The following is a 72,089-nucleotide window of genomic DNA, read 5'->3' on the forward strand; positions in this document are numbered from 1 at the left end:
CATACCTGGAAGGGAGTTTGGGAGATGATCCACCAAGCCTTGCGATGATGGCGATGGAGACAAAGCTGTAGAGAAGAGGGCGGAGGCGTGAGTGAGATAGAGAGAGAGAGAGAGAGAGAGAGAGAGAGAGAGAGAGAAAAAGAGGAAAACCGAGAGGCCTCTATGAGAGATAGAGAGAGAGAGAGGACATACTGGAGTTCAGGGGATGATCCAAATATTTGCACTGAAGGCGATGGAGACAGAGCAGAATCAGACGCGGGAGTGCGAGAGGGAGGGAAATGGACTGCTTTGGCAATAAAAATAAAACAAACAAATAATAATTCCTGACCAAACCAATTTTTCGTCGCTAATAAATTTATGAAAATTGTAAAATTCCCTCCAAAAAATTGTGGCACGTTTGGCTATCAAATTATAGTCGGTATATACTCTGCTCATTAGCAACCAAAATTGAAATAGTCGCCCAAACCAAAAAATTCCATGACCGCTGTACGCCAAAAATTAAATAAATACAAATTAAACAAATAATATAGTTATTTTTTGCGACTAACATCATATTTAGTCGCCGAAAAGTATATTTTCAACGACTACAACGTAGTTTGTTGCCAAAAGTGAAGACAAATTCCGACTACACATTATTTTGGTAGCGAAATAGGGGACATTTGCCGACCAATAAACTTTAGTAGCTAATAATTGAACATTTGGCTACCAAATGTTGTTTGGTAGCTAATGTATGAACCATTGGCGACCAATTAATTTTTAGTAGCTAATATGTAACCCTTTGGCGACTAAATTGAGTTTAGTCGGCAAAACTAGTCGCCAAAGCTGTTCTTAGTGTGTTACAAGAAGTTTGGATGGCGATCATATCTTAAATCACATTCTTGAGTTGTCGGGAAAGTGGCTTGTGGTCGCAGTTATATATATCCAGTGAAATTCGAAGCATCTGGGAAGTTTTATATGCTGCTCTTTTGCTGCCTTTATATCCTTAATTGGAAGATTATTGTCTATGTGAAAAGTTGGTCGCCATGAGGTTTTGCCCGATTAATTTACAAGGAAAAGCTACATACATTTCAGGTCAGTGTTAATATGTGGAAGATCTACAATTTAATTTCCTTGATGAGGCGTGTCTTTGAAAACTTCGATGACCTGACCATATAACGTGTTGGCTTTACGATTTTGATGAAGAGATAATTATATGTTGACATGTTAAAATAAGATGTCCTTGCATTCTTGAACTGACCAAAGCACAGGAAATGCTTTGAAATTTTCTTGTAATATTGCTTTGGACGATCCAACTTCAAAATTTTTAAAAAGGATAGAGTCTTGTTGATTATAAGTGTGAAATTTGTAAATAATTTAAGTTCTAAGGATTAAATCATACAAAACAAAAATTGTAAGTTTAAATCGACAATGTAATAATTACATGTACCAAGTTGGTGAACTGAAATTTGGAAAAGAATCAAGCATCAATTTGATGTGAATCTTTAAAAGTAAAAACTCAATCTTATAACCACTGAAATTTGTAATCTCAATAGCTCTATAAACATAAGAACAGCCTTGCTACAATTTGCTAAATTGATGAAATTTAAAAATAAATAAGCTTTTAGATTTTGGGGGTTAATAATTAAGTTTTTTGAAATTTGACATAATAAGGGGAAAATGCTTGATCTTAGCTTGGCCCTCCTCAATTTTGCCCCCTAACCCTGGTTGAATTCAATATGTGAATATTTTTGTATTTTTCAAATTCTAATTTTAGGTTAAGTGTAAAGAGTCAAAATTCTTATGGTGATACGAGTATCATATTGGTTTTTGTTCCTTTTGCATCCATTTGGAGTTTCTTTTTTCCACCTGAGGGAACATTCGAGTGACCATAGGTAGTTTGATGCATACCTTTTGTTTCTTCTTGTTACAAGTTGGAAACAAGAACTGTGCACAATTTTCTTTGCACTTTTTCTTCAAACTACCGGCGGTAACTCGTGTGATGCACGGAAATATAGATTATATATATTTTGTATGATAAATAAATTATTTTAATATTAAATTATGTTTTAATAGCGACAAGTCATGATGTTAAGTCATTTGGGTAGATGTTAACAATAATTAACTCACAAAATTTCACAATAAAATTTGATTTGTATAAAAATTATTAATTATAAAGATTGTTGGGGATAATAGTATCACAATCACTTGATAACATAAATAACTTGTATCAATTTAAACAAAACATTAAAAGAGAAAAATTCTATAAATTCAGAAAAGTTATTATAAATTTGCTTTGACTTTTAAATTAGTGGTGTATTTTATTATTGTGGGATCAAATTATGAATAAATATCAATTTTTAATTATAATTTATAAGTAGTTTTTAAAATTTTTTAATCTAACTTTGTTAACTTATTCATAAAAAGAACTTCTCAAATAAATCATTAATTGATCATGTTAGCAATTTTCTATCTTTGATCTTCTCTATCAATGACACACGCATATCATATTAAAGTATAAATTCTTCTTCATAGTTTGAATAATACTTGTATAATTCCAACATCATTTTAAAAAAAAAGGTTAATCAAGATAAGAATTTCGTAGGATTATAAAAATTATATAATCCATTTTATTTATAAAAAAAATGATGAAAAATTATTTGAATTATACTTGAAGAAATATAACAAATGATAGTTTTAATCATTATATACCACAAAAAAAATTATATAGGTTAATCAACGAAAAAATGGTCAAATACAACTAAGGTCATGGACATTAAATTAAATCATATGGGTTCGAAATTGATAGTATAATCTAACAAATCAAGTAATAATAATATAGAGATATTGACAAATAACCAACTAGGCCTAGCCTATGCCTTCGTTAGGACTTAGTCCCAAGAAGGTCATCGGTTCAATTCTCCTTAGGGGGGTTGAATTAAGGGAGTGCAAGCACTTAGGTGCTTTGCCAAAGGTGGATAGATTTTCTCTCATAAGTGCTAATCTAACAACTAACAACTAACATTTGCCGATCAAAAAATAAAAAAATAGAGATATTGACAAATATGTAGTACTTCCCTACCATCTTTGTATTATATTCATTGATTTCATATATTATATGAAAGTTTTACTCATTTTGATCCTTCAATAAAATAAGGACCAAGAAAACAAATTTGATAAGAAATTGGTTCTAAACTTTTATTGTTGAAAAAACAAAAATTTCAAAGAAAGAATTTAGAAATGGGATTGAAGAAATACTATAACGAATGACAGCTTTAAAAAAAGAAATGATCTAATGCAAAATATTTTTAATAACTAATAAAAAGAATATCAAATTATTACCTTGGATAAATATGGTGACAAAAATTAATTTTGTGAGATTTTTGTCCTGCCTTCTCCCATGTAGCCTTTATTATTTCATTATTAATACTCTTCTCATTCAGAACCAAGCCAACCTGTTAGGTTTTTATTCTTGGCAATCCCGTTTGACAAAACTCCTTTTAGTTGTATTTGTTTTCGCACTTTTATTTCAGTGAGACTATGAGTTTATTAGATGCGAATCCAACCCGAATTGTGCCTTGCAGAGAAGTTTGTGATGTTAATGCTTTCAAGATTGCCACTTCGCTGATTATGACGGGAGTCGAGCTGCCCAGTCAGCTCACGGCCGAAGCAAAATGCAAAAATGCATTCAAAGTTGCCTGTCCGCTCAAGCGTCCGTTTCCCCGCTCGAGCGGAGAATGCTGAGCTCTAGAAGTTTGGTGAGTCTGCAAAAATACTGTGATCCGTGTTTTCACGCTTGAGCGCCCATTTCCCCGCTCGAGAGTACATCCTAGTTTGGAACACGTCATATAGTGTCCCCGCTCGAGCGTCTATTTCCCCGCTCGAGTGTACACCCTAGTGCGGAACACTTCATATAGTGTCCCCGCTCGAGCGTCAATTCCCACGCTCGAGCGGACCTCGCGATTTCAGATTCTATAAATTCGCAAGTTGCTCCAAATCTAGGATAACTTCTCCAGATCTTCTTTTTGGGTTCTAGGGTTTATATCTGGGGATATTTTGCTAGTTTTCTTTGATGTTTTTGATTGAGTATTCAACTCATAGTTTAAAGAGTATACATCAAAGGATTATTTGTTTGTTCTACACTTAAAAGAGAGAGTTGTTCTTCGGTGGATTCTGAAGAATTCGAGCCTGAAGCTTTGGTGGATTTCGGAGTGGCTCATCGTCAAAGACAATTTCGAGGTGAAGATGGGGTTGGAAGAGACACATAGAGGTTGGTTCAATTCGAGCATGGATTAGCTAGATAATTGAGAGTATACCTATGTAATTCCTTTATATCTTCTTAGTAGATTGTTTTGTAGCTGTTGCCCGTGGTTTTTTTTATCATAATTGGAGGTGTCCAATTGTGATTTTTCCACGTAAAATCGTTGTGTCGATTTGTCTTGATTGTTTGATTAGGATTGTTGTTTACTGCTTAAAATTGATACATAATCACAAATCAACATCTAGGAGATTTCTAGATTTTTCACAACCAACTTCATTATTAATACTCTTCTCATTCAGAGCTAATAATTTTTTATTTTATTTTTATCTTTATCACTTGGTAGATAATAACGCATAATAAAAATTATCAACAGAAGGTTAACAATTTAAGAGGAGATATGAAGTTATAGATAAGGGCATTTCATAAGATAAAAAATATTAAAAAGATAATATGTGATAGAAGAAGAAAAAAAAATGAGTAAATCAAAATAAAGATTTAGATGTATATTTTTTTGATAGATATATAGATTAACAAATCATAATTTTATCTAAATTTTATTATTTTAATTTTTTGTAAATTAATTATTTAATCTTTATCTTTATCTTTATCTATAGACCATGAAATTAATCTTTATAAATTATTTATCAATTTTTATATGTTTATTTATCTATAAGTCATGAAATTAATTTTTTTTAAATAATTTTTTTAATTTTTATCTTTATCTATAGGTCATGAAATAAATTTTCATAAATTATTTATGAATTTTTATATGTTTATCAATAATGAAATTAATTAAAGTACAAAATGAAGGGGGAAAAAAGATTCATTTTTTTTAAAATCAATTATTTAATCTTTATTTTTATTTGTAGGCCATGAAATTAATTTTTATAAGTTATTTATCAACTTTTATATGTTTATTTATGGGAAATTTTTTTAAATTATCTATAAGTTATGAAATTAATTTTTTTTAAATAATTTGTTAAATTTTTATCTTTATCTGTGAACTATAAAATTAATTTTCAGTTTTTATATGTTTATCTATATGGAAGAATTTTGAAATTCAAATATTTATTCATAAGCAATGAAATTAATTTTCGTTTTAATTAATCAAACAAATAGAAAATGAAGAAAAATAAAAAACATGAAAGGCAATCAAAGAAGGTTGTCACGTAAAAAGGAGGGAGTTTTAAAATTATGAGAATTTAGGAATACACATTTGGAGGCTTTAATAAAATAACTACATTTAGTTATATATATAAGTATCGATTTGAGTTTGACAGTAAATATGAAGGAGGTAGGCAAATCTACAAAATGTTGCTAAAGGCGATCTCCTCTTCTATTTAGCTGAGTGCTGTTTTTTTTTTTTTTTTTTTTTTATCAGCAAAGAAAAATTTCATTTAACAGCATGAAATTAAAAGTACAGGAAGATGAGATGCATCGAGAGAGATTCGGAAGTATAAAAATACCCCTACTACTGCTACTCGCATCCATACAACCAACCCTTAAGCCTCTCAAATTTTTAAATAAAAAAGTTAAGAAGAACTTAACTAGATAATTAAAATACATAAATCCCCACATAATAACCCACAAAGACACCCAAAACAAACTAAAGAACTAAACAAGACCCACGGCACTGCTGCAAAACAAATTAAAATACAAGAACTAAACTAAAGGCACCCATGCAGCTCGAAAGCATCCACGCCTCTGCCTCACTGCTGTACAAACTCTCCATGCCTCACGCCTGCACCTGATTACAACCCCACAAGACCCACTCCTATGCTAACACCCTATGCACACGCCACCTCTGACGCAACCCACACTACCTACGCCTCTGCTGCAGCCTACACCACCTACGCCTCTGCTGCTGCAGCCTACACCACCTACACCTCTGTCGCAGCCCACACTACCACTCCATGCCGAGAAAAACTTTCCGGCCGAGTGAAACTCCAAGCCAACACCGGACAGCAGCACCAAGAATTTGACAATGCAGCACCAAGACCCAAGTTCACACCCTCCACCTACGAGTTCTTCTTTCACACCCCCAAGATCTTCTTCTTACTTACACCCGCTGCAACTCCAAGACCCACCGCAAAACCGAGACCGAAGTTCTTCTTTTATCTCACCAAGACCCAAGTTCACACCCTCCACCTACTCCTCTTCTTCATTCACACCCCCAAGTTCTTCATCTTTCACACACCCGCTGTAACTCCAAGACCCACTGCAGAACCAAGATCCAAGTTCTTCTTTCTCACACCCACTGCCTCTCCCCTACTGCAGTGATCTTCTTCTTTCGCACACCCAAGTTCTTCTACTTTCTGACACACACTGCAAATCCAAAACCCCACCAAAACACCTACCAACCGCAGTGATATCACCATACATATGGAAGAAGTTCACCCCTCAAACTCTCACCCGGACGGAGCGCACGAATGAAAACCAGACAGATCTTGAAACGCCCAAACAGAGCACCGATACTACTCAAAAAATCTGAACCAGTGAACACCCCTCAAGCTCCAACTCGCACAAGAGCGCTCGAGTGAATATCCTGGACGTCAAAACACACCTCCAGCTATTACAAAACACACCTAGGTAGGAAGATCATGGGGGAAACAAGTTTATTAAAGGAAAAACCTAGCAAACAAACGAAGGAAAAAGCTAAGGCCAGCCGACCGCCATAGCCAAAGGCGGAGGCCGGCCGGTCCAAAGGAGGCCTGGGGAGGAGGTTTTTAGAGAGAGAGAGGGAGTCGGCTGAGCAATCACACGCGGATATTATTGGTTTGTTTAGCTGAGTGCTGTTTTTGTATTCCTGTTTTTAGTAGGTAACAAAATTGACATGGGCAAGTAATGGTGGAATTAGGTGATTGTGCTTTCCTTCAAAAAAAGCAAAACATTTTGGCTGAAGTTTAGTCTTTGATTCAAGTGGAGAAACTTGAGAATTTGGTTTCTAATTGAGCAAGTGTGTGGTTCAAGGAACAACCACCGATTCTTTTTAACTTTGCAAACAATGACTTCACAATTTTCTTAAATAACTAAAAGAAAATAAAGATATAAAAATGAAGGGATTGTGGTATGAGGCTAATCTCTTATCAGGTCTCTCCTAAGGGAAGCTCTTGGGTTCTACTTGTAAGAGTAGAATGAGAGGTAAAACTTTTTAATCCTTATAAGGATATGGTGTGAGTTCAACTCTTGATAAAATATGTTGGAATTAACTTTCAATTAAAATGAGAAATAAAATTGGAAATTATGGAAAGGAAACTATATTAAAAAGTGAGAAATGAAACATAATGCTATTATAAAGTTAAAAGAAATTAAGTATACTACAATGGAGATAACTAAAATTAAATAATAAAGATAAAATTGTTGAGTAGTTGATACGAGGAGACCTTCTTCTATTGTCATCTCTCTTTATTTATTTTTCATAAATGTTGATGTCATTTTCTTAAACATTAGTGTCTATTTTATTTCTATTTTGATGTTATTTGTTCCATTATTATCTATTTAAGACACTAAGACTTGGTTTTTTTTTCATTCATATATTCACATGAAATTAAGCTTTCTTTAGCTTCCACGTGGATTACTATTTGATGAATTTTTTTCATGTTTCAGTGTTATTCTCTGCAAATGTTATAACAGGGGTCCGGATACTACGTTTTGTGACTTAATTTTTTGTCCACAAATTCTCAAATATTTGAGCTTCTTACCATTACCATTACCATTTCTTTACTATCTCCAGCTTTCATTTTTTATTTGGTTTTTGTCTTGTTGTGTATCTAATCCACATGACAATCATTTTACATATGTATGTTCATTGGGTTATGCAGATGATAATTTTATTAAATAACTACCTATAACCCCACTTGTTTTATGCTCATCATTTAGTTGAAATGTTACACACATTTCACCTCAGATCACCCACTAATCATGTCTATTATGGCAGGCAATACCACGTGTTACTTCTGTATATCTCACCATCGACCACTTCATATTGTTATAAGGCTCATCTCAATGTTATTAACAGTAAAGCTCTTCCCCATCCTGCTTTAAGACATTTTTAATACTAGAGTAGAATCAGACCATCAACTCATTTAAAATTCATTTGAACTAGGTTCATGATGAAGGGCGATTGTTGAAAATTAAAAAAACCAATAGTTAGGACTCTTCATTTATTTATTTAGTTTTTCTTTCCTTTTTCTTTTCTTTCTAGTTTTAAATATTCGAAGGCTGTGAAGTGGAACTTCATCTTTCAAAGGTTTGGTATATATTTGTCCTATTTGTAAGTCAGGGCTATATCAGTTTTCACACAGAGTTCTAGATTTCACTTATGTTTGTGTCGATTTTTTTTTTTTTATGTGAATTCGGTGGGTCATCTCTCTTGCTAAGGTTCCTTACCTACACATTAACACTGTATTTAGTTGAGTGATTTAAAGAGAGATTGAAAAAAAGTAAGTAAAATATAAATAAAATATATTTACATTTCATTTAACTCCGCCGAGGTTGTTAACAACTCCGCCGGTCCCAAGCCCGGGTTAAGGAGGAGGGTTGTGTGTTAGGTAGCCGACAGCCAACACGTAAAAAAGCCGCTCGGATCCCTTATGAAAATGAATCCTACTTCGAATCGTTTAAATGCTAGGTCGTTCCCCTCAAGTGACGCGTTGCGCCTGCCTTCGGGTGTTTCGAAAAGTGAGCAAGGGGCGCCGCATCGACGCCTGAGTGCGGTGAAAAATGGACAAAGGTTTCCGCGTTTTTCTGGACGAGCACGGGTAAAGAAGCTAGTCCAAGACTATAGGTTTAGGATAGCCACTTGAAACATAGGAACCTTAACTGGTAGGACGATGGAATTGGTAGATGTTATGATTAGGAGGAGAGTTAGTGTAGCTTGCATACAAGAAACTAAGTGGATGGGAGAGAAAGCTAGGGAAATTGAGGATACTAGTTTTAAACTTTATTATAGTGGTAAGGATAGACGCAAGAATGGGGTAGGAATCATAATTGCCAAGGGTCTTGTGGAAAGTGTGGTGGCGGTCACTAGAAAAGGAGATAGGATTATGTTAGTTAAACTAGTTATTGGATGGAATATAGTGAACATTATTAGCGCTTACGCCCCTCAAGTAGGGTTAGATGATCAGACTAAGAGGGATTTTTGGGAGCAAATGGATGAGATCTTACAGGCGATACCCGTAGGAGAGAACCTGGTTATAGGTGGAGATTTTAATGGCCATGTGGGCATAGATAAAGTAGGTTATGAAAGGGTGCATGGTGGATACGGTTTTGGTGACAGAAATGAGGCTGGAGAGAGAATCTTAGATTTTGCGTTGGCTTCTGATCTGGTGGTGGCTAATACTATGTACAAGAAGAGGGAGGAGCATTTGATAACCTTTAAGAGTGGATTAGTTAAGAGCCAAATAGATTATTTCTTAGTGAGAAAAGTGGACTGCCTAAAATGCAATGATTGTAAGGTGATTCCTGGAGAGAGTCTGGTCTCTCAACATAGGATTTTGGTACTAGATTTATATTTTAGAGGGCAATACCAAGCTAGGAAGGATGGTGGGCGTCATAGGACGAGATGGTGGGACTTAAAAGGGGATAAACTAGAAATATTTAAGAATCGAATGGATAAGGAAGGTACTTAGGACTTAGAAGGTGATGCTAACACTATGTGGAATTCGATGACCAATTATATGAGGAGAATCTCAAGGGAAGTGCTTGGAGAGTCAAAAGGAACGGGACCCAGCTCTAGGGAAACTTGGTGGTGGAGGGAAGAGGTCCAAGCGGTAGTTAAGGCAAAAAAAGAATGTTTTAAAAAGTGGCAGAAGGATAAAACTGAGGAAAACCTTAAGAGCTATAGATTGGCTAATAAGGAGGTCGAGAAAGTAGTGAGAGAGACTAAGTTGAAAGTTTATGATGACCTATACACTAGACTAGATAGTAAGGAGGGAGAGAAGAGGGTATACAAACTTGCTAAGATACGGGAGAGGAAAACAAGAGATTTTAATCAAGTAAAGTGCATCAAGAGTGAGGATTCTAAAGTATTGGTGAAGGATGATGAGATTAAGGAAAGATGGAAGAATTATTTTGAGAAACTGTTAAATGAGGAACATGGTAGTACGACAATAGGGGAAGAAATAATCAGTAATACGATAAACCAATACTATAGGTTCTATCGCCGGATTAGGAACTTTGAAGTGGAGATTGCACTTAAGAAGATGAAATCAAATAAGGCTTTAGGACCTGATGATATCCCTATTGAAGCTTGGAAGTGTTTGGGTAAAAAGGGAGTTGCTTGGTTGACTAGGTTGTTTAGCAAAATTTTGTTGACTAGGAACATGCCAGATGAGTGGAGGAAGAGTATCTTAGTGCCAATCTATAAGAATAAAGGTGATGTCCAGAACTGTAATAATTATAGAGGAATTAAGCTAATGTGTCATATAATGAAAGTGTGGGAGAGGGTGATGCCGATTGTGAGAAATAACAGAGGTGTCAGAGAATCAATTTGGGTTTATGCCTGGAAGGTCAACAATGGAAGCGATTTATCTTTTGAGGAGAGTAATAGAAAAGTATAAAGAAAAGAAAAGAGACATTCATATGGTGTTTATCGACCTTGAGAAAGCATATGACAGAGTGCCCCGAGATATAATATGGTGGGCGTTAGAGAAGAAAGGGGTGACAAAAGGCTACATTGACGTGATTAGAGACATGTATGAAAGGGTGGTGACCACTATTAGATCGCCAGCTGGAGAAACAAATGAATTTCCTATCACTGTAGGGTTATACCAAGGATCTATCTTAAGCCCTTATCTTTTTGCTTTAGTTATGGACGAGTTGACGATAAATATTCAGGATGACGTGCCATGGTGTATGCTTTTTGCAGACGATATTGTGTTAGTGGATGAGACTAGAGAAGGAGTTAACACAAAGTTAGAGATTTGGAGAAAAGCTCTTGAATCTAAAGAATTTCGGATAAGCAGAACTAAGATAGAGTACATGGAGTGTAAATTTAGTAACAGTAACAATGAAAGTAGAGGAGAAGTGAAGATTGAGAACCAAGAACTGCCTAAGAGTGAACATTTTCGTTATTTAGGGTCGATTATCACAACAGCGGGAGAGATTGATGCAGATGTGACCCATAGGATTAAGGCGGGATGGTGTAAGTGGAGAAGTGCGTCTGGGGTATTGTGCGATAAACGAATACCCACTAGCCTAAAAGGTAAGTTTTATAGAACGGCTATTAGACCAGCTATGTTGTATGGGACAGAGTGTTGGGCAACCAAGAAACAACATGTAGATCAGATGAGTGTGGCTGAGATGAGGATGCTAAGGTGGATGTGTGGTAAGACTAGACAGGACAGGATTAGGAATGAGTGTATTCGGGAATGGGTAGGAGTAGCACCGATAGAAGATAAGTTGAGAGAGAATCGTTTGAGATGATTTGGTCATATTCAACGGAGACCAACAGAGGCAGTAGTGAAGAGATGCGATGCTGTAACGGTAGATGGAAGTGTTAGGAGACGGGGTAGGCCTAGATTAACGTTGACTAGCGTTATAAATAGAGATATGAATCTACTTAATTTGACTAATGAAATGGCCTTTGATAGGGCCGCGTGGAGAAGAAGGATTCATGTAGCCGACCCCATTTGATGGGACTTAAGGCTTGATTTGGTTTGGTTTAGTTTATATTTACATTTTATTTAATTTCACACATTTTTCATTCATCTTTTTCAAAAAACAAATTTAAATCTCTCAAACCTAACGTAAATATCTTTTGGTAAACCCCTCTGAACTGATATTGTCACCAAGTCCAGTCATATTAAGATCATCCTTAATTGAAGTGAGTAGTGGTCCTTTTGTTGTAAGTAATGGTGTGGATATTTTGTATGTGGGAGTGGATTCCTAATCAACATGGTGTGATTAGTTAATAGGAAAAGTGAAATAACACATTGAGCATGACTGTTATAAAGCAGATAAGGTGAGGAAGATATTTTTTTTTGAACCTTTCTGGGATGGCTAGCCTCCCAGTTTTTCATAGCACTACACTAGTGGACTCTCCCCATAACACTACACTACACTACACTAGAAAAAATAATAATAATGAAAAAAAAGGTAAATTACACTGATTTTTTTTTTTTAGATTTAGAAAAAATATAGTAAGTTTTATAATTTTAACATAATATTATTGAACTCCTTTAATAATACTTAACTCTCTTTTTATCAATAATTTATTAGTTACATAGATGAAAAAATGATATTGTTATCTCTTTTACACAAAAATGTGTATTTTACGTTATTTATTTTTGTATTTTTGTATTAAGCTTATGAAAAGGGAGATTAACATAATTATATAAAAAATGTAGTACTTATTATATTTTTTTCAAAGTCAGAATGTAATTTATCCCTCCCCCCCCAAAAAAAAAAAAAAAAAAAAAAAGGCACATGATACATGCTTCCTTTTAAGGATAAACTTCAAGTATCTTTTTGGTGGCTTTTGAAAAAGGTTCAATGTGCCCTTTTCTTATGTTCACCACTGAAAAGTTGAGAGGCATAAATATTTATCAAAAAAAAACCCTTCACGCTTATTGATTGTTTTGTTGTGTTTTAATGTTTTTGTTTTTTATTTATAATTTAAAAAAAAAAAACACAAATTGTTTGGTGAAATGTTTCTGAAAGTCATTTTTGAAAAAAATTATGAAAACAATCTATATTTCAGGACATACCAAAATGTTCGGTAGCATTTGATTTTATTTTGGAATCATGATTCCAATCAAAAAAATTTACAACTCTTTTCATGTCAATATATTTTTTAAGGAAAAGTTGAGGTTATAAAAAAATATATATATTAATTTTTAGCTTATTTTTAATGAGTTTAAAAAAGTTCCTGTAAGAAAGATATTAAAGGCGTGCAATGCTAAAAGTATCTGCAACGGTGCATTAATTTTTTTACTAAATTTAAATAAAAATTTAAGTAAAAGCTTCCTTTGATTCCAAGTGATTCAACATCAAACTATCGGTCAATTGGGCGGACGACCGGTCAGTATAATTTTTTCACAAAATTTTGCCTTCAGGTGGTCATCCGGAGAGACGAATGGGAGGATATCCGGCAATGGTAATGAACAGTAATTTGATGAAATACACATTAATCCCCAGTTTGATGGGGGGAAAAAAAAAATTTCTCAATTTGATACCTATTTGATAAATCCATTAGAGCATGAAAATAAGCTATGATGAAAAGTTTGAGTAACCATTGGAGATGGTTTAATAAATTTATTGTTGACTATTTCCTAAATGTGCTTTTAACTGATTTATTATAAAGCTATTTGAATTTGTGTTGTAAAAATACAATTTTATAAAATAATTTAATTTTTAAAATATAAGTTCAAAACAACTTTCAATTCAAACATAAAATTTTAAAAATGACTCCGAGTTAGTAACTAATTCAAAATGTGTTGTTCAGTGCAGTTATTTTTATTTTTTTAAAATTAAAAGTTGATAATCAAATAGTATGAGCTAAAAGCATCAATTTTTCGGTTCAATAATCAAGTTTTAAAATTTATTTAAGTTATTTCTTCATTTAAATTATTAAATAAAGATAAATTACAAAAACACTATGTTTGATTAAAATATGAATTACCTCATAAGATTTTGAAAATTACATTCCACGCACTGAGGTTTATAATTTCTTAACAATTTTTTTATTTTATTAATAAATTATCAAGTCAATTAATAATTTTTAATAATGTTATAAATATATTTCAACTAATAATTTAGGTAATTTTATTATTGTATAAGAGAATAATTATGAATTTTATTTTTTTAGTTAATTCTGTTAAATAAAAATTTCTGACAAAGGGGTATTTATTTAAATCACAGACGATAATCTGTATTTTAAACAAATCTAAAGAATGTATTTATAATTTACCCTAAAAAAATGTACACCACACACTCTGATATATAATTTCAAAATAATAAAAGTTATAAACAGTCTCATAAATTTCAATAACCCATATGTGATGAAATATATATTTTAAATAAATTTAAATTATACATTAAATATTTTATATACTTTTTTAATACAAACAAAATTGATTATTTTGAGAAGTTGGTAAAATTTTGATTTTTTAATTTTTTTAAAAAATATAAAAAATAAAGAAATAATATTATCTAAAATAAATATATTATAAATTATCTACAAGAATATTCGTGAAAAAGTAAAAATCAAATTTATAAGCACATAAACATCGGGCACTAACAAGAAAGAGTAGTTCTCAAATAATATATTATTTAAATAATAAAATAAGAACAACTCCAATAATATGTTATTGTTAATCTAATTACTAGGTCCTTTAATTTTTGTCAAAAAATGATATAGAAAATAATTGATAGTACTCTACAAAAATTGTGAAACCTCTTTATATAAATACTTACATACTTTTTGATGGGTTGCTTCAAAAAACTATTTTGATTATTACTTTCATCTATTGTTTGATTTTATTCCAACTTTCTTGTAGGATTTAGGGTTTTAAAATAATAAAAAAAACAATGATGTTGATGATGATGGTAAATTTTGGTAAGGTGAATTAGAATTTTTTTTTTTTTTGTTATAACTCTTATAAGATTAAATTATGACATTTATAATAATCAAACTCACAATATCATAATTTCCATATGTACACCCCCGTCAGCATTACCCTAGTTTTATATGTATAAATGTGTCAAGTGCAACATAGACTTTGTTTGGGAAGTGTGTTGCCTTTTTAATTTTTTGACTTTTTTAACCTGGGGCTAAAAAGCTTGATTGGGAAAGAATTTTTAGTTTTTTTTGATTTTTTTTGACTTTTTTGTGAGAGAATGAATGTAATGATTATGGATTGAATGTGATGTTTTGTCTTATTGAACTAAAAAATAAATTTTATTTTTTTGTAACTAATTTAACCAAAAAAACTCCAAACCTCTCTTCCCAAATGGAGCCATAATAGCTTTTCATGTATTTTGGTAAACTCGTTGGTTTCACTTGAATGAATTTTGTTGGCCATACAAAAAATAATTGCAGCATATGTATATAGACAAAAAGAGGAATCCAAAGGTGATCGAGACAGAAAAAAGAAGAATCAAAGAAATCCCCCACCCATTTTTTTTACCCCCGGAATTGAAAACAAAAAGAAAAAAAAAAAAAACAAGGACTAGCACTATGTACTCTGAAAATTAGGGAAAATATCAAAAACATAAAAATAAAAGTAAAAAAAAATATTAAAAATTCATAAAAGTACAACATTCATTTTTACAATCTAATATATAAATTACTTATACTTTTATGAATTTATAATTTTTTTTTTAACTTTTTACTTTTTTAATATTTTTCCAAAAAAATTAGTCCTGAGAACACTATTATTTTTTTTTTTTTAATCCAAAAAAAGAAAAGGAATGAGTACACTAACTAACATAGTATATTCTCAATAGATATTAGTACTCGTTACACAAAATAAAAAATCACGCAGATGTGAATTCCACAATTGTGATGTCTAGGAGAGAGAACACTATTTTTAGTATAGTTGTTATACGAAATATCACTTCCAGCAATACATGTGAGCATGCAATCATTTGTTGATACAATGTAAAGGCTTCAAATAAAAGTTTAAAACTATAATGGAATTGAACTTTGATAATAAATAAATCAGTTAAATTTATATTTTATTGAATTATTGGGTTGAATTTTCATTAACAAATACAGATTTTTCTAATCTAATTCAATTAATTAAATTTGAAATGCTAATTCCATGCTAATAAGGACCAATCAGATAGGTGCAAGTAGCCATCTAGCTTTCCTTTTCACATGGAAGGAAAAAGGCTCCCACCATGTGAGATAATAAGACAATACTCCCTTTCACATGGAAACTCTGTTCCAAAGCTTTTTAATTATTTGGTCCCCGCAAATGGACCACCACATTATCATCCCCAGATTTGAGACCCACAAACAAGCCAACTTCACTATTGTGGTCACCAACCAACTATTCTACCCAAGGGGATTGGATTAAAATTGTATTATAAATGTAATAGTATTAAATTATTAGGATTAGATGTATCAAATTATATAGAAGCTTTTATTATATCAAAAACTGACTTTGTTATTTTTATAAATTGGCTTTTAGGCATGTCTAATAGGTTAGATCGTGAATCTTAGGCCTAGTTTGGAAAGACTAAATAAGTGTACTTTTTGATTTTTTTTGTATTATGTATAGAAAAAGTAGAGAGGAGATGTTGATTGATGTAACCCAAAAAAGATAAAAAGATGAAATAAGTGCACTTTTTTCTTTGTAGCCAAACTTGGCCTTAATCTCTCAAAAGGTTAATTCCATCGTTCTGAAGGAACTAACAATTCTATGACACTTTCGCTACGTTTAGTTTATTAATATGAGATGGAATGAAATGATAATTCTATCAAAACATCTATTTTTATGTGTAATTTATTAAAAAAATTTAATAAAAAATGCCTTGTAGATGAAATCAATCATTTATCATTCAAAGAAAATGATACAAAATGACTATAACATTTCAATTTATCTGTGTGGGAACATATTTTGTGAATGACAGTACGTGGCCAAGGTGACGTCGAAGTGTCAACCGAGGTGCCACGTGGCCTGGTCTTGATGCCGAGGTTATCTCGACTAAGCCGAGGTTATCTGAGGAGATACCGAAATTTAGGATGAGCGGATAAGGGACAAGAGTCCTAGAACAGGGAAGGATCTCAGTTTGGATAAAAATAAAGTTCTTAGGGAGTTTATCCCTATCTAGCTGAGAGTCCAGGATGAGCATTGAGCTTGAGTCCATTGAAGTAAGACTTCTACAGGGATCAGGTCAGTAATGGCTATAAAAACAAGGCACCCCCGTGGGTCTGAAGTATGTGTGATAAACTGTGAGCAGTAAGTTCTTTTTTGTGAGTTAAGCACAATTTGCTATTTTTTAGAGATATTTGATTACTGACTTGAACGTCGGAGTGCCTCCAAATAAACGAACCACCGTTGGATTCTTATCTTTCTGTGACAGATTGTTCAAGCTTAATCTATTCTGTCAGTGCTCTCTAACTGAGTTCTCCGTTTGGTTGTGTGGTCAAAAATCAACACCCACAATTTGGCGCCATCTGTGGGAACGTAAGGAGAATAGATGGCCAATGACAGACAGAAAGAAAAGGTCAAAGACGACGTCCCATGTGGAAGTGGTAAACATGCCGATCCTAACATCGAGGAAGAAAATCATAACGAAAGAGCACGAGATCAGAATCCCGGAGATAAAGACGTCGGCAAAGAGGCAGACGCCTCGAAGAAATCAGGCCGAGATGAGTATTATAATGAAAGCGACCTCTAGGTATGGAAAGATAGATGTTTGATGAGGGACGGCGAGATGAAGGGAATGGCCAACAAGTTGGCTAATCTACAATTGGTGGTTAACTTCATGATGCAGAACAACGTCATACAACCACTGTTTCCGTTACAAGACACTCCGATGCCAGGGGCCAAGACTAATGCCCAGAAAGGAGGGCAGAAAACAAATCCAGCAGTCCCACAGCATGGCAGTGAAAATGAGCCCTCACATCAGCCTTCACAGGATGTCGAGCGAGAAAAGTCGATCAGAGGTGACTCGTAGAGGACATCTCGGACCAGGGGAACGTATGTCAAAGAGCCCAGAATATCCAAGGGAAGGGCCTGTGTGTTTGACACGGTGAATGAAGAGAAATCCAAGAGAACACATAACGACACTAGGAGTAGCGCACCGAAAAGACTGAAATCTGTTGACAGTTGAGCTCCTGGTCGGACTAAGGAGGATTTGAGGGACTACCTCTAGAAGAAGCGGTAGAATGTCGAGGTCACATGCCCCGTCAAGCCGAGAATGCCATTCTCTGTAGAGTTGGATAGGTTTGAGACCCCAAAAAGATTCCACATGCTGAGGTTCTAGATTTACGATGGTAAGTCCGATTCAAACTTTCGCGTTGGCTTATATCTGAATTCAATGGCTTTGTATACCAGGAACGAACCATTGGTGTGCAAGGTGTTCCCCTCATCCTTTGGAGAAACTGATCGGATTGGTTTCACAAATTACCGAAACGAACTGTGAAGAGTTGGAAAGGCCTGGCCGAGATGTTTGTGGCCAGGTTCGTTACAAACAAGTTGCAACCGCTAAGGGTAGACTCCTTGATGGCTTTGAAAATTAGCGAGGGTAAAGGCCTCAGGGCTTATGCCAAAAGGTATTATGAGGTGTTCAACCGAATACCGGGATGCAACCAAGAATTGGCGGTTGCATATTTTAAGAACGGCCTGGAAGATGAATGCCCGCTTCGAAAGTTACTTGCAAAAACTTTACCAAAGAGTATGGAGGAGCTCATAGCACGGATCGAGAAATATGCCAGAATAGAAGAGGACACACTGGGAAATAAGGCACCCAAGTAAGAGAAGAGGAACGACTCACCGAAGCAAGGCCAAGGTAATATTGGTTTTAATAGGCAGGAAACAGGGCTAAGGGCTATACAGGCAGTCACCACTATGTTCTAGATCCTAGTTTACAAAGTTGTAGAAAGGATTAGGAACTAGCCGTATTATAGAGCGCCTTAGAAGGTCTTTGGCGAGTTCATGTGAAGGAGCCTTGGGACGCACTGTGCCTACCACAATGAGGATGGGCACCTAACTCAGGGATGCAGAGCAATGAAGACGCACTTGGAAGACCTGGTCAGACAGGTCACTTGAGGGACCTAGTAGATGAGGCCAGAACGAGGGAAGAGCATACATGGTTTCCCCCGGCATCGGCGGCAACACCACCACCATAACCACAGCAAGCAGAACTACGGGTGATCAATGTGATTCACTCGAAGGTTAATGAGAATGATATGAGAGGAGAGACCCAAAAGGTGAGGCATTTACAGCATGTGTATTAGGTCTAGCAAAAGAGGCCTAGGGCAAACGAGTACCAGGGACCGATGGTATCCTTTACTGAGGCAAAACTAGACATGGTACAACATCCACACAACGATGCTCTAGTAGTGACCCTCAAGGTTGGAGAATACCAGGTAAGGCACATTTTGATCGACCAAAGCAGTTCTTGTGAAATCATGTATGTCAGATGTTACAAGGAGCTTAGCCTTCACCGAGATGGTTTGGAGCAGTCCAACAGCCCAATGGTCGGGTTCAATGGAATGCCAACATGGCCTTTGGGAGCAATAAATTTAGAGGTGCAGGCAGGCACTAGGAATGTTAGCACAGAATTTACGGTAATTGATACCCCCTCCTCTTACAATGCTATATTGGGAAAACTGTGGCTGCACGCAATGAGGGTTGTTCCCTTAATGCTGTATCAGTTGTTACAATTTCCAACTGAACAGGGAATTGCAGAAGTCAGAGGGGATCAAGTGTAGGCAAAGAATTGCTCCATGGCACCAATGAAATCCAACTGCAATGTGCAAGAGATAGAAAAAGTAGAAAGCGAGGACGAGGACATGGAAGTCCTAGATGATGTAGGCAAAGAACCGGCTGAGAAGAGTGAGGAGGCCTTGAAGAAAATTCTGGTCCAAGAAGGAAATGAAGAGCGCTTCTTCCTTCTCGACTCAGGCTTGGCCGAGGATGAGGAAAGGGAGTTAGAGGCTTTCTTACGGGTCAACATAGAAATATTTGCCTGGACGCCATATGAGATGTCAGGCATTGACCCCGAGGTCACATGCCATATGCTCAATGTAGACAGGTCGGCTAAACCTGTAATCTAGCGAGCAAGGAGGCTGACATTAATGCATGTTGAGGCAGTTGAGGAGGAATTGGACAAACTGTTGGAAGCCAAAGCCATTCGCGAGGTGAACTACCTTACTTGGCTATCCAACACTGTAGTAATGAAAAAAAAGAACGACAAGTGGAGGATTTGTGTTGATTTCACCAGCCTAAATAAGGCTTGCCCCAAGGATAGTTTCCTACTGTCCAAGATTGATCAGTTAGTAGATGCCACTTCAGGGCATGGGAGGATGAGCTTCCTGGATGCTTATAGGGGATACCACCAAATAGCAATGTATCCCCCTGATGAGGAGAAGACTGCATTTATCACCCCAAAAGGGCTGTACTACTACAGAGTGATGCCCTTCGGGTTAAAAAATGCGAGAGCAACCTACCAGAGGTTAGTGACCAAGATGTTCAGGCATTTAATTGGCAAGAGAGTAGAAGTGTACATTGATGACATAGTCGTGAAGGCCAAAGAACCTGGGAATCATTTGGCTGACTTGAAGGCGGTTTTTGATATCTTAAGAACATATCGGCTCTGACTCAATGCTTTGAAATGTGCATTTGGAGTCGGGTCTGGTAAGTTCTTAGGGTACTTGGTCACTAGAAGGGGCATTGAGGCAAGCCTAGATCAAATCAAAGCCATTCTTGGCTTAATGAGCCCGACGTCAACCAAGCAGGTCCAAATTTTGACCGACAAGGCGGCAGTCCTGAATAGGTTCATTAGCAGAAGTTCAAATAAGTGTAAACCATTTTTTAGTTTATTAAAGAAAGCCATAAATTTTTTGTGGACAGAGAAGTGCGAAGTTGCCTTGGCCGACTTGAAAAAATACCTGACAACTGCTCCAGTTCTGTTAAACCCAATACCTGGAGAAGAATTGTTCTTATACTTGGCTATTTCAGAACACGGAATGAGTGCAGTGGTAATCAGAGAAGAAAAAGGAAGAACAAAGGGCAGTTATGTGAGTAAAACCCTAGCAAGTGTATAGACAAGGTACTTACCCCTGGAAAAATTGACACTAGCCCTGGTGATGGCTTCGAAAAAACTAAATCACTACTTCCAAGCCCACAAGATTGTGATACTGACTAAGCATCCTTTGAAGTCCCTGTTGTAACAAGAAGATCTAACATGTAGGGTAGCCAGATGGGCAATAATGTTGGGCCAATATGACTTGGAGTTTAGGCCTAGAGCAACAATTAAGGGCCAGGTTCTGGCCGACTTTGTTGCCGAGTTCACCCCTGGTGCCATCCCGTATCGGACTCCGATGAGTCACGGCTTGGGATGCCTAGGGGAGCAAGAAGAAACCCAATTGGGGCCCAAAAACCTAACTATAGAAAAATAGAAGAAAGAAGAAAAACCAAAGCCCTGCGACGTCTACATCGGCAACTCCTTCCACCTGTTTGTTGATGGAAGTTCAAACCGTCAAGGAGCAGGGGCAGAAGTAGTGTTAGTATCGCTAGATGGGCAAATGTTAGAGCAATCTATTCGTTTGGGATTCAAGGCCTCAAACAATGAAGCAGAGTATGAGGCATTGATTGCAGGGTTGAAGTTGGCAGCAGCAATGGAGGCCGATGAGGTGGTAGCCTTCTGTGACTCCCAACTTATTGTGAAGCAGGCAACATGCGAGTATGCAGCCATACATGAATGAATGATAGCCTATGTAAAAGAGGTTGTCAGATTGCTAGCACTGTTCCAGGATTGCCGACTACAGTAAGTTAGCCGAGATGACAACAGTCACGCCGACGTCTTAGCAAACTTGGCTAGTGCAATGAAATCAAGTGAGGCAAGGACCATAATGGTTGATTATTTGTCAGGCCCTAGTGTGGAGCCCCAAATCGCAGAGTACGAAGTCATGTGTGTGCATAGTAATGTTCCTCAGGGATGGCAAGTTGCCAGAAGACCGAAAAGAGGCACACAAGACCAAATTGAAGTCAACCAGGTTCAGCTTAACAACATATGGCCATCTCTACAGGAGATTCTTCACTGGACACCTTTTGAGATGTGTACATCCCTCCCAAGTTGAGGACTTTCTGTATGAGATCCATGAAGGAGTCTGTGAAAATCATGCTAGGGGCAAATCACTTGCTCATAGGGTCATCACTCAGGGGCACTGGTGGCTTTACATGTAGAAGGATGTTGAAGCTTACGTCAGAAAGTGCAAGAAGTGTCAAAGGTTTACACCTTTGATACATCAACCAGCAGCTAATTTGAACCTAGTATCTAGCCCTTGGCCATTTTTCTAGTGGGGCATGGATCTTGTTGGATAATTGCCCCAAGCGACTGGGCAAATGAAGTTTCTACTGGTAGCAACTGACTACGCTAAACCCCTTGCGAAGATTCGAGATATTGATGTGAAGAACTTCATATGGAAGAACATTATCACCAGGTTTGGGATTCCAAGGGCAATAATAGCAGATAATGGTACACAGTTTGACAGTAAGCTAATTAAAAGCTTCTGTGCAAAGTACAAAATCAAGAACTACTATTCCACTCCAAGTTTCCCTCAGAGTAATGGTCAGGCAAAAGCATCCAATAAAACTATCTTGGATGGGATCAAGAAGAGGTTGGAAGCAACAAAAGGGAAGTGAGTGGAAGAGTTACCCAATGTGCTCTCGGCATATAGGACTACGCGCTAGAAAATCAACTGGGGAGTCTCCTTTTGCCGTAGCTTATGGCACTAAAACAGTTATCCCAATGAAAGTCAGCATCCCTGGAATCAGAACCTAGGGAGTGGAAGATGGGACCAATGAGGCATTCTTAGCCCAAGATTTGGATCTATTGGAAGAAAAGAGGGAGAGAGCAGCAATTCGGATGGGGGCATCCCAGCAATAGCTTGCTAGGGCTTACAACAAGAAGGTCAACCCAAGGAAGTTCGAAATTGGGGACCTCATCCTGAGGAAAGTTGTTGGCAACAAGAAGGATACTAGGGAGGGCAAGTTTGCTCTAAACTAGGAGGGGCCTTATAGAATCATCTCGGTTGCCGATAGTGGGGCATATTGGCTTGAAGACACTGATGACAAAGAGTTGCCAAAACCCTAGAACACTTGCAATTTGAAGTTTTTTTTATCATTAGTTTTTTATTTTTCAAAGTTTATGTCACAATTTTATTAGCTGACGTAATAATAAAATGCTAGTTTGATTTTTGAATTTGAATTTGAAATTTGTGCGATAAGGCTGACCAATCCTATGACGATGTTTCTGAATGAAATATGACAAATAACTTAGACTTATTATATGGCAGAGTTGAATTATACTTGTATATAATAGAGTTGAACTAAGTTGGCGATGTTTCTGAATGAAACATGACGAATAACTTAAACTTATTATATGGCAGAGTTGAATTATACTTGCATATAATAGAGTTGAACTAAGTCGGCGATGTTTCTGAATGAAACATGACGAGTAACTTAAACTGATTATATGAAAAAGTTGAATTATACTTGCATATAATAGAGTTGAACTAAGTTGAATTAACTTGGACTTGCCATGTCGACAGAGGTAAACTCAAAATGGAACTAAGTTTTCTTTAGTTGGATTAATAGAGAAACCAAGGCTTAACACCTCGCCTAGTCCTTGGTTTAATCTGACTTCGGCGAAAGACTATAAATGCATAATGTGAACTTAAGTGGAACTTAGGTTCACATTAGGGAGCTGGGAGCAGGAATGATAAATAAACTTGAGAGCTTGGCACTTGTTGAAATTTTTAGAAACATTTACAAGTTAGAATGGGCTTGACACTTGTTAAAACTTCAGAAATGGGCTTGACACTTGTTGAAACTTCAGAACAATTTATAAGTTGAAGTTAGCCAAGGTAATGAGGAAAGAAGTATCCAAGCTGCATATTAGCCGAGATAACCAACCAAGTTGTCAAGTTTGGAAAGTTTGGAAGGGTAAAGCGTTGATAGAAGACAGTAGACAGAGGTAAAGATGCAATACTTGTTGAACGATTGTTCAAAGAAAACAAAGAAATATTTTGAAATATTTTTAAGAGTTGGCCGAGAAAAACAGTAAAGGTTTTTCTCCGAGGTGAAACTTGTATTCCAACTTCAGGTAATTATACAGTTAAGGTGTACTTTGAAGAAATGCAAAAATATTCTAAGTATGGAAACGTGTATAGAAGGAAAGCAGTAAGCATACATGAAGCAAAGCATTCAAACACTTAGGAAAGAATGAAGAAGGCATGCATGCATTTAAGAAGAAACTTGTTCAAAAGCAAAAAGGCACTTCGGCCTGGTAAAAAAGAACATTTGTCCAAAGTTACAAAAATTACAACTGTTCAAAAGTAAAGGTCAAAGTAAAGAAAAAAAATCCTAAGTGTTGGAGACATGGGCATTGATCTCAGAATGCTCAACCTCCGTTGTTGGCATTGTGTCAACCTCGGTTGGCAATGTGGCTTCCTTCTCTGCTGCTATCTTTGCGTTAATTTCTAGCAAGGTTTGGTCCAAACTCTTCTTGGCTGCTTGGACCTCAGCCTCAGAAGTTGTTTGTTTGGGAAAAGCACCCTTGGAAACCAAATCTTCCTCCTCATCATGAGTCAAGTCCAGGACTTGATCATTCAATGTTGAAAACTTGGCCCCAACGGCAACCACCTCTTCTTCTTCGGCTTCCTTAGCGTCTGTTTCCTATTTGTTGGCCTCCTCACCTGACTCTTTGGGATTTAAAGGAAAAAACACTTGGAGTTTACTAATATCTCGGAGGTCAGAGTCCATGGGGACAGATAATTTGTTGAGGGCTGTAGACCAACCAAGGTGATAACCCCGGTTGCAGGTTTGGCTAACCTGGGCTCTATAGGCGTCACTGACGTTGGCTTGACCTTCGGCATAGGCCTTTTCATCAGCCGCCTTGATCTCAGCCTCTTTGCTATCCAAGGCCTTCTTTAGATTTTCCTCAGCTAGAATAGCTTTGGCCTCGGCGGCTTTGGCAGGTTCGATTGCAGCTCCAGCTTTATTGGACTTGTTTTCGGCCTCAGTTTGCGCAGCTCTTGCAGCCTTGGCCTTGTCCATTAGGTGGCGGTTGCTGGCCTTGGCTTGATTGAGAGAGGAAAGGAGATTGGTTGCTTCTTGAGTTTTTTCACCAATTCTTTCCTCATTATCTCGGTCTTAACCGCACAGAAGTGCACATGCTGAATGGCCTACAAGAAATAAAATAGATTAGTAAAAATTTGGCTAAGTGTTGGAAAAACTTTAAAATATAAAGTAAAGAGACTTACCAAGACGAAGTGCTGCATCATGAGGCCGAAGTTCTCATATTCGTGAAGATCGGCCATATGATTCTGTTAGACTTATTTATTTTGATGATTTATTTAATTATGTTTTAATTTATTTGAAAGAGAAAAATAGAATCCAAAATTTATTTTGATAATTTATTTAATTATATTTTAGTTTATTTGAAAAAGAAAAATAGAATCAAAATTTATTTTGATGATTTATTTGAAAGAGAAAAATATATTCAAAATTTATTTTGTCCCATTATTTCTCACCTAAACATTTATCCTAAATGTTGTTAGAATGTATTTAATATTTGATTAAATCAAGAGTTTAAACAGCCAAAAACAAAGGTTCAAACAACCCAACACAGCAGCAAGCCAAAAGGTTCAAAAGGTTTAAATGGAAGATATTCAAATTTGTAATGATAGAGTGAAAAATATTCAAATTAGTAATGATGGAGTGCAACGGCTATAAATTCAAATGAATACAATGGCTATAAACGGCCATAAATTCAAATGAATACGACGGTTATAAGTTTCATTATATATACCAAAGTCTCTAATGTAAACAAGTTACAAAAAAACCAAAAAATATTCTTTGATCTATAATCACTCACATCTATTCTCTAAAAAATTCTCTGAGGAGTGTTCTTCAATTTTTGTTTACATCCTCTTTCATAAATTATACATTGAGACGTATAGCTTTAAGCCTATCTTTCCTGTGTAAGGTTTACATAAAAACCAGAGCTTCATTTTGTATATCCATCTAGGAGAGATGTTTATTGTAAGATTTCTTTGAAAGCAAAAATACCATTTCATCTTATAAAAGTGTTACAAACATTGTGTTCTTGAAATCTTGAGAATGATTGTGAATCACTTAAGATTTACAAGGGTTTTGGGCTTGTGAAATCTATGTAAAATCTATGGAGGATTGCTCCATGTTTATGAGGTTGCTAGCACTCCTGTGAAGCTAGAAAATAGTGAAAAATCTTAAGTGAAGCTTGAGGAGTGGATGTAGGCTTGGTTGAAGCCGAACCACTATAAATCTGTTTGTCTCCTCTTTCCTAGTCTCTTTACTTTCCTACTACTGCTATAGCTATATAATATTCATGTGTTAATCATTTGGTTTACCCTGTATGTTAGTTATACTTCATTGCTATTTTGCTTGATCATTTATTGCTAAGTTCATCATTGTGCTTGTTAATAATTTGTTGTACTAGTAGTTAATTTTATTGGGATATTATTAATTTTAATTTGTAGAAACCTAATTCACCCCCCTCTTAGGTTGCTTTTTGGGTAACAGATTCATTTTGACGGGAAGGAATACAGCAGTCGACAGATCGGCACTAACCTTGACGCTCTTGATTGTACTATCGCTGGCTGTCAATGGACGAACTCATACCATGACCTCGGGTGCCCTGGTCTGATCGCGGAGGAAGCTATTGCTACCCTCTGGCCATTCGGACCTCGGCTTCTTTGGTGGAGTGGCATCAGAAGTTGTGGTCTCAACAGACCGTTTCTCAGCAATAGAGGTTTTTTTCTCAACCTCAGCCAATTTTGAGATTGGCAGGGTGTCATTAGTACCAACTTGGGTGACAAAGGCTTTTGCCTTAGCCCTCTTTACCCTTTTTGGTTTTGGCTTGGATTGGGTTTGAGATATGGAGTAAGACTGAACAGTTACCACCCCCGGCAAGTCGGCCAGAAAGTCTTCCACAATGGCTTTGTTGCAACCCATGTTGTCGACAATGGAGGCAATAGTAACTTGAGTACCAAAGTGAATGGCAGACAAAGCAGTTGGAGGATTGGCTAGATCATACGTCGATGTCTCAGAATCTTAGCGCTTGCGACTACGAGTTCTCCCTGTAGGCGTGTTGGGTGAGGCTTGATGTCGACGTCGACGCTGAGATGTTAGGATAAGCTGGGGGACAGACGTAGATGGCAGCTTTACAGGATCTAAGGAAGAGGCCTAATCTAGCCTTGGTGAGGAAACAACTGGTGGAGTTGATGCAGATGGGGGAGTTTTGCTTCGACGGGGAACGTCGGGGAAAACAGACTTATAGGTAGGGATATAATTAAGCAGCAAAGGGGCCTTGCGCTTATTGATATCCAAACTTAGAAGTCTTTTCAGATTAGGACTAAGGAAGAAGGTTTGGCAGAAATCCTTCGTTGGCTGAGGCAAGGCTACAAAGAGCAAAAAGCACAAGACATTTAGTACAGATGAAAGAGTTGGCATGTCTTAGCAGAAATAGGGTTATGGGATGACTCAGTTCTTACCATCACCCTCTTTAAAAATTGATCGGCATAGAGGATAGAGATGAAGATCGTCGTCAGGCACAAATTGCCAATTGCCCAAGACGATGAAGTAATCATCTCCAGCACCCTTATTAGAGTTTGGGAGGTCGGCTATTAGTTTCTAGGCAGTGGACCTGGGCTTGAGGTAGTATATGTAGCCTTTTTCAGACTTAAGGCCACACATTGTGTAACAAAATTGGATGTCGGTTAATGTGATCTTAGCCTTTTCTCGGTGTGCTAGTTTGATTATGCTATTGATTACCCTACTTGAGTTTATGGCAAGTTGTATGGGGTTGAGTTTGTAATAATGAAGGATTTCTCGAAAGAGAGTGTCTAAGGGAAACCTAAGTCCATACTCTATGAAGGCAACTACTGGGAAATGCATGGAATCTCCATCAGGCATGATGGAGTCCTTCTCCCTAACCAACATGAGTTAAACGTCGGTTGGGATGTAAAACTCTTGTCGAAAATACTCTATTTTTTGCCAGGGTGTCTACCATCCACCTAAGCATACCCATGATCTCGGCTTAGAGCATTTTGAGATGGATTTTAGAGAGAAGAAACTGGTAGGGTTTGAAAACCTCGACTAGACCTTAGAGAGCACTAAGGTGAGGATTGTGAAGGTCTACGGTGAAATTGGTTCCAATTTTCCTAAGAAATAAAGTTCTAAGATCAAAATCCCAAACCTAAACTATGGCGAAGCAAGAATCAAATACAACAAATCTGAAAATAATCAAGAAAAACAGAAAGGGAACATGATTTAGAATCAAAAGAGCAACAATGTGGCGAGCACAGCGGTAAACCGTGACGATCGAAGAACATGGAAAATTACAAACACTGAGTGAGTGTGTGCAAGGCAATGTGCAAGAACCATAAGCAATACAAATACTCTAGAACTTAGGAACAAATTATGATGCAAGAACAAGAAATGATGACCAAATCATGAAGATAGAAACAAAGTACAACTATAAAAATGAATTCAATGGCAATAGATATAGTATTAGTATATATTTAGAACAATGGAAGACTGAACTAGAAGATAGTGAAACTAAGAGCTTACCAAATGGGGCCGAGAACACAGACGCTAGAATAAGATTCGCCGGAGTTGGACGATGATAACGGCTGTGACCAGATAGTAAAAAGCTCGTCGGAAGTGGTGAACGAAGCAGGTGCAGAGAGCTCGTGAGCGCAACAATGGAAGATTTGGAAATGTTAGAGAAAGAGAGAGTTTGAGAGACGAGGAAAAATTGTGAATTGCAAAAGTGAAAAGACGGAGAGAGAATGAAGAATTTTGTCAAATACAGAAAATGCGGCAAAACATAATGGGATGCCTTGGACGATGTGCTTGTCAGGCGGCGTGTACAGAAACGATGCAACCTGATAGTGCGTGTTAGGTATGAACGAATGAGAAAGGGACGGGTGGAGGAAACGGTTGAGAAAACCGTGCGTGACAGCTTATACACAATCAAAACTCTTGGAGTTCTTGATTAATAAAGCAAAAACCTCGGCTAGATGAACGATTTCGGTTAAGATATTAAAAGAACTTGACTCTTGGTTCTTGATCATTGGTAAAGATGGACAGTCGAGTCTTGGGTACTTGAAGCCGACGAGTAATGATCTCGGTCGTGGAGAAGGAATGAATTTTGGCCGACATAGTATATGAACAAGTGATGGAGGTTCCATCACCTCAGATTGCTGAGGTCTTACAACTTAGGGGGCAGTTGTGAGGACATATTTTGTGAATGACAGCATGTGGCCAAGGTGATGCCGAAGTGTCAGCCGAGGTGCCACGTGGCCTGGTCTTGATGCCGAGGTTATCTCGGCTAGGTTGAGGTTATTTGCGGAAGAGTCCTAGAATAGAGGAGGATCTCAATCTGGATAAAGATAAAACTCTTAGGGAGTTTATCCCTATCTAGCTGAGAGTCTAGGATGAGCATTAAGCTTGAATCCACTAAAGTGAGGCTTCTACAAGGATCATGTCAATGCTGGCTATAAAAGCAAAGCACCCCCGTGGGTCTGAGATATGTGTGTTAAACTGTGAGTAATAAATTCTTTTTTGTGAGTTAAACACAATTTAATATCTTTGAGAGATATTTGATTACTAACTTGAACGTCGGAGTGCTCCCAGGTGGACGAACCACCGTCGGATTCTTATCTTTCTGAGACAGATTGTTCGGACTTATTCTATTCTGCAGGTGCTCTTCAGCTGAGTTCCCCGTTTGGTTATGTGGTCAGAAATCAACACCCACATCTGCATTCCAATGAACTAAATATTATTTTATCTTTCAATTATCTAACAAAAATAATCCACATTATTCTACCTATAATTTTTTTGGTTAAATTATATAAAACCATCCTTGAGATTTAAATGAAAATACAATACGTTTTACAAATTTAACATAATGTTAGTAAGATAATAATGTATATTTTTTTATCCATAGTGCTATCAAATTATCAATAAAAAATAAATTAAGTGTTATATAAATTAAAATCTTTAAAGAGTCTTGTGTAATTATATCAAATTTGTAAATATCAATGTCAATTTATATTCTCCAAAGTTGGTTAGTATAATTTATTCACGGGAAATTCTATCATGCACATCTCTTACTATATGCACCCTTAAATTATATATATATTTTTTTAATTATGACTTATGAGATGTTTGGTTATATATATGTTTTTACTTTTAAGTTATGAATCAAAAAATATTAATTTTTTGTCATTTTTTTCTTTAATTACAAAGTATATATTTTTGAGAGATATACGCCATAATTTTTCCCTTTACTCAATTCCTCGACAGCTTGCCAGCAGGGATGGACACAGAGGGAGCCAGAGACGATCGCCCACTCTAGTGGTGTTTGCGGTTTGGATTTTGACGGTTTGCGAATCGATTTGGACCAGCTCGCATCTATACAGTTTAGGAAAAGGACAATCCGTAACCGTTCGTAGTGCGATTTGCGATTTGTGCAGATAGAGTTCGCGGATGTGCGGACGGTTGCGGGCGGTTTGCGGATTGGACTTTTTTCTTCAAAAAATTATTTTTGAGCTTTATTTTTTTCCTATTTTGTAAATATTTATTTTGGGTCATTTTCTCCCCATTTTCTAAAATGCTCCAACACTAATAATTAATGAATTAAACTTATAAAATTAAAAATACAACAAAATCAATTCGTAACACAAACAAATCATTCAAAATTTTAAAACAAATCATAAACTAACATAAACATATATTTCAAAATCATAAACTATAACTCCATATTCATTAAGAAATTTAAAATTTCCAATCACAATTCATCTAGAACAAGTTCAGTTATGTAACAATAATAATATGATAAGTATTTATTCAGTTTCAGTTGATATAATACTATTAGTAAATGTAATGCTAGAGTAAGTTCAAAAAATAAAGGGTGTTTTGTTTTGGACAAAAATATCTTGGTGGGATATAGAAATGAAATCAATAGTTGAGATAAATAAATAAATAAAGTGCGGCCAGTTTCTTGCGGGTTGCGGACCCGCAACCCGCCCGCAACCTGCAAAGATGTCATATTTTCAACCGCATCCACCCGCATTGTATTTGCGAAACTGCCCATTTGTATGCGGATTGGGCGGGTTGGACGGTTTTTGCGGACCGGATAAACCGTTGCCCACCCCTAACGCACTCCAAAAATGCTAGAAGTTCCAAAAATTCTATCAAAAGTTTTACCAAATCTCTCACATGGGTGTGGGACCCACATGGGACCCACATTGTGTAGGTCCCACACCCATGTGAGACATTTGGTAGAATTTTTAGGGTCACTAGCATTACTCAACGCACTCCCCTACGATTTCAAAAACTTTGTTATTATAATAGTATTAATTATAATTATCTCTAAATTATAGATGTTTGCCCCTTAAGTTTTTTTTTTTTTTTTTACAAATTTTAAGTGGTCATTCTCTTTTGATTTTTTATTTTAAAATTTAAGGGTGCGTTTGTTTGAACGGGCTGCATAAGAGGGATTGTAATCTATCGGACTATTAGTCCTGGGATATATTGTCCCCGGACTATTTGGTTGAACTGGATTTGTATCCTATGTTTGTTTAGTCATGAGATTAAATGTCTGGATTGAACTATTTTTAGTTATCCAATATTTGTTTGGGATATTATGAAGAAGGATAAAGGCTCAAATGACTATTTTATCATTTTCAATTATTTACTAAATAATAGTAATATTAAACATAGCTTTAATATTTTAATTATTTTTAGCTAGATTAAATAAAAATTTATTTTATTTTATTTTTTGCACAATTAAATAAATTTATTTTTAAAAAATTAAATAAATTAAATATCAATAAAAATATAAGTTATTTTTTAATTAAAATTTTAAATAATAATAATAATTAAATAATGAAACAAAATAAAACATTTATTAAAATTTAAATAATGAAATTAAATAAAATATAAACAAAATTTTAAAACAAAACATCAATAAAATATCTATAAAAAATATTTTAAAAAATTAAATAAATAAAAAATAAATATTAAATAAAATTATTTTATTTTTAAATTGAAACATTTAAATTTTCTTGAATTTTACTAAATATAATACATAATTAAATACTACAGGGCAAAAATGTAATTTCATTGTCTAATTCCGTGGGATGAGTTATCCCATGGTTTCTATCCCACCCCCCATGGGATATGATAGTCCCACAAATATGGGACTAATAGTCTGGAGTAAAACTTTTGAAACAAACAATGAACTATTAGTCCGGTGACATTAATAGTATAATTCCACATCCTAATCCTTCAAAACAAACACACCCTAAGTGGTTGATTTTCTATATTTATAAAATATTGGCTTAAAGTAAAAATTTTAAAAATATTAGACAAAATATAATAAAATTAATAATTTTTTTATAATTGCCATTGATAACAAGCTTTATTTCTATATGATAAAATAAAATATTAACTAGTTTTTTTTGGGGGGGGGGATTAATGTATAGTTATTTGATTCTATCGTAGACGCTTTTAATGATATGAAAGAGTATCAAATATAACTCAAGATATCTCACTTTAATAAATAATTTATTTCAATATGGATAAAAAAAATCTTATTTATATATATTCTCATCTTATTTTTACTTTTTATATATCGGTAAAAAATTAATACTGCAATCCACATTTTGTATTTAAAATTTTTGTAAGTATATATATATTCGCCCCATATATGAAAATTATGAATCCGCCCATACTTACTTAGAGCATCTCCAATGGTAGTAGGCATTTTATCTATCTAAATATTACTATAAAGTACATATTTTATTTTGCCTATCAACTGTTTTATGTTTTTACTTCAATCATGCTCTTTATTTTAGCTATTTATCCAAATACTATTAATTTTATAGAATGCCACGTCAACAACAAAGATAAAAGGAAATGATCCTAATGATTGAATACATTTTGCCTAGCGTTGAAAGCTAGCTACATGTAACTAGTGAATATGAGTTGAATCAAAATACCTAATCATATGCTTAGTGCATTGAAATTGAAAAAAATGAATCACACTAAGCATTTTAACTAACAAGTATTATATACTTAGTGTATTGGAGATGCTCTTACAAGGGTGCCAAAATTGAAGAGGCTAAACAATCTGTTACAAAATACACAATTTCAATAATTTGAGTATGCAAATACACATACATTTTTTTTAGTTTGCCTTTTTTAAAAATAAATTAAAAATTACCCCTCAACTTTTAATCTATTATAAAATCTATTATCTCTCACAATTTTTTTTATATATTTTAAAAAAAAATAAAAAAAAATTAACTTTTAACCATTTTCTTAAAAACAATCCTAAAGTTTGGATAGATTGGATGAGTGACGAATAGAAGGCCATCGAATCGAATCCAACCTGATCCACGAGCTACCTATCACGTGGTGATGTTCCATAAAATTATCTGAGTATTGCAATTTCTTTTTTTTTTAATAAAAACAAAACCCAATTAATACAAAATGAATAAGTACTCTCGGAAATGGAGAGGCAATGGCATCGTTCATTCCTACCAATCTATTACAACATGGATGGAGGAGAAGCAACATTATGTACAAAGATTGACAAAAGCATGGACACTCTCATCCTCTTCCTAACCATCGCTGGCTATTTATGTACTCAAAACAAGTATTAGGGCCAACTGTTTGAGCCTCTTCATGTCTATCCAAATCATCTGGCACTAGTAGTGATCATGATTTCTCTCTGTAAAATTTAATATTTGTATGCAACTACCAGACAAAGAAGCCCTCACATCAATTCTTTCTACTACTTGGCTTGCCTTGGTGTCACGGACTGGTTGGCTGGGCTTTGTTTTGGTTCATCTTCATCTGTTGTTTTACTCTCTCAAACTGGTAAGAAGCCGCTCGAAGAACCGCCGTCTTCTCTGGCCTTCACCTCCACCTCTGGACAATCACCGCACTTCCGGCACCTAGCCACGGCGAGGATCTGGCGGCACGACGGGCATGAGGAGTGAGATCCGAGCCACGTGTCGATGCAGGCGACATGGAATCCGTGGCCGCACTGAGGAAGCAAGCGGATCTCGTCCCCGTCGGCGTACTCCGCCAGGCAGATCGGGCACTCGCCGAGCTTGGAGTTGGCGGCGGAGGAGTCGTAAGTGAGCCTCGGAAGCGACTGGAGGATCTTCTTTTTGAGGCCTTTGTTGGGGGCGGCGGCGGAGGAGGAGGAGGTGCTGCGGCGGAGCCAGGCGCATCGGGCCACGGCAATGAAGCCGACGACGCAGATTAGGGCGCAGAGTAGGGCGGCGAGGATGACGACGAAGTCCGACTCGACGGCTACGGCCTCCGGGGGTTGCGCCGCCGCAGTGGCTGAGGAAGAGGAAGATGAAGATGAGCTGACGCCGCCGAGAAATCTAGGTGGACGAGTCATGGAGAGAGAGAGGTAGAGAGACAGAGGAGGTGGGGGAGGGTGGATGGAGCGGTGTGGGGGTATTATATAACAAGGACTGAAGTGAAAAGTGAACATGTGGGGGGTTGGAAAGTGGAAGGAGAAGGGGAGACAAAAGGAGAGATATCCAAAGTGCTAAGCTTCTCGACTCTCTCCAGCATCCAATACCCAAAATATTAGTAGATTATGGGAGTAAAAAATCTGGTTTGGGATAAATTTTTTTTACTTTTGTAAAATAATAAAATGATTATGATTCAGATGTGATATTTTGTCTTATTAAGTTAAAAAATTTATGTTGTCTTTTTAAGTAAGTGTTTGGGGTAAATTAAAAAAAGTGTATTTTTTATTTATATATATTTATTTAGGTCACATTAATTCATATATTTTTTTAAAAACTTTTCTAATCATTTTTTTTATTTTTTTACACTTTTTTTATAATAAAAAATCAAAAAATATATTTATTTAGAACATTTCAAATCACTCATAAATAACGTGCCAAATATATATATATATATATATATATTTTTCAAAATATTAAGTTCTGTTTGATTTAATTTTAAAATTATAATTTAAGTGTAAAGTTACATTCTGAGTTGAGTTTTGAAAATAAAAAAATTATTTCATTATAAATTTTGAGTTATGTTTTGAGTCCTCATTTGGCAGGTAATTTTTTTGAGGCTGGTGAATTTTTTAGGAGTTATTTGAGATAATCTAAATAAGTGTACTTTTTGTCTTTTTAGGAAAAAATGTGCAGAAAAGTAGAGAAATGATGTGATAAAAAAAAGATAAAAAGATGGATTATTTTTGAGTTGGCAAACTTGGCCTTAGTCATAAAAAGATAAAAAAAAAAATTTAAAAAAAATCACATTCAAACTATAATTATTTTATTTTCCTCTCACAAAAGTCAAAAAATTCAACTCAAATGAACTTTTTAACCTCAAGCTAAAATCATCAAAAAGTCAACCCAACTTTCCAAACAAAGCCTGAATTTTGAATTGTATTTTGAAATTTTTTGAATTTATTTTTTTTAATATTTAAAAATTTTCTTAATTTTATTTTTTTAAATATTTAAAAAAATTATTTTTATTTTTTTAGCGTAAATATTTTTCTTATTGAAATTTTATATTTTTTCAAAAAAATAAAAAATAATTTTAAAGAACAAAATAAAAAATAATTTTGATTTTTTTTTAAATAGAGTTTTGAAAAGAGTTTGGTTATGAGTTAGGAAAATAGTTTTTGAATTGTGTGTTTGGTTATTAGTTTTGAAAATAGCTTTTAAATTGAGTGTTTGATTACGAGTTTTGAAAAAAGTTTTAAATTTTTTTTAGGAAAATGTCTCGTAGCTCAAATTTTGTGGCTCAAAAGTGGCTCAAATAGCCAAAACGACGTCGTTTTAGCCATTTTTATGTTGTTCTGTACTCAAAACGACGTCGTTTTGGTCGTTTGAGCCACTTTTGAGCCACAAAATTTGAGCTACATAGCATTGTCGTTTTTTTTATTAGAATCACAAGTCCAAAACTAAACCAAGCACTATCTTAATTTCTTTTTTTAATTTTGTCTCAAAATATCAGACTTTTTTTAAAAATCAAAATATTAGTTTCTTTTCAAAAATTAAATACTAAAATATTATAAATTTCTTATTTTACTCTTATTTTAAATTCATACATAAAAAGTATAATTATGACAATTGATATTCTAAAAAAAAAAAGCCAAAGTAGTTTTGAAGAATTAGTATTTTTGAAATGTAATAATTGTATTACTAAAAAAAGTTAGATTCCCTGAAATGGGGAGTTGGAGTCACTGTTGTGTAGCTTGCACGACAATGACTGTTGCACTGCTCATGGGAAAAATTTTGAGCCTTATTTTTATGATTTGAACCGTTTAATTTTCAAAGAATATCTAGTAGAATATACATATAAATAATCAAATTGATCAGACATCAATAAACTCTTCATCAACACGCATTTATATTTAGTTTAATACTTACATATATTCAATATTCTTTAAAAATGTAATTATTAAAATTATTAAAATAAAATCTGAAATTATTTTCATGAGTTACACAATAATTTCTGTTATGCAAGCCGTACAATAATGACTTCTGGTTCACAAAAGGGTATATAGTTTTCTCATCGAATAAGAAAGCAATCTCATTCACGATACGCGATCAACACCGTGAGCTTCTCTCTCAAGTCAAAATTTTAAATTTGTCTGTGAAAAATTAAATAAACTCCATAAATAAAAAATTGAATTTAGTTTATAAATTTTAAATTCTACACTTTTCTAAATAAAATTTAAATTATATATAAAAAATAAAAATAAAAACTTATCAGTGATAAAGTCTGTTAAAGAGGGAAAAAATATTTTAGAATCAATTTGAAATTATTTTGGTTTGGTGAGGGGTGTGGGATGACGGGAAAGGATGGGGAAGTGTAATTTTTTATTTTTTATTTTTGTCTATGCTTGACTTATGAGTTATTTTGGTTAAATTAATTAATAAAGATAAAATAAATTAATTTAGTTCATAAGATAAATTTTCATATTTAAATTATAATTATTATTTTTTTCACAATCATTTAATCAATTTAAAAAAAAAAAGAGTCAATTTATCATGAACATAATTTTTTTAACTAGGTTAAAATAGTCAAAAAATAAAAAGACGGGCCAAATTAACTCATCTCAAATGAGGGCTAAATAAACTCATATACATAGAGTTGCAAGGAATTTTTTTATTTATTTAGATTTTGTTTGGGAAGTTGGCTGTTTTAATTGACTGTTTGATTTTTTGACTTTTTTAGCCTGACTAAAATAGTTGTGTTTAAAAAGTTTTTTTTTTTTTTTTTGTAATTGATTTGATGATTGTGAAAGTACAAATAAAATAATTATGGATTGAATGTGATATTTTGTCTAATTGATTATTTTAATTTATCTTGTCTTTTAGTGAGCTATTTTAGCCTAACCATCTTTCCAAACCCATAATATACTTTAACGATCATAAATTTGCTATTTGTTTATTGAAAAATAATTAAGACCCACAAAATACTTCCATAATTATACTCACAATGATGTAATATTATATATGTCAATTTTTAATTTGTTACATATTCAATGATATAACCCCACTCTCTTGCCACATCATTATGAGTGGCTTTTTGGGTCTAAAAGTGTGGGTGAGCATTGCTCTGGTTTATTTGACTGTAACAGTTTGGTAATTTTTTTTTTAAAACACAATATTGCTGTGTTATTATTATTATTTTTTGTTTTTTTTTTTTTACTATTTTACTATTTGTTAAAAAAAAATTAATTATTTTGAAACTAGGAGATATGTGTTTTAAATTAGCCCACGTCCGACCTATGTCGTACGGACACATGTGCCTTACGTAGGGTTACAAACAAGCCAACTTGTAAGATTTGTGCCCGGCTCAAGCTAAGGGCGGACTCAAGATTTGTCGATGGAGTGGACTAATATTAAGATAAAATTATACAATATATTTTATGTATAATCACATAAGAAAAAATGAGAATTTAATAATACAATCTAAATTAATATCTAAATTTATTGATTAAAAATAATTGTGGCTCGACTTTCCAAGCTCCATTCGGAAGGCGAATAGCCCTACAGTTCGGACTTCACTTATGGTTCTGAATTTGATTTCACAAATGCAATGTGAAATAGTAAAAACACAAAAAAAGTCCAAATCCGGCAATTCTTTTTGAAAAATCAATGTTTGAATCAAATGCCAAAAATAGGCTGCTTTGCCAGATTACAGAGTTGCCACCTAAATATTTTTGAGAAATTTAGGAAACCCGATACTTGTGCCAAAGGCCATTAGTCCGTCATCACCAAAGAGTCTTGGCTTGGGAACTTAGGTACGAAAGGGGAAGGTCATAAATTGAGCACCCCACTCGCCCAATCAAAGATCGACCTCTACTAATCATGATGTATTTCTTATTTACATTATATGCTCTTGTTCCGATTATTAGCATAACATTACTATGTGACGCACACAAAAATATAGACTAATTTGCAAGAATTGGAACATTTGATCTCATGTTTTGTTTTGAAATTGTTTTGTGAATTTGCCACTTAAAAAAGTGGGCTAAAATGGACATTTAATCAAACCGTCCCAATTCAAGTAATTAACCTTCATCCACTGGCATTCAGACAGTTGTATCAATTAAGCACTTAGCCTCATGGAATTCATGCTTTAAACATGGCAGCACAAACACTCAATGCAAGATGCTAAAACAATAAAAAGCTCACCTAGTACTCTTAGCCAAAACAAAACAAAATAATTAAAAAAGTATGCATGTTCCTAATTTTGTGCGATTATGGCTAATGCAACACATGCGATATACAAGGCTTGGCTACTAATTTATGACATGTGAATCAATTTGCTAACATACGGTCTAAGCACGTATTCAAAGAATTATTTAAACGACAATGCAAATTTGAATGATGAACCGAGCCTCGGTGCATGCAATACAAGTAGATGCAAGGCATAAGAATGCTAATGAAACGTGCTCTATACTAACCATTGTAAGCGAATAAATAAAAGGGAGAAAGATGTGGGGTTGGAAGATATACACATTATTACAACGTTTGATCCCTCACGCAGAAAGGTGTGAATCAATGTCCGATAATCCAAATTAACTAATTATTACACAACTTGGCGAATGAATAATAATTAACAACTAAGCTAATTAACTACTTTATTACAACAATTTAACTAACTATACCAATTATCAATAAGTAATGGCTTACAACAATACTAACTCCAATAAGATTAATTTACAATTAATCTTAAGGGTGCATGTACAGCGCCTGAGAGCTACTCTGTCTGTCCAAGCCAACTCTGTTTCACCTTAGCCATTGCCTCTGTTTTCTGCAAAACTGCACTACTGGCCACACACTGAGGGCCAGCCGTGCATTAATGATGGCCGGTTGAGTCTACAGATGGCCGGCCGTGCATCAATTTGGTGCTAAACTCTGTTTTTTTATTTTGAGGTGAATCAGTGCAGACAGAGTGTTCTCAAGCTCTGTTTATCCCATCTTTCCTTCTTTGTCATGGAGAGGGTCGAGAGAAGGATGAAGTTGGTCCCAAAACCATCAACGAGCAAGTTGATTGCTTGATGATTCCGGATACAAGTTTGGACAAAAGTCAATGAACGCAATGAATAAGACCACCCCTCCCTCTTGTCATAGAGTGAACTCAAAGAGGGAGGTTGCAACGTTTCAAGAATCATCAAAATGCCATGAATTAGCATGTGACGACTTTTGACACAAAGAACTTGACATAACATTCGGCCAAGTTCAAGTGATTCTAACCATTTTCTTTTTATGGGTTGTTCCAAGTTTTAAGCCAATTTTATGAAGCTTTGCCATTCTTTAGTCCATTTGTCCATGGTGGTATTAAAGTCCTCTAAACAAGAAGTAATGTCAAGCGAGAGGTTCTTCTAAAGCATGATAGAGACTAATACCATTGACAATGAATCTCCGAAAAGATTAAGCCATTAGGTAGGAGTCTCTTTTACATATTTTGAGCAACCTCAATCGGTTGAAATCATTCTCAAGAATGAAAGAGATGGCTGGTAGATTGATTGTTAAAATTAGACTTTTAGACAAGGAAATAAATTGAAGAAAAGCTTAGAACAATATATAACATGTTATGTATGCAAAGTTATGAGACAACAAATGAACTAACCAAAGCTTGAACCAATTAAACAACTTAGGACAGCCCTCAAACAGCCCTTATTAGATGAAAAACAGAGGCTCAAAGTTAACGAAAAGTGCCTACAAAGTTAAATAACAAAGATAGGAGCAAGGCTAGTAAGCAAGAACAGTGAGAGGTGGCTAACCCCTCCACTTTTGCAAACTCAAAGCATGTTTTTTTTTTTTAGCCTTTTTAAAACTCTGAAAATCAGTGTAGATATCAAAGAAAAAGAGTGGAAAAGTAAGGGTTTGAGCTATAGGTAAAGGTGTAGAAATAGCATACTCTCTTTACCCTTTTGGTAACTCTTCAAATCCAAACTTAAACACTTCAAATGGGATCAAAACAATACAAAACAATAAGAATTATGTAGCAAATGAAAGAAATGAAAGCAAGAGAGAAGATAACAAGCTTATACCTCTCAAGGGGTAAGCTTTTTGTTTGTGACCCAAACTTAGTCTCAACCCACTCTCAAGCTTGAATTATGCTTCTCAAAGATCAACCAAGGCCCCAAGATGGTGAGACAAGGTTGTGTATGGTGTATGGAGATGACACAAGGGAGCTAGGTTAACTCAAAGGTTTCTTGTTATGGAAGGAGAAGGAGAGAGGAGCTCTCAAGGTGTATACAGGCTTTCTAAATTTTGTTCAACCCCTAAAACAGAGGCTGAACCTCGTTTTTATAGAATTTGAGCCCAAAAGGTGATAAATATCTTCAAAAATGGACAGTTGGTGGTCTCTCACCCAAAATAGTGTTTCTCGCCACCAAGGCTCGGCTCGCCATTCATAGCCACGGTCGGCCATCACTGATGCACAGTTGGGCCTTGATGCCCTTCCCTGTTTTTTTTTGTTCAAACTCAGCTCATGGTGGCAAAAGGTCCAAAAATGAGACTCAAAGGTTCAAACAAGGTAAATGTTGAAGATTTGAGGTTATTTCGAGAGCCTGACTGAATCCGAATCACTTTGAATTCAAAGCACACAATTCAACTTTCATCATCAAGTGTATCGAACCAAATGCCTAAGTCTTGCGGGCAGTCAAAATGGGGTGTCTACAACAATCTAACAAAGTTGTGCTCAACGAGTCTTTAAAGATTCAAATTTATCGATTACAGAATCTAGATCAGTTTTCAAAATAAGGTCTCATTCAAGGTCGAGAGACAAGCAATCAGCAAGAAACTCATCCTCCATTGAATTACGAATGGAAGTTTTAACATGCTTCATACCCGAAAATGCTCTTTCCTTAGTCGTCGTAGAAACATAAAGGATTGACACAAGACGAGTCAATTTGTAGATCATGGTGTACTGCTCAAACTTTCCTATCACAAATAGTTCTCGGCACAATTTGGCAAGGGTAGATATCTTATAAAACTCGAGGTCACAAACAACATCAAGCTTATAATGCATTAATTGACATCTCAAAGCATGGATGTCCTGAGAAGTGAAATCTTAGGGATAAAATTTGTCAACAAGATTGCAAATATTATCCACATTAAAAGATCTAAAATTGCCACTAGGATCCAAAGCTAAGCTAAGAGAAAGAAGTTCCATTACCCCATCATTAAATCTATGTTCTAACTCCATCATTTGAAAATCAATTGTAGAGTTGAATATGTCAAAGTGATAATGATGCTCAATTATAATGTGATCTTGTTGACGATGACGACTTGTACCCTCTTCATAAGGAGAACTCATATCATGTACCGCAATGTTATGTTGATTGCAAAATGACCCCACATTTGCAACAAAAATGTCCTAATCATCTTGTCTAAGTTTTTGAAGGAGAGCTTTTGTTGTGGAGACTAATTTCATCGCATTTAAGATGTCTTGAGTTTTCTGTTGTAAGGCTTGACAAAGTATATTCACGATTCTCAAAATGTTGTCCATCAAGTGCAAAATGAATATGAATTCAAAGCTCTTCATTACTTTGTAAGCACCATTAGCTTGCCCGCAAATTTGTTGATTTGTACTCTTCTTGAGACTTTCAACAACTACATAAGATGCCTCATACATATCAATCAAATTTCTAACAGAATCATAATGCGAGCTCCAACGAGTAACTCCAGCTCAATGCAAGGTACTAATTTGATTGGCCCCTTTACCAGATTGACGTTCATCACTAGCCAACATATTTTCAATCTCACTCCTATGAAAACATTTTAATTCACCAAGGTATTTTGGAGAAGAAGCAACAAGATTGACAATACAACTCAAGTGAGAAAAAAATTGCCAAACATTAGGCTCATCTTTTGCTGCCGCAATTAAGGCCAATTGCAGACGATATGCAAAGTAATGTACATAATATGCATAAGGGCAATCCTTAAGAAATAAAGCTTGAAGTCCATTCCATTCGCCGAGCATATTGCTAGCACCATCATACCCTTGATCACGCATGTTTTGAATAGATTAAATCGAGAAAGGATATTCGATATCTCTTTTTTAAGAGTCAATGCAAATGTATTTTCGACACCCACAATATCAAAGAACCGTTCCCCTAGAAAACCATCATTCTTGACGTATCTCAAAATAAGGGTCATTTGTTTTTTTTTTAGACTCGTCTTGGGATTCATCAACAAGAATACAAAAATAACATTCTGCAACTTCATCAAAAATCATATTCCTAACTCTATTAGCAAGTATATACAAAATCTCCTTTTGGATCTTCGGAGAAGTGTATTTGGCATTTTGTGGAGCATTCTTTAATATAATGCTCTCAAGTGCATCATTCCCTCTCGCCTTGAACTTTAATAATTCAATTAGATTACCTTGATTCAATGAAATCGAGCTTTCATCATGACCTCTAAAACCAAGTCCTTGAAGAGCTAGTACTCTAATAGTTTCAATTGTTGCCTTTACCCGCATTCGATTCTTCAAAATTTCTTCTTTTTATTGCGCATTCAAAACTTTTTCAATGTGTTGGGACGTTTTTGTAAATTGTCATGACTAATAACACAATGACTATGCGATGAAGATGCAAGTTTGACATGAAGCAAAAAAACACATTTGGATCCATCATTTACTCTCTTTTAATTGTTAAACCCCTCATTAACAAGTGTAGAATGACTAATCGACTTATTTGGCTGGTCAAACAGAAAGCATGAAAAACAATATGCTTTATCCTTTGAAGGAGAATACTCTAGTCAAGAAAATTGTTTAAACCAAATATGTTAGAATCTGCGATTCTGTTTTCCAAATAAGGACCTAGGATACTCAAGTTTAGGTTGATAAGGCCCCAAGTTCACATAACCTCATCTAACCTCATCCCGTTGATCAACCGGATATTCACAAATTTGCAAGCGTAAACTAGGATTCCATTGAATAACAATTGAATCAAATTCACTTGGTTTATTTGCTTAAGGCGTGGATGGCGGTTGCACATCAAAAAATGAGGTTTCAACAACATTGGATGTTGTACTACTAGACTTTTGTTTTGATTGATAGAATGAGAAAAGGGTTTTACCTTTTTTGAGTGGTGGAGGTTCCATTATTTATAACCCCCCCCCCCCCCCAAAAAAAAAAAAAAAAAAAAAAAAAACTAGCCCTATTTAATATTAAACTAGAGTATATTAGCAATAATTTTAAATATTAGAGTTTTTATATATATCCTCAATAAAAATTTTATTTAGGCTTTCATTATTTTGATATATGTCCAAAAAAAAACTGTTCAAAGCTCAAAAACTAAAAGCAATATAAAACAAAAGGTTAAGCAAAAAAGATTCTTTTGATTAAGAGTAAAAAAGATTAAGAAGAAAAAAAGATTAAGAAAAAAAATCCATTCAGGCCGTGAAGTCATGAAAATGTCAGATAAGATTAAGAGCAATAAGATTAGTCAAATCCATTCTCAACCAAAATAAGATTAAGAAAAAGGAAAAAAAAAGGGGTCAAAGTCATGAAAGAGCAGTACCTGTACCACCGATGGGAAGGAGAAGAAGAGAAAGTGAAAAAGAGTCTGAGAGAAGCTGCTAATGGGGCTGCCTATTTATATTTTTGGGTTGCCTCTTTAAACAAATACAAACTTATTAGGCTGTCTATTTATTTTTTCGGGTAAGTGTTGGGCTACTGTTGGGCTGCCTATCTAAAAAACAAACAAAAAAATTATTGACCCTTATTTGGGGCTGGGTTGGGAGGCCGAGCTGGACTGGGAGAATGGGTTGGGATGGGTTGAAAAAAAAAAAATTTACAATTTTTTTAAATTTTGGACTAGGCTGCAGCCACTTATGCCTAGCCCTAGGTCCGCCCTTCAAGCTCCATAATGAAAAAAAAAATGCTAATATATAAATAATATTTTTACATTATTTAATATGTAAATCATATAATTATTCTATTATTTAAATAAAAAATAAATGAACTGAGTTTATTCGAGTTTGAGTTTGAACTTGAGCTCGAATCATTTATTAAACAAGACTATAAAAATTTAATTTGAACTCGTATATTTACTTAACAAATCAAATTGAACCGAGCTCACAAATAATATGATTCATTTGGTCTTTCCAATGTACTTAAAAAAAAAAAAATTATGATTCATTTACAACACTAACTTGAAGGGTATATTTTAACAAAATTCATATTAAACAACAACACTACAAATCCATTTTTATCAATCTAAAATTTATCCAGAAAAAGAAATTAATAGTTCAAATTTATTTTACTTATGAACTCTATATTTTATCAATTTAATCTCCACTACGTAAATTTATTCGGGATAAATTATAAATTTATAAGGATGAATTCTTAGCATTTTTTGCTATTAAAACTTTGGATGCCCAAAAGCAAACAAACACAAAAGCTCCAGAAAACAGAGATGACCACATATGCTTACTGGGAATCACAAGAAAATGGTTCAGATTGAGAGCTAGTCCTACTTGCGTTTAATTTATCTGTCAAGAAGAAAAAAGTTTGGTTTGGACACATACTTTATAGTTTTAATAATGGAATAAGTATATATATATATATATATATGGAAGGACGCAACTCATCAGAGTTGCATTAAGTTGCACCCTGCCTCTTTCTGAGTTGCACCTCTCATATTTTGCTTATTTTTTGGTCTTATACACTGAATTATATTTTTTCTAATTTAGATAGAAATTTGAAAAAGAAAAAAAAATTAAAAGAAATGGTAAAAAAAAAAAAGCTTATATTTAATTTATATTTCTCACCTTTTTAATTTTAAATTTTTATCAAAATTCATCCTCTGCTCATGTGAAAGATGGTGCACTTCAAATGCCAATTGTTTGTCAAATTAAATTAGATAAAATTATTAGTTCAATAAAATTGAGTAAAGAAATTACTAGTGTGGTAGTATTAAATTAGAAACAAATTGTATTTGTTTGTGTAGTAATATGATAATATTAGTTAGTTGAGATTAAATTTATGAATTTAAGTAAAAATTCCCATTATATATATATATATATATATAAGTTATATATTTTTATTGTACGAGCACGAAATAATCTTCACTCATATAATCTTGTTGATCAAATTTGCGCTCCTCCAAACGTTATTGTGACACCTAAAATCACAAGCATGAGCTAGCCAACGGGTGTGTACCGAAAACCCCTTTCGATGCCTAAGTCAGCAAATAGACTAAAGACGCCAAACCTCAGTGAATTCAGGAGTATGAATTGCAATACCTGGGATGAGGGTTTGGCTTGAGTTTTTGTAGATTCCTCATGGCACAATCGTAGTAAAACTCTATCTCCTTTGTAGAGTCCTCCTAGTAATCACATTCCTAAAGGATAATACTTATCATTTAACATCCTCTTCATTGCAAGCCAAGTGAGATAGCACAACTCTTTGCTCAGCTTTCTACCGTGCACTGGCTTAACCGTGCTACACACAACGCCGTGCATGGCTTACATGGCGCGCCACCATGTTGACATTGTGTGGATCTTCTCCTAGCTTAGTCAAACCTCCATTCTCAGTCCTTTGACTTCCTTCCCTTGTAGCTCGGTCAAAGTGCTGACTGCCATTAGGAAGTAGCTAGATCTAGAAAATTGGGTATTTACCAATTCGGTCAAACATCCTTGACCACGACTATGAAGTATTTAGGTCTAAAAGTATGGGTATTTACTAGTTCAGTCAAACATCTTTGACCGCCACTAAGAAATAGCTAGGTCCAGAAATATGGGCATTTACTAGTTCGGTCAAATATCTTTGACCGCCGTCCAACTTAGCTTTGGTCAAACCATTAATAGCCTTCTAACCAAGCTTCGGTCAAATCTTTGACCGCCTTTGAACATAGCTTCAATCAAATCTTTGACCGCCTTCCAACCTAGCTTCGGTCAAGCCTTTGATCGCCTTCCAACTTAGCTCGGCCCAATTTGGCTACACAAATTACCTTCTTAATTGTCTCTTAATTCTATCTATAGTGCATGATTAGGATTACTCTGTCTAGCTGAGCTGCTTTGCCCCATCCAACTAGGCTCACCAAAATTGCTCAGTCATAAATTTCTCAAAGTAGGACAATCCTACTATCCTACTTTGTCGAACTAACTAGCTCAGTCAAAGATTTCTCAAAATTGGACAATCCTACCAACTTACTTTGCCGAGCTATCCAACCGGGCAAAGATTTTTTGAAGTTGGACGATCTTGCCAACCTACTTTGTCGAACTAACTAGCCGAACAAAGATTTTCCAAATTTGGATAAACCTACTAACCTACTTTGCCGAGCTAACTAGCTGGGCAAAGATTTCTCCAAAGTCGGTCAAACCTGCCAACCTACTTTGCCGAGCTAACTAGCTCGGTCAAAGATTTCCTAAAGTTGGTCAATCCTGCCAACCTACTTTGCCGAGCTAACTAGCCAAGTAAAGATCTGCCAACCTATTTTGCCGAGCTAACCAACTCAATCAAAGATTTTTCAAAGTTAGCGAATCCTGCTAACCTACTTTGCCGAGCTAACCAGCTTGGTCAAAGATTTTCCCAGAGTTGGTCAATCCTGCTAACTTACTTCGCCAAGCTAACTAGTCGGGCAAAGATTTTTCAAAGTTGGTCAGACCTACCAATCTACTTTGCCGAGCTAACTAGCTCAGTCAAAGATTTCTCAAAGTTGGACAATTCTACCAACCTATTTTGCTGAGCTAACTAATCGGGCAAATTTTTTTCAAAGTTAGTCAAACTTGCCAATCTACTTTGCCGAGTTAACGAGCTTGGTCAAAGATTTCTTAAAGTTGGACAATCCTGCCAACCCACTTTGCCGAGTGTAGCTCGACTTTTTCGAGCCCCATTTCGGGAGACGAATATAAGCCTCACAGTTCGGACTCCTACGATTCTGAATCTAATCTCACAAGTGCAATGTGAAATTGATAAACGCCAAAGAGTCCAAATTCAACAAATCTTTTGGAAAATCGATTTTGAATCAAATTGTCAAAAATATACTGCTTTGCCAGATACAGAGTCGCCACCTAAATGTTATATTTTGGAAAAATTTAGGAAACACATGACTCATGCCAAGGCCGCATGTCCGTCATCACCAAGATTGTCTCGGCTTGAGAACTTAGGTACGAGAGGGGAAGGTCATGAATTTAGCACCCCCGCTCACCCGATCAAAGATCGGCCTCTACTAATCATGATATGAATCTTATGTACATTATATGGTCTTGTTCCGGTTAATAGGCTAGTATTACTATGTGATGTGCACACACACAAGTATAGACTAATTTGCAAAAATTGGAACATTCGAGTTATGTTTGTTTTGAAAATTATTTCGAAATATGTACCACTTGAAAAAGTGATTGCATATAAATATCACTCAAATTATTCCAATTCAAGCAATAAGCCTTCATCCACAGGCATTCAAGTAGTTTATCAATTAAGCACTTAGCCTCATGGCAAGCATGCTAAACATGGCAACATCAACCCTCATGCAATTATGTTAAAGCGAGTAAAGGCTCAACTAGTACTCCAAGCCAAAAAAGAAATTAGTTAGAAAAATGCATGATTCTAACTTATGCAATATGACTAATGCAACACATACAATATGCAATTAATAGGCTTGGCTACTAATATGACATATAGATCAATAAAATAGCATACGATCTAAGCACATATTCAAAGAAGTATTTAAACTAACAATGCAAGTTAGAATGATGAACCGAGCCTCGATGCATGCAATACAAATGAATGCAAACATGAAGTATGCTAAACAAAACATGATGTCCCTAAACTAACCATTGTAAGCAGTTAAATAAAAGGGAGAAAGACATGGGGTTGGAAGACATACACATTATTACATTGTGCTCTTGTGAAGGAGAGTCTGAATGAATAAACTAAGCTAACTAGTTAACTAATTAGGCTAATTAAACTAACTATTACAAACTGAATTGAATAACTAGTTAAACTAATTAACTAATTATTACAAGTTAACTAACTACTTAAATAATTACAACACAAGTGCAATTTAAAGTAAGTAATTAAACTACACAACTAACTACTACGCCTCGAGAAACCAAGGATGTTCATGGGCATGTTCGGTTTCCACCTGAAAAACTATTGTTGTGCTTCTGAATGCCTCTGTTTGCACAATTGAACACTGACATTGTTGTCTACTTCCAGAACAGCTCTATTCCACCTTACCAACACACTGCTTAAATTTTCATCAATGGCCGGCCGGCTAGTGATGAAGGTTGCCGGCTACCAGTGATGGCCGACTGGCCATCAAAGGTGGTTTGTCGCCCACCTGTTGGCCATGGAAAGTGGCCTGCTAGCCGCAGCTGCCCAGTTTTCCTTGCTGCAAAAGAGGACAAACAGAGCATATATATAGTGATCCCGATTTCTAACTCGACCTTTATGGTGTTTCGAACTCGGGTCTTGTGGTTTAATGTTGTTGTTATGTCTCTTCCTCATCTTATTCTTTGAATTTGAGTTTTGGGATGTCTTGAGCGTGTTCAGAATAGGTTGGTTGGTTGCTGGTCTAGAACCTTGTTGTCCAAAATTTTGGTCTTCCGCTCGAGCGGGCCTTCTTGCGCTCGAGCGGGGTTTGCAATCTTTCAGTACTTTGTGCGTCTGCAAAAATACTGCAGAAGTGTTTTTCACGCTCGAGTGGGTCTGAGCTCGAGTGGCCTTTCTTGCGCTCGAGCAACTGTCTAAAGTCTGTAAAATACTGGACGAGTGTATTCTATGCTCGAGTGGGTATCCTTGCGCTCGAGCGGGTAGTGCCTTGCTGTTGTGTCTTAGCGCTCTAGCGGCCTTTATTGCGCTCGAGCGGGTATAATTTTTGTGTCTGACGCTTGAGCGTCAAACTCTCCGCTCGAGCGGACTGCGCGTATATCAGATTTGGAAAGTGACTTTTTAAATCACTTTTTCTGTCCTTTCTCTGTCTAAAACTTTTCAAAATCCTAAGTTGAGAGCCTCTCTCTAAAGTACTCTCTCTCTCTCTCTACATTTTGACCTAGATCTATTGATCTTCTCACCCTCTTTCCTTTGATAAGAAGTTTGAGCTCTTCAAGATCTCCATTTTTATCCGAGTAGAAGTTGGTTTCGTCATCTTTGGAGCTCATCTCTTGCTTGGCTCGTCTTCTCTTCTTGAGGTAGGGATAAGCTACTCACTATTATAAGTTTTAACATAAATGTTGGTCATTTTGTATAAATGGTTGGTTTGGGTAAAGTTAGGGTTTGAGTTTGAAAATGTGAAAGAGGGGTTTACTTGTTTGGGCTCCATATGTGTATGTAAGACCTTGAAAATGGGGTTAATGGTGTATAATTGTTGAAATGGTGAGATTTAGCCTTGGGTGCACTATTTGAGAAAATTGGGAAAAATTCCCTAATTTGAATTATATATATTATTTGTGTCAATGACGAAATCATTATGGAAATATGAAATTGGTTTGAGAATCATGAAATTGGAGGAAATTGTGGTTGAATAGTGTAGTTGAATTGATGAATCACTCACCTATGGAAAATGTGATAAATTATCTGTTGAGAAATTTATTTATCTGTTTAGATATACCTGTTTTGGGCTATCGGTGAAGGATAGCCATGATCGTTGTAGAAACTGCATGTTGATTAGGTAAATTGAAACTAATCAATTTGAATATGTCATTGAGTATGACAGTTGGAAGTAAACATTGTATATGTGATTGAATTGGTCATTGTATATGACAACGTGTTTAAATACATTGTATATGTATCTTTGTTTGAGTGGAGATAGGGGATGTACTCCATTGTTTGGGAGGAGATAGGGAATGGACTCCATGGATAATTAAGTTGGCCGGAGTGTCTAGGGTGAAAATCCCAAAATCTTATATATATTTGGGTGTCGGTTCCCTCGGACGTAGTTCCGTAAAATGGCAAGATATGGAAGTGTATGAATGATGTTTATGATTGAAATGTTGATAAATGAGTTGTAGTCTCATTTTGAATTGTTTATATGATGATGAATTATGTCAATGAATTGACTTGGGTAATAATTGGAAGTGAATTGAAATGTGGATATCAATGTTGATTGGTTATGGAAAGGATGTACGTAGTTTACATGTGTTAAACATTTATCGGATGCTAATGTTTTAGTTAATTCTCATATACTGTTTAGCATATCTCTACTAGGCATTGGCTCACCCTACTTGGGATACCATTTTTCAAGTACAGGTGAGATGCTGCCTCCAAGGTCTTAGCTTGGGAGGTTTAGGAGTTGAAGACTCCGTTTTGCTATTTATATACATGTTAAATGTAAATTCAAGCCGAGGGCTTTTCATATATAGAGTTAGAAATCTTCTTTTGTTGTAACCAAGTGATAACTTGGAAAGCTGTAAGTCCGTAAGGCATTTACTTTGTTGAGAACATGTCACATTTTTGTAAAGAAGACTTTGATAAATGAACATGTCTTCTTTTCTTTATGTTCAAGAAACTTGTGTATGAATGATTATGTCTTAAATTGAGGGCGTTACAATATACAGGGTATTTCAAGGGCTTGTTTGCACCACTCGCCCCTCCTTTTCATGAGCAAATCAAAGGAGAGACAAGTTTGGTTCATAAACCACCAATGGATACAATTTCATTGCATGATGGCTTATGAAACCAAGTGTGCAAGTTCAATAAATGCAAAAAAAGACACAAACCTCCTCTCTTTCATGAATGATCAAGGAATAAGTTGACCTTGGAACCTTGAATCATTTCATCACTAATGAGCATGAAATGATTCAAGTTTCCATGTGTTCAATGAACGTCCGATTGAACACAACCAATTATTATCTTGCACCATTTTTAGCCTCAATTTTAGTTACTCAATTTTAAATTACCAACCATTCTTTAATCCATTAAGTCTAATGGTGAGTTTAAGTCCTCTAAATGAAAAGAAGGCTAAAACTAAAATTTATTTTAGGCATGAAAGAGACATCATGCCGTTAGTGATGAACCCCCTAAGGGATTAAACCATTAGGCATGACATCTCAATCTCATGCTTTAAACAAACAAGTTATTTGAACCACTTTCAAAGACAAACAAAAGTCAAGAAAGAAGGGAGGTTGCAGAGATGATTAAGTGCTGAAAATGAATGGGAAAAGCATAAATAAATGCTATCAACTCAAACAAGATAGTGTCTAAGGCCTAAAACACCAAACTCATGAGGACTATTACACTACAAGCATGCAAAACAAAGCTCAAATGCAACTAACAACCCAAAACAGTGCTAAACCAGGTTAAAATAAGTCCTAAAACATGCGGTACTTGTGCTAAAGATAGCTAGATTAACATGCTAAAACATGGCACCAACTAGATTAGTAAGTAAGACACAAGGAGGGGAGGCTAACCCTTCAAATTTGGACTTCAAAACATGATTTTGGCCACTAAAAAAGCTCTGAAAATTATTGCTCAAAAGCTTGGAAAAAGATAGTAAAAAGGTGGGAAACACAAGGCCAAAGGCCTCCAAACCATGATACAAAGAAGGGTGAACCACCCCCTCAACCTTTAATGGTCTTAAACCTAAGCTTCAGCCCAAAAATCATAGAGTTTTGATAGCCCAAAACAATGGAAAAACAGTAGGAATAATAGCAAATAAAACAAAGCCACAAGCAAAGTCTTATACCTCTTGAAGATAAGATGAATTCCAAGCAACAAAACCAAGTAAACACACCCTCTAGAGCTCAAGCCAAGCTCAAAAGTACCTCATCTCAAAGATGGTGAGATTTGGTTAAGGGTGTATAGGCAAAGGTTGAAGAATTGTAGACTAAAGTGTAGAGATTTGGTAGAGAGAGAGAGAGAGAATTGTAGAGAGAGAGGAAAATTTTTGATCTCAAAATTTTCTAACCTTAAAACATGAAAGAAGGGCCTCTTATATATAGAAAACATGAAATTCCCTCAAGGAGATCCAGCCCTACACGTGGGGATAGATGCATGCATCTATGCAAACAACTGGTATAGCTAGCATAAAATATCTACAAAAATACGCTGGTGGCTGGCCGGCCATCAGTGGTGGTCGGCAAGCCATAACAGTGGCCGATAGCCAAAAAGTGATGGCCGACAGCCCAAAAGGGGTGGTCGTCAGGCCACCAGAGGCTGCAAGCTGAAAAAGCTAGGCTTGGTCCAAAATTGGGACAACAAAGGTACAGGCTTTGAAAGGCTCAAAGTTGTGGCATTCCGCTAAGGACTTCAAGCACTTGGCAAGCAAATAAACTCATCATCGGGTGTGCATGCGAGGACGTCCAAGTTGTAAGGGCCGTAAAAAATGGGGTGTTTACACCAAGCTAACTAATCGAGCAAAGATTTTTCAAAGTTAGTCAAACCTGCCAACCTACTTTGCCAAGCTAACCAACTCGATCAAAGGTTCTTTCAAAGTTTGTCAATCTTGCCAACTTACTTTGCCGAGCTAACTAGTCGGGTGAAGATTTTTCAAAGTTGGTCAAACCTACCAACCTACTTTGCTGAGCTAACCAGCCAAGCAAAGATTTGCCAATGTTGATCAATCATGCCAACCTACATTGCTGAGCTAACTAGCTGGGCAAAGATTTTTCAAAGTACAGACCGAAGTAATTGCCCTTGGGTCGTTTTAATGCTGCTCGATTAGCCTACTTAGAGAATTCTATCCAATATTACAATCACATAGCAAAGTCTGAAAATTTGTCTACTTTTATTGATGCCAAACTAAAAGAAAGAGAAATTTACAAGTACTAAAAAGCTAAAATAAAACAACTTCAGATTGACCATATTCCACAGTCTTGGCAGGGTTAGGCCGTCTACATCTTTTAAGTTGTAAGTGGCTTTTCCTACTAATCCCCTTGGAGTTGTGAAAAAAGTGATACAGGAAATCTAGTGGTATCCACAATATGCATCCAAAAAGTTAAGCCGGTTGTGTCTCGTCGTTAGGTCCACTAGCTGGTCAATCCTTAGCAAAGGAAAGTTGTCTTTTAGGCACACTTTGTTGACCATCTTGTGATCAGCACAAACACGCCACTTGTCGTTCTTCTTAGGCACGACCACTGTATTTGAAATCCACTTAGGATAATGGACTTTCTTTATCGCTCATGGCTCTAACAGGTTCCCCACTTCTTTTGCCACTACTTCAGTGTGGTGTAGAGCCGATTTGCGAGTTCTTTGTATAATCGGTTTAGCAATACGGTTGAGATTGAGTTCGTAGTAGATGAAGTTTGGATCAATGCCAACCATGTCATGTGGCATCTAGGCGAACACTTCAAAATTGGAGATCAAAAAATCGATGTTCTCCTTTCTCTCGGTGCTAAACAAAGATAAACCGGACAAAAAGAACTTATCTGGGTCACTCTCATCAACCCTTACTTCCATCAACTCCTCTACGGCCTTCTGTTCGGCCGCCTTGCTAATGTCTTCAAACATTTCTTTGTTCTCTGGTTCTTTAACCATTTGTACAAATCCTTTGGCAACGTAACTGTCGTTCACTGTTATGAAGCATTACTTTGACATAATTTGGTCTCCCAAGACCTCCTCGGTAACTCCGGCTTCATTTGGGAACTGCATTATTTGATTGTAGGTTAACACTACGACTCATATGGCATGCAACCATGCTCTCCCAAGAATGATGTTGTAAGTGGATGGGACTTTCAAAACCAAGAACTCCACCTGTTTAACCATCGAGCCATCTTTGACCAGAAAAATAATCTTGCCAATTGGCCATTCTGGCATAGAGTTGAAACCCACCAAGGGAGACATGACTGGTGCCAAGTCTTTGTCATCCAACTTTAATTGCTTGAAGGTTTCATTGTATATAATTTCACATGAACTCCCCTGATCGATCAAGATCCTTTTGATGTCAAAATTTTTAACCCACAAAGTAACCACCAGCACGTCATTATGGGGGTTCTGTACACTTGCTAAGTCCCTGTCAAAGAAAGAGATTACATTCTTCGCTTTTGTCTTTCCTTTCTTCAAGGTCGGCTGAACACTTAGCACCTCCCTCATGTGTTTCGCCTTTTTTTATTATCCCTCTGAGCTCGCAGACTGGCTCAAGTTCAATGATCCCATGGATCACATAGATCACGCTTTGAGGCAGACCATCTATCGGCATCCCGTCAAGCATTTTTTTGTTTTGAAAGGCTGGCCGAGTTTCCCCCTCTATGTATTAGTCCAAGTGGCTTGCTGCTACCAATTCTTCTAAGTGTAGCTTTAACTGTGTGCAATCCTCAATTTGGTGTCCAACTTCGTCGCGGAAGATGCACTGGTATCTTTCATCATATCCTCTTTACGCTTCACCCAATTTGGCCTTTGTAGCTTGCTTTTCGTGCTCCTTTTGGATACGACTAGCCCTACAGTTTGGACTCCTGTGGTTCTGAATCTAATTTCACAAGTGTAATATGAAACAGTGAAAACACAAAATGAGTCCAAATTCGACAATTCTGTTAGAAAATCGATATTTGAATCAAATGCCAAAAATGGACTGCTTTGCCAGATTTCAGAGTCGCCACCTAAATATTTTTGAAAAATTTAGGCAACCCAAGACTCGTGCCAAAGGCCACTTGTCCGTCATCACCAAAGTGTTTCGGCTCGAGAACTTAGATATGAGAGGCGAAGGTTATGAATTGAGCACCCCATTCACCCGATCAAAGATTGTCCTCCACTAATCATGATGTGATTTTTATTTACATTATATGCTCTTGTTCTGATTATTAGGCTATTGTTACTATGTGATTCACACAAGTATAGACTAATTTGTAAAAAATTGGAACACTTTGATTCATGTTTGTTTTGAAAAGTGTTTGAATATGTACTACCTGAAAAAGTGATATGATATATACATAAATTATTTCAATTCAAGCAATTAGCCTTCATCCACAGGCATTCAAGCAAGTATAGCGTTTAAGCAATTAGCCTCATGGCAAGCATACTAGACATGGCAACAATCACACTCATGCAATATGCTAAAACAATAAGTGCTAGTACTCCAATGGCAAGCCAAATAAAGAAAACTAATTAGAAAATATGCATGTTTTTAAACGATGCAATATGACTAATGCAACGCACACATTTACGCAATTTTATAGGCTCGGCTATGAGCATGGTATGTGATCCAATTCAAGACATGTGATAAATCATGTATTCAAGCAATGAAATTGACATTTTGACATTGGTTAGTATAATGAGTTGAACCCGAATGTTTCATGAAACCAGTGTGTGCGAACATGAGAATGCTAATTAAACAGGATGCTCTATTCTACCATCATAAGCGAGTAAATAAAAGGGGAAAAGAAATGAGGGTTGGAAGACATACACGCTCATTACATATTTGCCCTCATTCAAGAGGTCCGAATGAATGTCTAAGTGTCCGAACTAAAACTAACTATTACACAACCAAATTGATGAATAAATAACTAATTTAGCTACGTTATTACAACAAAGAATAATAATAAGTAACAAGCTAGCTACCTAATTTATTACAACAAGGATGAACAATAAGACTAACTATCTAAGTTAATAAACATTCATAATAATTACAATAATGCTAATTATATTTAATTACAACGATAATGAGAGCATTAATTTACAACATTTGATAGAACCAAGAAGCACAAGGATGGCATGCACGTGACGGTTTTTAGAAACGACTCTGTCTGCCTTCCTTGGAATTTGCCCTATTTCACCTTCAGCCACTACTATCTGTTTTTGCAAAACACTCTGTTTACCAAACATTGGAGGCCGACTGTGACCTAATTTTGTGCAAAACTTTGTTTTTGTGCTATAAGGTGAAAACAGTGCAGGCAGAGTTTTTCTGAGCCCTGTTTGTCCCTTCTACCCTTCTTTATCATGGAAAGCCTCGAGAGAAAGACGAAATCGCTTCCAAAACCATCAATGAGCAAGTTGATTGCTTGATGATTTTGGGCACGAGTTGGACAAAAATCGATGAATGCAATGAACAACACATATCCCTCCCTCTTATCATGGAGTGAGCTCAAAGAGGGAAGTAGAGACACTTCAAGGGTTGTCAAAGCACCGTGAATTAATGTGCGATGACTCTTGACACAATGGACTCGGCATAACGTCCGGCCGAACCCGAGCGACCTTATTCATTTTCTTTATGTTGGTTGGTTCAATTTTAAGCCAATTTCATTAGTCTTGTCCATTCTTTAATCCATTTGTCCAAAGTGATAATTAAGTCCGCTAAACAAGAGGAACATCAAACGATAGGTACTCCCAAATATGAAGAAGAGACCATGCCTTTGACGATGAACCTCCGTAGGGATTAAGCCATTAAGCATAGGTCTCTAGCTCATATTTCGAATAACCATCAACTAGTTGAAATAACTCTCAAATAAGAAGAAAAGAGGGAGATTGCAGACATGATTGTGAGATTGATTCTTGATGAACCATAGAAATGCTGTAACACAATATAACAAGCTAGATGTGAAGACTTACAATGCAACAAACTTGATATTCAAGCATATACTAATTAAATAAATTACAACAGCCCTAAAGCAGTCCTTAAAATGCTAAAAATAGTGACTAAAAATCATGTTAGAGAGCATAAAAAGGTAGGAAAAAATAAGGCAAAGCAAAGCTAGTGAACAAAAGCAAGGAGAGGTGGCTAACTTCTCCATTTCTAAGACCTCAAACCAAGTTTTTTAGCCTTTCCCAAGCTCTGAAAATCAGTTTAAAAGGTAAAGAAAAGAGTGTAAAAGCAAGGGCTTGAGCTATGAAATAAGGTGAAAGAGAAGGTGTTAACCTTCCTTACCTTTTGGTAGCTATCCAAACCCAAGTTTAAACACTTGAAATGGACTGAAGATAGCACAAAAACACAAGAAGCAACTAACAAGAGATATATATATAAAAAAAAAAAAAGAAGTAAAAGAGAAAGTGGTAAGCTTATACCTCTCAAAGAAGCAAGCTCTTGTTTGTAGCACAAACTTGGTTCAAGCACACTCTCAACCTTGAATTGTGATGCATAAACCTCAACCAAGGCTCTAAGGTTATGATCTAAGGTGGTGTATGGTGTATAGATATTGATCAAGAGAGATAAGTTGGCTCAAAGGTGACTTATATAGGAAGAAGGAGCTCTCTCTTGTGTGTATATGTTCTTTTGAAATTTTTCAGCCCTCAAAACAGAGGTATAACCTCCTTTCTATAGAATTTGGGCAAAACAAGTCGAAAATATCTTCAAAAAAGACAGCTGGCAGGCTCTCACCCAGAACAGTATGTATCGCCAGCAAGGCACGGCTGGGCCCAAATAGCTACGACTAGCTCTCAATGGGGCACGACCAGGCCGTAATGTGTTGCCCCATTCCCCTGTTTCAAACTCAGTGTAAGGTAGCACAATGTTCAAAAATTAACCTCTGAGGTAAGAAAGTAGGAAGGTTTTGGGATTACTTTGGGACTCGACCTTTACTTCCCTCACCAAGAACTCAAATCACACATTGCAGTTTTCATCATCGAGTGCGCTGGACCAAGCGCCTAAGTCTTACGGGTGGTCAAAATTGGGGTGTCTATAGTTGCCCTTTTTTGACAGAGCTCGAAGTCATAAAATGACGTGAGTGAATGTCAAAGCGCAGAGACGACCTATTTGAAGCGGCTGTATGACTTGGGCAAGGAAATAAACCTACATACAAATACCAAAGGTTGAACCTGAAGATTGCCTACGTATCCTTTTCGCGAGGAATCAAACCATGCGTAGTTCAAGGGCAAAATACAAAATGATATGCAGGAAATATAACTTATGATCATGCAATGAAACAATGCAATGAAATATTCACATGTACACTAACAAGCAATGAAGCAATATAACAAGCGATAACAGGAATACAACACTTAAACAAAAGCATAAATTCAAGCAAAACAAACTAAGCCATGTCTCATACGGAAAGAAGTGAGTAAATAAACACATCTCACGTAAGAGGGCAAAGAGAGTACGAACCAAACTATGTCTCACACAGAGAAGATATAAGGAAAGCAGACCTAACTACAGCTCACGTAGGCAGGGTGAAAAAAGATACAAACCAGACTACGTCTCACGTAGAGAAGACGAAAAACTCAATGCCAAATTGCGTCTCACACAAAGAGGGTGGAGGGTGATATGAACCCCAGGCGTACCTGACATTTTTAACTGAGAAATTGAGATCCTAACGCGTCTCACGTGAGAGGAGAAAAGTGGTGCAAACAACAAGCACACATGTAGTTTCTAACCCTGTGAACAATCCTAACGCGTCTCACGCGAGATGAGGAAAAAGTGGTGTGAACAACAAGTGCACCTGCTATTTTTAACCAAAGGAACAATCCTAACACGTCTCACGTAATAAGAGGAAAGATGGTGTGAACAATAGGCGCACCTGCTGCTTTTAACCAAAGGAACAATCCTAACGCGTCTCACGCGATAGGAAGAAAGACGGTGTGAACAACAGGCGCATCTACTATTTTTAACCAAAGGAACAATCCTAATGCATCGCACGTGATAGGAAGAAAGGTGGTGTGAACACCGGGACACGCCTAATGTTTTTAACCAATGAAATAATCCTAACGCGTCGCACACGATAAGAGGAAATGTTGGATCAATAAAAGGGGAAAACAATTCAACATTTGACAAAGCGAGATTGGAAGGCCTCGAAAAGTAAAGCTCACTGAGATAGCCCAATTTAGGGTGCAAAATTAAAATACGAACTAAGGTACAAAACGTAAACATGAAGTTAGGCACAAAACGTAAACATGAATTTAACGAAGTTCTCAAATGTGAATTTTAACAAACTAATCAAAGATATAAAATCAAAATAATCAAAACGATGCTTGATCTAACAAGTTTATGTAAACAAAACAACACAAAAGGAACGAATCTCTCTCATTTTCTATTTTTTTTCTTCTCTGTTTCTTCTTTTTCTCTTTTCTTTTTGCTTTTGCTTTTGCTTTTCTTTTTTTCTTTTTTTTTTGTTTCTCCTCTCTTGCTTTTTTTCTTTTCACTTTCCAAATCCAGAGCAAGGCCCAATATTGAAACAAACAAACAAAACAACAAGAACAAAAACAAAACAAAAAAACAAACTGGGTTGCATTTGGGGCCGGCCGGGCCCTAATGAAGCACGGTCGAGCTCCAATAGAGTCGGCCGGGTCACGACAACAACCAGGGGCAGTGCGGGTAAACTACACACCCTGGTCGATTTAAACACAAATCACCCCCTATTTCGCACACACACAAGGCCAAAACTCTCTATCCCTTCTCTCTAGGGCTCCTCTCTTTCTAGATTTTCCCTCTCTTTGCACAACCCACCAACCCTTGCAAAAAATTTCCTTAATACTCTTTCAAACCCTCTACATTTTGAACTGAACAAAAATTGATTTGGTGGAGTTTGAGTTTTTCTCTTAGTTTCTCTTACATTTACCCACACTTTCCTTCATCATTCTTTGATTTTTTCCTTCTTTCTTTGTTTTCTCTCTCCTAGGGTTTTGCTTTTTTGAATTTTCACTCAATCTCACTTACCCCCTCACTTTTTTTTGCACATTTTCTCATTTTCCCTCATACGTCCCCATGGCTAGCGATAAGGTTCCCATTCCTGACCTAGTTGTGGGTATTGGCACCGTCTTAGGTACGGGTATCGAGGTTGAGGACATTCCCGAGCCCGCGCTTCTTCCTCTTGCCGGCTGGCCATTCGACGTAATCACCTACCAGCCACGTACACACGCTCCGACCCCAGGTGGTATCTTGAGATTCGAGGGCCTCATCCCAGGGATAGATGAGGACATTTTGCTGCGACAGCCCGCGGAGCACTTGTCTACCAATGCCTCCATGATAAGCAACATTTCCTCTGTTTTGCACATATGTTGAATCTCGTAAACAAACTACTCATTATTACTGTACATGTATTGATCACATTCCTCATTTGCAAGTGATAGCCAGGAGGATTGGAGGTTACCGATCCACATCCAGCCCTCGGCGCTGGTATGAGAGGCTTCTCGTGGAAGTCCGTACACGGGTCGATGTTCCAAGCATCAGGCCTTTTTGTTCAGGGCTCATACAGATAAGGGCTGAGCCACTGCTCTAAGGGCACTTGGTAGAGAGATGGTGGGACACCACTGACTTATTTCACTTCTCGTCGATCGAGGAGTTGACCCTGACTCCATATGACTTCTCAATGCTCACTGGCCTGCTAGTTGGGGTTGGTAGCCTGATCCTATGTGATCCTGATATGACGCAGTGGAAAACCATATAGCGTCAACTCCTCGGGGCGATCCCAGACACCACCAGCCATGAGATAGTGAGGTACAATTGGTTCTTTGATCACTTCTCTGACTTTTAGCCAGCTACTCCAAATGAGGTCGCCCAGCACACCCACGACTTCCTTATGTATCTCCTTGGTACTACCCTGTTTGCGAACAGGGAAAATACCGTAGGGCTATATCTCTTGGGAGCACTGGTGCACCTGCCACAGGTGGCAGAGTATGACTAAGGTGGCACCGGCTTAGCCATCCTATACTGTTACATGAGTTACGTATTCCCCCGAAAGGCGGATTCACTTGGCGGCTACTGGAGGGTTTGGAAAGTACACCTCATACTTACTCTCTGTTCAGCTTTGCATTTCTTGTCTGTATTTGCTTATCTGCTCTATTTATAACTGCTCTATTCATAACTGCTTATCTATTTTCTTGTAGCTATGGGTTTACACCCTTGCTCCAGTCCCAGTATGACCTCTTGAGTTGTCAGTACCCCACTCCCAGTACTACAACTTCAGATTCAAGCGGCGCCGCCGCGTGAACCGAGACTTCTTCTACTTTCTTAGTTTCTTAACACCATCACTGCGGATCAGGTAACAAGGTACTAGTCTTTACATTTCACTGTTGTTCCCATACTTCTGTTCAAATCCTTGACATCTAATTCTTGCTTGCACCTTCTGCTCACATGTTGACTGGCATCCCTGGACGGGCATTTTCAGACAACGAGGACGACCTACGTTGTTGTATGGCACACCTCCACCATGCGGATTCTGTTTGAGGGTTCCTTTGGCAAGGCATATTACTTGGGAGAGAGGTTCATCCGTCAGACACGAGGCGTAGCTGATCCCGACATCCTACATCCTCCTCCTCCAAGCATGCAGGTAGTTAATGACCTCCACGACGGACCCCATATTAACTTCTTGATGCTATGGGAGGACGGTGATCAATACCATGAGCCCGACAACTTTACTACTTTCTTGCAGACTCGGGTGATAGCGCCTCTTACCCAGGGCATGGCCCATGCCATTCCAAAGGTTGCTGTTGCCACTGCTAGAGACGCTCATGTCGCCGCTCCTGCTCCCGGGTTTCCTGCGATTCCGACTAAGGTCATATACATACGGCCGGGTGGGGTGATTGAGCAGATCCCCCTTGAGCATATTGAGGAAAGGGATTCTAGATTTATGATCCCTCCCGGTGTCCAGCAGGTACACATCTCTATATGTCAGCTCACTGTACCTTCCGCTGTGCTTTATTATTTTCTGCCCATTATGCTTTATTACTTGTTGTCCACTGTGCTCACTTTCTTCCCACTGTATACCATCATCTTATCTCATATTCTCACATCTTTTGCAGGTGCCTGCGGGATATGTGGATCACCTCCTCCGGACAGTTGACAAACTACTCCTGATGGTGCAGAGGAGACATACTGCTCTAGCTACCTATGGGATCAAGGTACACTTTGCCCCTGGTTTATGGTCATTACAATGTTGCTCACAACTCTGTTGGTCTCTTTTGATATCTGTAATCTCTCTTTTTCCTTTCTTCTTTCAGCTTGAGCCAGCACTAATTGCACCTGCAGGACCTCCTCCAGCTAGGAGACAAAGACATAACCCAGTGAGAAGCAGAGAATAAGCTGACCCAATGAGAGGCAGAGTGAGACAGCGCTTACCTCCCGAGGAGTCTTTCGAGAAGTACACAATCTCTGAGGAGGAGGGGGAAGCAGTCGACATACAGTCCAGCAATCCCAACGATGCACTTCCTCCACAGCCAAGGAGGAAAAGAGCGAGGATGGGTTACTGATTTTTCATTTTTCCTTTTGCTTTGTAGTTAAGAACTATACAACTTCAGATAGACTTATGTATTTTGTTTTCGAAGACTTTTCTTTTGTTTTTGGTCTTTGTAAATAATGATCGGGGTTGGACCCACCAGTTCATAAAAAAAGACAGATTTTTACAGTGATCTCTCGCGTGATATGTGATGAATGAATGCCGCTTGCATGATACTCTTGTACAAGACTGTTAACAACTGTAAATGCTTGTTCTTGAATTGATTCTTGAATTGGATAACAACTTACAACTGATCAAAATATAAAATACAACTCGATAACACTAAAACAAAATGAAAACAACTCGAAAATACTAAAAACACTTGGTCTAAATAACATAGGACTCAAAATACAACCATAGCACACCGAAGCAGAGGCCAGCCCTTTTCTACAACTGCACTGACCTGGACAACATTTAGACCCGGCCGGGTCCAAATAGGCACGGCCGAGCTTCAATGAAGCATGGTCGGGCCCAAAATGAGGTCGGTCAATGTTGTCCAGCTGTCATGCACTGCTTTTTCTCAAACTCTATAAATGGTGCTCTCATGCTGTTTTTCTGGTAGAATAGTAAGTCCTTGGTATTTTGCTCTCAAGATTGAGACTCTTCTCAACATTAGGCTCCGAGACTGGATAGCCACTTTGGATGGCTCGAAAAAGGTGAACTTTCGCAGTTTTGGCCTAAACGCTCTTTTTCCTCTGAGCCGTACTTTGATTTGTTTTCCGTTCCTCCACGACGCTGCTCGATGCTGAAACCTGATCACACATGTGTTTTTCTTCGGATCAGAAGAGATGTGTCTGACGATCGAACAATTTCAAGCATTGATGGAATCCCAGCGTGACGAAAAAATTACGCCTCAGCCTCGTTTTGGCCATGCCCAAGCTTTGGGACGGATGTGTGGGCTTCCCTTATACGAGGCTCGATCCTTGGCATATAATAGGGAGTTGGACATCCAAGGTTTAGTTCATCAGTTTTCCGATATTGGAGATAGGAGTGACCTTCTATGGCGAGGTTATCGGCAACATACTCTCTGTTTATGTTTACTTTCGCAATTCCTCCTTGCCCCTAGTTTTGGCGGAGCCAGCATTCGTTTGATTGAAGTCCCATTGTCTGAAAGAGAGTAAGAGTTACATGGGCCTAGCCTTGGTCAAAACCTTGATGGGTTTGGATGTCTTCCGTCTACGAGAAACTACTCGATTTGTAGGGAGTCCCCTACTTCTTTAGGTATTGGTGCCCACCCTTCTAATTTATGATTCCTCGCATCACTTGACACTCAATCTCTTTTTTTCTCTCAAAACCCCTTCCATACTTTTCCCTCATCGTACACCTCTCTATTCTTTAATCTCTCTTGTTTTCATCCCTCCCCAAGTATGGCTTATGGATAAACTAAAAGTGGTGGACCATTGCCCCGAGTACTTAGCTCGAGCTTACTTCTTTCGCCAACGATTAGTGGATATCCCTTCAGAAGGGTTGTGGTGTGACTGGATGTGCAGCAGATCTATAGCTGACATCACTTGGCGTTGTCATTGGCTCAATTTGATTGAGATGAGCTACAGCATGTCCCGGCAGCCAGGCATACAGTTGATTGGCCTCACACACTACGTGTTCTATTTCCCCTTTCGGTTCAGACGCTAGTTTGGGCATGATCAAACATGTCCAGATGAGGAGGTAGAATACCCGGCTTTATTTCCCATCTGTGGTTCGCACTTGCCTCGATACCTCACTGCTTAGAGGATGAAGGAGCTTCTGGCCCCTACCCCTAGCTTCAGTTACGCGCTTTCTGGTGAGTGCTTGGCTTGGCTCGAGGACGAGGAACAAGTTGGGCCATCTTTAGCTATAGAAACTTCCACAAGTGCAAGCGGAAAACATAAAGCTACCTGACTTAGCTGTGCCCTAGTTTTACTGCTTTGATCTTTCTTTTCAAGCTTTATAACGTAAAAGCAACTTTAATCTAAATCAGAGAGTTAGAGAATGTACTTGCGTTGAAATCAATAAAATTAAAGTTGTGAGTACTAAAAAATTTTCTTTGGTTTCCAAAAATGGTCCAAGTTGTAAAAAGGTAAAATTTTGAGAAAAAAATCAGCTTTTATTAAAACTTTTCAAAACCGTCCCCGAAAATGGTCATTACCTGACACACTCAAAACCCATCCTTTAGATGTACAGCCCTGAATCAATAGATCATGACTGCCCATAATTGCATTCATTGTACCAGCCCTTCTACCAACATAAAGATTACACAACCGCGCTAACTGATAATGGAGAAAGATGGCCTGATAAATATGAATGAATAGGATAGTTGAATTGGAGATGGTTACGGCCGAACTTCAGGATGAAGTTGCCTACGTATCCTAAAGATGGAAATCAGGCTTTACGTAATTCGATTCAGGTTCATTCGAGTATTAACTCTACTTTTGCCAAAGTCGCCCTTTAGGGTAATATTTCTTCAAGCCATTCAGGTCTATGAGAATAATTGCCCCTCCTAACCAAATTGACTTGATGATATAAGGACCAGTCCAATTGGGTCTGAACTTGTCCCTAGGGTCATGAATGGAGCCCGGTTGTCTTTCAATACCATGTCCCCTTCTTTGAGATTTCTTGACTTAACTTTCTTGTTAAAAGCCCTGGCAATTCGGTGTTGGTAACCTTGGACATGATACAATGCCCTCAGTCTTCTCTCATCAAACACCATTAACTCCTTGAACCTACTCTATTGTTAGTCCGCCTCCACTACCTGACACTCGGCCATAACTGGCAATGACGGCACTTCAATTTCAATTGGCAAAACAGCCTTCATCCCATAGACGAGAGAATAAAGGGTTACACCTGTAGATGTTCGGATTGAGGTTCTGTAGCCCCAAAATGCAAATGGTAGCTTATCTGACCAGTCCCTGTATATTTTCACCATCTTCCGCAGGATGTTTTTTGCACATTCTTGTTTGTGGCCTCAACATCTCCGTTGGTCTGTGGTCTATACGTAAATGACTTACGAAAAATCACATTATATTTCTCAAGCAGATCCACCGCCTCTTTCTTGAAGTGTGAGCTGTTATCTGATATGATCTCGTTCGGCACCCCATACCGGCAGATGATATTGTTCTTGATGAACTTAGCCACATGTGATGCCTTCAATACAGAGTAAGACTAGGCCTCCACCCATTTCATGAAGTAATCGATCACCACAAGGATAAACTCGTGTCTATTTGAACCCTTTGGTGTGACCACACCGATAACATTGATTCCCCAAACGGAAAAAGGCCATGGTGAAGTCATGTTGTAAAGCTTTGACGGCAGTATGTTCATGCGATTGGCATGGATCTGACATTTATGGCATCGTCATACAAAACCAATCTAATCATCTTCCATGGTTGACCAATAGTAGTCTTGTCTAAGGATTTTTCGGGCAAACATCACACCGCTCATGTGGGCTCCGCACTCTCCCTCGTGAATGACCTCCATAAGACGTTTTGTTTCTTCTTTTTCAACACATAGCTTATGCATTCCCAGATGGCCTCTTTTGTATAATTCTCCCCCACAGATGATAAATTGGACGACCAAACGCCGTATTTCCCGTTTGTCTTTGGCATTTGCCCCTAGTGGATACGTTTCTTTTTCCAGGAAATTCCAAATGTCGTAATACCAGGGGTTTTTGTCTTGCGTTTCATCTATTGCGGCGATGATCTGGTAAGCAGGCGTGTGCTTCTACTCAATAATGATTGGACGTATCCTCATTCCCAACAGGATGTCTACCATAGAAGATAAAGTTGCTAATGCATCAACGAACGGTTGCTCTCTTTCAACAAATTTGTAAACATCAGTTTTTCAAACCTAGGAATCAGAATATCCAAGGCCTGATGATACATCTTCATGTTCACTTTTTTGACCTTCCAATCCCCGTTAGCTTGAGAGACAACCAAATTCGAATCTCCAATGATGTCCAACATTTTTGTCCCTAGTTCTAGGGCAGCTTCCAAACCGGTAATGCACGCCTCATATTCTGCTTCATTATTAGATACTCTAAATTGGAGTTTGAATGCTAAGGGTATATGGGAATCATTAGGTGTTATGAGCAACACACCTATCCCGTAACAGTACTGATTAGCCGCCCCGTCAAAGTACATCGTCCACATTTTCTCTTCTACATACAGAATGTCTTCATCTGGAAACAGGTATTCCACTGCATTGTCTCCTTCTATCGGATGATCTGCTAGGAATTCCGCCACAGCCCTCCCTTTAGCTGACTTGTGTGTAACGTATTTGAGATCAAATTCAGAGAAAAGAGGCAACCAACGAGCTAGCCTACCCGTAAGTGCTGGTTTCTCGAAGAAATATTTAATGGGATCTAATCTCGAAACCAAGATTACAGAATGAGATAACAAGTAGTGCCTCAACTTCCTGGTAGCCCACACCAAGGCTAGACAAACTTTCTCCAGGGAAGTGTAGCAAGTCTCATAGTCTGGCATCTTTTTGCTTAGGTAGTAGATGGCCTTCTCTACTTTATCTTCAGATTCTTGAGCTAGCATGTACCTTATAGTCAAATTCATCACCTACAGGTACAAGATCAATAGTTTCCCCAGTTCTGGTGGCAATAACACAAGCAGATTTTGCAAATACTGCTTGACTTGCTCAAAGGCATACTGGGAGCGATCGTCCCATTAGAACTTCTTTTCTTTCTTCAGGAGACCAAATAGTGGTTCACAAGTCAAGGTTAATTTGGAATTAAACCGTCTTATGAATTACACTTTACCTAGAAAGTTTGGTGGTGACATTTCTAAGATGGCCTTGATTTTGGATGGATCCACTTCAATTCCTCTCTATGTGATTAGGAAACCGAGTATCTTTCCTATTGTCACCCCAAAGGTGCACTTCTGGGGGTTCAGCCTCAATCTATACTCTCTAAACCGTTGAAAGAATTTCTCCAGTGCAGTGTAGTGGCCTTCTCACTCTTTGGACTTCACAATCATGTCGTCTACATACACCTCGACCTCTTTATGGATCATGTCGTGCAGAATAGTGGTTGCAACCCTCTAGTAGGTAGCCCCAGCGTTCTTCAACCCAAATGGCATGACTCGGTAGTAGTAGGTGCCCCACGGAGTGATGAAAGCGGTCTTCTCCCTATCCTTGGGTGCCATCAGAATTTGGTTATACCCGGAAAACCCATCCATGAATAATAACAGCGCATGGCTAATGGTGAAGTCTACCAACTCGTTTATGTGTGGCAAAGGGAAGTCATCCTTTGGACTGGCATTATTCAAATCCCTGAAGTCAACACAAACTCTGATTCTGCCATCCTTTTTCGGAACTGGAACAATATTGGCCAACCACGTCGGATACTCAGATACAAGCAAGAACCCTGCCTCAATCTGTTGGTGACCTCCTCTTTGATTTTCAATGCCTAGTCCAAGCGGACTTTGCGCAGTTTCTACTTAACTAGTCTTACCTCAAGGTCAAAAGGGATCTGATGATGTACAATCTCAGGATCGATTCCAGGCATGTCTTCGTAAGACTACATGAAAACATCTTTGAAATTTTTTAACAAAGCGATTAAACGCTCACATTCCTCCGAAGACAGCGTGGACCCGATTTGGACCAAACGAGGATCATTCTCAATACCCACATTAATTGATACAATTTCATCTGTACAGGACTTAACACACCTCTCCTCCTCATGAACAACTAAATTTTTCAAAACTCGAGGAATTTCTTCCTTCTTGTTTAGGTCAAAATTTTGGAAATCAAGATTAGTACAACAAACCAAAGACACAAAAAAATAGGCAAAGTCTACTGCATTCTATTCAAAATGTCTGGATCCTCAGTTACAGTGGACTCGAAAGAAAAACTAAAAGATGACCTAGACAGGACCTTGGTATCCAGGTTACCACTCCCGAAAGTACTAGACTCAAAAGGACTCGAATCTGACTCCGACTCCACGAACTCAGTGAAATCAGATCTGGACTCACTATCTGATTTGGAACTGCTGATGACGCCCTTCTTGAACTTCCAGACTAGGCGTGGAGCTTCAGACGCATCCACGATGAGGCTAATGAAATTTGCTACCGGTGTATCCCCAATCATTGTGATAGTAAAACTATCTCCCAAGTTGACAGACTCAGCTCCAGCAGTAGAAATCGCCAGTAGGTCAGCCATCACTTTTCCCAATAACTCTTCCTCTTCAATGTCCAGGCTTGCAGTCCCGTCTTAATCTGTGTTAGGGCTTAGGTCTGCCTACTCATCCTCCTCTTCTAGTAATTGATGTCCGAAGAAGATCTCAAACCCTGGATACCTTGTTTTTGTCTTCCAATCATAGCAAGGCTTTGGAAAGCCACAAAAAGGGAAGTCTTCCCCTTGGCGAACAAAACGTTCGTTCAAGGTTCCTCATATTGGTTTGTGGACTAACTCGTATTGTCTCCCAGACTTCTTTGCTTTCAGCCTTCCTCACAACTCCTTTCCCTTTCTTTGCCAATCTGTAGCTGTAGGTTTGTATCCCAGCCCAAAAGTGTGAGGGTTGTGACTCATCTCCTTGGCAACAATACCTCTGTGCCTGCCACTCTTGCCCAGTCCTGATTCAGGTATATGCCCCTGCTTGTTCATCATGTAAATAGACTGGGCGCTCACGTAATTCCCATCATCCTCCGCCATGATGGTTTGGACCAACCAGGCCTCTGCCAGAGAGAAGCTAGAGAAAAACACGTCATCTTCCCCATGTATGATTTCCAATACTGGCGTGGTAGTTTCCTAAGGAGGATAGATTGCAGAATTGCCTACACAGTAGCAATCTCGCCTTTGAAGGGGTATCTTACCAACTGATGGACCGTTGATGATACAACCCTCATCTGATGTAGCCAGGGCTTTCCCAATAGTAGATTGAAAGTGGCTAGTACATCCATCACATGGAATTTGACCTCATGTTCGGACAGGCCAATCAACACTTGGCTTTTGAAAGTCCCCATAATGTCCCAGCTAATGTTGTCATAAGCCCGAACGGCCTGAGTCGTGGGTATGAAATCAGTCGGCCTCAAACCGATGGCATGGGCAGTCCTTACTGGACATGCATTGATCATTGATCCGATATCTATCAGCACCACCAAAATCCACTTTTTCTAGCTTTCCAGGGTTATATATAAGGGTCGATTGTGGTTGGCACCCTCATGTGGTAATTCCCTATCTGTAAAAGATATCATTGGCGTAACGTCCCCAGATATACCCAACGATACCAATAGGTCAGTAGTGGTGTCGATAGGCATTTTGGTTCGATTCATTGCCTCTGTCAATGCTCTTCTATGCTTTTGAGAAGCCATGATCAGCCCCCAGATCGATATGTCCACCTGAATCTTGTTGAGTTGTTTCAAGACTAGGTTTTCTTCAACATCATTTTTTTTTGATTTCTCAGACTCCTTGTTGGAGGACTCCGGCTGATCTAAGGCTACAGGTTTGAAGTACCGACCACTCCGGGTCATGTAGTTAATCTCGTCAGTATACCAGGTGTCATCAGGGGTATCAGCCTTCCACCCTTCGTTAGTGTATGCATGACTTAAGTCGATGTCTTCCCACCATTCTTCTGCAGCCATGGTCAGGCCATTATCTGGTTCTATCTGAAGCATGTTCACATCACGCCCCCCGTCATCGTACCACTCTTCTTCCACCACAGTCTTGGTTTCTGAATCCTAGTATTTCCTGAGCTTTCTTGGCATTCTCTTCCTATCACTGGGTTTCTATTTGGTTTTTCTTGTATTTTGGACATCCACCGCTGTAAGCTCGATCTTCGCTGTTTCTTTCCCTTTTTCTGCTCAAAAGCTATCTTCCTTTGGATCTCTTCTATCTGGTCCCGCCAGAATTGCTCCAACACTTGTTCTGTCTCAGTTAAAGATGCAGCCTCAACCTTGCTACTAGCACCAACTCTCTTTTCTTTCCTAGTCTCCTTTATCTATTCTTCAATATCTGACTCTTCCTCACTCAATCACCCATTGCTTGTTTCTGGTTGGCTTGGATCCCACCACCCTAGTTATACACTGCGTGTATCCTCTTCTTCAAAGAAGTAGAGGTTATCAAGATTCCAGTTCAATCAAGTCTTCTTCCAGTTCGGCCAAGTCATTTAGGCCTTGTTCCGGCCATTCATGTTGATGTTGCACTAATTCATCCTCCCCGATAGCATTGATACTAAGGAAGTTCGACAATATAACTACTGGCTTTGGTAAATCGACGGCCACGATGTATAAACTGGGGTCATACTCCTCCGCGGGTGAGGCCCATTTCTCTCTGACACGGGTATCAGGTGAATCCTTCCCTAGTGCACTCTCTTTCTTCTTCGCCTCTGCCACCACGGATTCAGGTTGGGTTTGCGGTGTTAAGTCCATCATGCACATGTCTGTGCCTTTTGGAATAATCACCTATGGCTTAAGTAGATGAGACTGGTTAATATATGTGCTGGGATCATAGGAGGGTGGTAGTGTATGTATTTGGTTAATGTTTCTGTGCGAGGGGACTTAGTTATGTGTAAGAAGTGGGTTAGTAGTTATTTTTGGTTTAAAGGGTGGGGCGATGACTTTGTTGTCAATGAAATCCTAGATCTCATGACGTAAGCGGTAGCACAAGTCTGTGGAATGACCGTGTTGTTGGTAAAAGATGCAGTACTGAGTAGGGTCGTGTTTACGTGGTAATGGGTCAGGAAGTGGTCGAGGATCAAGGGGCTCGAGATACCCTTTTTTCCATTAACAATTTGAAGGCGCAAACTGGGCTCATATGGAAGGGGGTAAAGGTTCTTCGGTTTCGGGGTGGGCCGGTGGTTTGTGAAGGTTGGAAGGTTGCAGCGGCAAAGGAATCGGCCATTTTGGCTGTTGTAACAACTGTACTGACATTTGCAGACCGTGAAATATTGCTACTACTAGCATTGGTATCCCGGGAGAATGGTCTTCTTACAGGTTCGCCTGTTCTGTGAATAATGCCCTTCTTCAATGCACTCTTAATCTGAACCCCCAACTCATGTAAGGAAGCAAAGGTGGATAATGACGTCACTATCATTCTCTGCAACATGTCTGGCTTAAGGTTCTAGACCACCAGCTGAACTTGTTCTCTTTCGAAAGGTCTATTTATCATTTGGGCTGCCTTGGCTCTCTACCGGGCAACAAAATCAATGAATGATTCTTTGGGGTTCTGGGTAGTAGCCTCCAGCTCACTGATGGTTACCTCTATCTGAGTGTTAGAAGAGTACTAGTTGAAAAATGCTTCAGATAACTTCTCCTAATTCCTCTTTATAGAGTCTTCCAGTTTAGCGTACCAGATAGCCGCTATATCAGATAGAGTTCTCCCGAACAATGATAGTTTTTGCGCCCGAGACAGACCCATTGGCCTTAGCACATCTAAAAATAGGTGGACATGCACAATCGGATCCCTACTTCTATCGAATCTGTCGATGTGGGGCATCTTAAATTTCTTTGGTAATCTGACTGAAGCCTCAGCGTACTCGTCTTCAATATCCGGAATGGAATTGAAGCTCAGGGACTTTTTCAGTGCTTTCTCTAACCTAGCAATCTTGATCAGAGCCAAATCAATTTTATTGATATCAAATGGAAGAATTCCCGT

The 72,089-nt window shown here is 37.3% G+C and overlaps 5 protein-coding genes across 5 annotated transcripts; 1 reads left to right on the top strand and 4 right to left on the bottom strand.

The window, feature by feature from the left end:
• Window positions 1–19,190: 19,190 nt before the first annotated feature.
• Window positions 19,191–19,625, top strand: LOC145821913 (uncharacterized). The gene has a single exon (XM_082918485.1). The coding sequence runs from the start codon at window positions 19,191–19,193 to the stop codon at window positions 19,623–19,625; it is 435 nt and encodes a 144-aa protein (XP_082774611.1).
• A 13,858-nt stretch (window positions 19,626–33,483) lies between these two features.
• Window positions 33,484–34,688, bottom strand: LOC114275384 (RING-H2 finger protein ATL8). Its single transcript, XM_028217407.2, has one exon. It carries the CDS (start codon window positions 34,481–34,483, stop codon window positions 33,845–33,847), a length of 639 nt encoding a protein of 212 aa, XP_028073208.2. The 5' UTR covers window positions 34,484–34,688; the 3' UTR covers window positions 33,484–33,844.
• A 6,565-nt stretch (window positions 34,689–41,253) lies between these two features.
• Window positions 41,254–41,805, bottom strand: LOC145821915 (uncharacterized). The gene is made up of 2 exons (XM_082918490.1): window positions 41,665–41,805; window positions 41,254–41,544 (listed from the first exon to the last, which is right to left on the bottom strand). Exons 1-2 carry the CDS (start codon window positions 41,803–41,805, stop codon window positions 41,254–41,256), a joined length of 432 nt encoding a protein of 143 aa, XP_082774616.1.
• Window positions 41,806–41,865: 60 nt separating this feature from the next.
• Window positions 41,866–42,504, bottom strand: LOC114275408 (uncharacterized). Its single transcript, XM_028217447.2, has 2 exons — window positions 42,213–42,504; window positions 41,866–42,101 (listed from the first exon to the last, which is right to left on the bottom strand). Exons 1-2 carry the CDS (start codon window positions 42,502–42,504, stop codon window positions 41,866–41,868), a joined length of 528 nt encoding a protein of 175 aa, XP_028073248.2.
• Window positions 42,505–42,615: 111 nt separating this feature from the next.
• LOC145821926 (uncharacterized) lies at window positions 42,616–42,972 on the bottom strand. Its single transcript, XM_082918499.1, has one exon. It carries the CDS (start codon window positions 42,970–42,972, stop codon window positions 42,616–42,618), a length of 357 nt encoding a protein of 118 aa, XP_082774625.1.
• Between the last annotated feature and the right edge of the window lie 29,117 nt (window positions 42,973–72,089).

Source organism: Camellia sinensis, chromosome 1 (assembly GCF_055761805.1).
Source record: "Camellia sinensis isolate YWXY chromosome 1, ASM5576180v1, whole genome shotgun sequence".
NCBI lineage: Eukaryota > Viridiplantae > Streptophyta > Magnoliopsida > Ericales > Theaceae > Camellia > Camellia sinensis.

Bases quoted from the DNA above. Each gene is read 5' to 3' on its own strand.
- LOC114275408 (XM_028217447.2), bottom strand. From the start codon at position 42,504: ATGCGTGATCAAGGGTATGATGGTGCTAGCAATATGCTCGGCGAATGG. The intron at 42,102-42,212 runs GTAAAGGGGCCA...CATCTTATGTAG, and splicing joins TAGTGATGAACGTCAATCTG to TTGTTGAAAGTCTCAAGAAG.
- LOC145821926 (XM_082918499.1), bottom strand. From the start codon at position 42,972: ATGCGGGTAAAGGCAACAATTGAAACTATTAGAGTACTAGCTCTTCAA.
- LOC145821913 (XM_082918485.1), top strand. From the start codon at position 19,191: ATGGTATCCTTTACTGAGGCAAAACTAGACATGGTACAACATCCACAC.
- LOC114275384 (XM_028217407.2), bottom strand. From the start codon at position 34,483: ATGTTCACTTTTCACTTCAGTCCTTGTTATATAATACCCCCACACCGC.
- LOC145821915 (XM_082918490.1), bottom strand. From the start codon at position 41,805: ATGAGTTCTCCTTATGAAGAGGGTACAAGTCGTCATCGTCAACAAGAT. The intron at 41,545-41,664 runs GTAATGGAACTT...TTCACTTCTCAG, and splicing joins AACATAGATTTAATGATGGG to GACATCCATGCTTTGAGATG.